This window comes from Eptesicus fuscus, chromosome 9, assembly GCF_027574615.1.
Source record: "Eptesicus fuscus isolate TK198812 chromosome 9, DD_ASM_mEF_20220401, whole genome shotgun sequence".
NCBI lineage: Eukaryota > Metazoa > Chordata > Mammalia > Chiroptera > Vespertilionidae > Eptesicus > Eptesicus fuscus.
The window spans coordinates 16,032,036-16,101,348 of NC_072481.1; the positions used below are offsets into that span (position 1 = coordinate 16,032,036).

General features: G+C 45.4%; 3 protein-coding genes across 5 annotated transcripts; 2 read left to right on the forward strand and 1 right to left on the reverse strand.

The window, feature by feature from the left end:
- Positions 1 to 215: 215 nt before the first annotated feature.
- DHDDS (dehydrodolichyl diphosphate synthase subunit) lies at positions 216 to 27,051 on the forward strand. Of its 2 annotated transcripts, XM_054720943.1 has the most exons (10): positions 216 to 287; positions 774 to 891; positions 3,996 to 4,112; positions 6,978 to 7,120; positions 11,009 to 11,125; positions 12,279 to 12,380; positions 17,653 to 17,767; positions 20,657 to 20,764; positions 24,954 to 25,193; positions 26,220 to 27,051. In XM_054720943.1, the coding sequence occupies exons 2-9, from the start codon at positions 829 to 831 to the stop codon at positions 25,191 to 25,193; spliced, it is 1,005 nt and encodes a 334-aa protein (XP_054576918.1). In that variant the 5' UTR covers positions 216 to 287; positions 774 to 828; the 3' UTR covers positions 26,220 to 27,051. The 2 variants fall into 2 exon arrangements, with proteins under 2 accessions (XP_054576918.1, XP_008146265.2); XM_008148043.3 differs by having other exon boundaries at positions 24,957 to 27,051.
- A 1,172-nt stretch (positions 27,052 to 28,223) lies between these two features.
- HMGN2 (high mobility group nucleosomal binding domain 2) lies at positions 28,224 to 31,399 on the forward strand. 2 transcript variants are annotated; one of them, XR_008556962.1, is made up of 6 exons: positions 28,224 to 28,440; positions 29,408 to 29,452; positions 29,659 to 29,692; positions 30,040 to 30,090; positions 30,671 to 30,766; positions 31,241 to 31,399. XR_008556962.1 is itself a non-coding variant. In XM_008148041.3 (6 exons), exons 1-6 carry the CDS (start codon positions 28,426 to 28,428, stop codon positions 31,274 to 31,276), a joined length of 273 nt encoding a protein of 90 aa, XP_008146263.1. In that variant the 5' UTR covers positions 28,224 to 28,425; the 3' UTR covers positions 31,277 to 31,399. The 2 variants fall into 2 exon arrangements, 1 of the variants encoding a protein (XP_008146263.1); XM_008148041.3 differs by having other exon boundaries at positions 29,659 to 29,688.
- Positions 31,400 to 41,283: 9,884 nt separating this feature from the next.
- Positions 41,284 to 42,318, reverse strand: LOC103292057 (5'-AMP-activated protein kinase subunit gamma-1-like). Its single transcript, XM_054721258.1, has one exon. The coding sequence runs from the start codon at positions 42,191 to 42,193 to the stop codon at positions 41,297 to 41,299; it is 897 nt and encodes a 298-aa protein (XP_054577233.1). The 5' UTR covers positions 42,194 to 42,318; the 3' UTR covers positions 41,284 to 41,296.
- Between the last annotated feature and the right edge of the window lie 26,995 nt (positions 42,319 to 69,313).

A 69,313-nucleotide genomic window follows, 5' to 3' on the forward strand; every position in this document is an offset into this window, starting at 1 on the left:
CCCCAGCGCGCGGCCTGGAGCCCGGCCGCCCACCCCACGCGGTCACGTGAGCGCGCATTCCTCTGGGCTCCGGGGGAGCGCCAACGGCGGCCCCGCACGCTGGGGCTGCTCCGCCCCCGAGCCAGCTGGCGCCCGGCAGGACCACGCCCATTAGGGGGCGTGTCCGGACAGGCGATGACGTCATCTTCCAGCGCCACGTTGTGAGGAAGTGTCTGTCCTCTGGGGCAGTTGGAAGGCGCCGGCAGAGCCGAGCAGGTTCTGTGTTCTAGCGGTTAACGAGAGGAGAGGTGACTGGACGGGGAGGCAGCCGTGGGAATGAGAGGGGACAGACTAGTGAGGGATAAATAACGGGGAGACCCTGAGGGAGGAGGTAACGGGGATGACAATGAAAGGGGTTAGTACGTGGGAGCGCGGAGAGTGGGAAACGGCCTGGGGGAAGATGGAGAAGGAAGCAGCGGGGTAGGATCGGAGCGCAGGCACGGTGATACGGCAGGAAGCAGACTTGGAGGGTCGGAAAAGGCCAGTGCACATGCCGGGGAAAAGGGGATGGGAAGAAGGTCCACCAAGCCAGGGGAAGCAGGGAAAGCCCTCAGCCCCAGAGGTCCCATTCATCGGCTTATTGGTCAGCTCCGGGTGGGGAGAGATGGGAGGCTTAGACCGGGCTTTGGATTGTAATGCTGGCTGCTCTCCGCTGCCCGGGTGAGTCCCTGCAAGTCAGCCGCAGCTGTTGGCAAGCCTTGGTGACTTCTGTTTCTCTTTCTTGTTTATCTAAGGTTACCCAGTTGATATCTTCTTATTCTGGGCTTATCTTCCGCTCGGGCAAGGACTATGTCATGGATCAAAGAAGGACAGTTGACGCTGTGGGAGCGGTTCTGTGCCAACATCATAAAGGTGAGCCCACGGCACCTGGTGACCTGGTCAGTTGTGTAATCTTGTATAATAACCCGTTGTTCAAATTGCATAATCCACGATGCTGAGTAGAATTTAGCAATGTAGGGTAACTTCTAGGTCTACATTTCTGCCAGATTATTGTCCTAACTCACATTTTCAGGAAACCCAAGTCCTAATATCATTGGGCAGCATAGACTATTAGGTTTTCCTTATGAACTGCAATTTATTTCCCTGAAACTTTTAACTATTATTCCTAATGCTATCCTCTTGATTTAGAGAAAATAACTAATCTTTCTTTGTAATGATTGTGTTTTGGTTTTGGGGACAGACAAAACAACAACAGAAGTCCTAGTCTATCATTTATGAACCATGTGACTTTACATGTTGTTGTTTTTTGAGGATTAAGTGAAACATAGAAAGCATTTAAGCTCAGTGTCTAGCAGGTGCATGTGTTTTTTCAAACTATAAGAGAAAGTTTATTTGGAAAGTCACAGAGGTAGAAGTGAACAGAAGAAGAAATGGGTTCAGGAAAGAAGTTATAGAGGCAAAAGCACAGGTCCTTGGAGCTTAGGAGAGAGAAGGGTAAAGGTACTGCGCCTGGGGAAGAAACTGGGACAGAAAGGCGTGGGCATGCTCCCGAGAGGGAGAGAGCCTATAGCAGTTCTTATTTACTACTATTCCAGGGGCTGACTTTTAGCCATCTGAAGACTGCAATCCATCTATTTCCTATACTCTCCCTTGCTTTCCTAAATCTTCCCTCAGCTTGTTCTCTCAAGATTCACAACAATGTTATATTCTCTGCATATGATAGGTTTGGATGGAAGCTAGTCAGCTTGGATTTGTTTTTCAGCCACAGACTGTCAAGTAGTGGGTAGCAATGAATTTATGAGTCAGTAAGCCTTATACCCACTCACACACTAACACACAAATACCAAGGTTACTCAGGCAGGCCAAGATACGGAAATATCTCCTCAGGCAACCACTGCAGTCATGTGTTGGGAAGAACAAGCTGCATGACTTGATGGGCATTTCTTTTAAAGGCTGCGTGTGGATCCCAGCCGGTGCGGCTCACTGGTGTGACCCATGAATCAGGAGGTCACAGTTTGATTCTCAGTCGGGGCACATGCCTGGGTTGTGGGTTTGATCCCCAGTAGAGGACGAGCGGAAGGCAGCCGATTGATGATTCCTTCTCATCATTGATGTTTCCATCCCTCTTTCTCCCTTTCTCTGATATCAATAAAAACATTTTTTTTAAAAAAGGGCTGCATGTGGAGACAGAAGTAGAAAATGATGGAGAGGAGTGGGGGAAGCAGTTTGTGAAGAGCCCTTCCAGTGACGAAAATAGGCCACGGAGTGACTTTTTGCTGTGTAGACAACAAAAGGCTGCTGTGAGCCAGATACCAAGTTTTCTCTGGCCCCCAAAATGTCATTTGTTTGCTTTGAAGTGGCTCCTGACATTTATTTTTTTATAAAATTCCTGAGTAATGGCATCGTTTGTAAAATTAGAAGATCCAACACAATTAGGCCCCATTTCTGTGTGTCAGCAATCAGGTAGAGCTGAGGAGTGAATGTCTCCATTCAACCACACCGTCAATATCCTTCCTGGGCCTTCCAGTTGGAGACTAACGAAACCAAAGTGGTGGTTAAGAACATATGGTTAAAAGACGAAACCTGAGTTTAAATCCCCACTTTGCCTTTTAGCTGCGTGACTTGTGCAAGTTACTTGACCGCTCTGAGCCTCAGTTTTTTCGCCTGTAAAATGAAGCTAATACTATATATACTAGTAGCCCATTTGCACGAAGATTCGTGCAATAGACCTTCATTCACCTGGCTGCCTGCACCAGTTTTCTGCCGGCACCTGGGACCCAAGCCTTGGCTGTGGCCACTGCCTTCTGCCTTCTTTCAGGGTCGGGGCTTGGTCCCACGTGGTGGCCTTGGGCTTGGCCGCACCCAACATCCCTGCTAAGGATCGCAGGAGCTGACCCCCAGTGGTTTCCTGCGATCGGTGCAGGCTCCCCGATGGTGCCCAAGGCCGGGAAAGCCTCGGGTGGCTTTCCCGGCCTTGGGCTCCGCCACACCCCAACGACCCTGCAACGGTTTCCTGGTGGGCGTGGTTGATGGGCGTGGCTTGAGCGTAGTGAAGGTGCGGTCAATTTGCATATTTGTCTATTATAAGGTAAGATACTTTATAGATTTTGTATGATAAAAAGACTAAGGTGAGGTATAAAAAGCCTAGAACAGTTTTTGGCATGTAATAAGTGCTCAATAAACACATAAATAAAAATAAGTAACCTTGGTCCAGCTGGCATGGCTCAGTGATTGAATATTGACCTGTGAACCAGGAGGTCACGGTTCCATCCCCGGTCAGAACACATGCCCGGGTTTCAGGCTGCTGGGGCAGGCAGGCGGCAGCTGGTCAATGATTCTCTCATCATTGATGTTTCCTCTCTCTCCCTCTCTAAAATTAATAGAAATATATATTAAAAAAAAAAAAAGTAGCCTTGGTTGGTGTGGCACAGTTGGTTGGAACATCATCCTGTGCGCCGGGAGGTTGTGGGTTTGATTCCTGGTCAGGGCACATACCTACTTTGCGGGTTCAATCACCTGTCGGGATGCATATGGGAGGCAATTGATTCATGTATTTCTCTTACATTAATGTTTCACTCTCTCTCTCTCTCCCTGACCCCCTTTCTCCCTGACTAAAATCAATTTTTTAAAAAAAATATATTTTATTGATTTTTTACAGAGAGGAAGGGAGAGAGAGAGAGTCAGAAACATCAATGAGAGAGAAACATCGACCAGCTGCCTCCTGCACACCTCCCACCAGGGATGTGCCTGCAACCAAGGTACATGCCCTTGACCGGAATCGAACCTGGGACCTCTCAGCCCGAAGGCCGACGCTCTATCCACTGAGCCAAACCGGTTAGGGCTAAAATCAACTTTTAAAAATAAACAAATAAATAAGTAAGTAGATTGCTTAATACCCAATTCCCTTCCTCAGGGCTTTTATCATCTAGCTCAAGCCTGTCAGCTCAGGGTGTAATGTCTTCCTTTATCTTTGAGGAGTATGTGATGTGTTCACCATTTGTCTTCTTACTTCACAGGCAGGCCCAATACCCAAACATGTTGCTTTTATAATGGATGGGAACCGTCGCTACGCCAAGAAGTGCCAAGTGGAGCATCAGGAGGGCCACTCACAGGGCTTCAACAAGCTGGCTGAGGTGGGTGTGGGTGGCAGAGCCCAAGGTGAACAGTGCGGAAAATTGGATTACAGCTAGAAAACCTGAGTTTGCTGTGGTTTGAGAGTATTTTTTTTTCTTTTTATTTATTTTTTTGAGAGTGTTTTGTATAGCTGTTTGTTTTATTGCTTGCTTACTAGCTATAGGTCTTATATCAACATTAATAAAAAACTGAATCTTGAGGACAAATATGTGATACCTTAATAAAGAAATTAAAAAACAAACAAACAACAAAACAAAAACAAAATAAATAAATAAATAAATTGTATTATTCAGCAATCTCACTCCTGTGTAGATGAAGGAATTAAAATCAGTATCTCAAAGAGATATCTGCAAAAAAATAAATAAATAAAAATAATAAATAAATAAATAAAAAACTGAATCATCCAGACACATCACAAAATATTAGAAATAAGAACAAAATTGCCATCTCTCACCACTTTTAACCCATCAACAGTTTATTTTTTCTGTGCCTGATCCGAGTCCTTGTAACTTGTTCTAACATGACCTAACATTTATAAAATTCCATCTATAGCTTCAATAACCTTGTTTTTACTTGACATTTTTGCAAGTATTTTTCTAGGTTAATATATATATATATCTCCTTTCTAACTACTCATTTTAATGACTGTAGAGCCTGTTATCATCATAAAGAGCTGACAATTTGTTTAGCTGCTCCACTATTATTGGACATGATGAATAGTACTATTTTAGAATAAATTCTAAGAAGTGACATTTCTGGAGCAATAGTAAAGTGACTGCTCTTGCTAGTTTGCCTGAGTCTGAGGGTTTCTCAGGACACAATTCTTTCAGTGCTTAAACTGGGAAAAGTGCCAAACTGGGACATCACTTTAAGCAAAGGTCATGAATATTTTATGGTTCTTAATATCTGCTGCAGATTGGAAAACATTGAGTCTAACAGTAAGATCGGAATATGTTAATTCTTGTGAAACTAACTTTAAGAAGAGTAGAAGCGTGGCCTCTAGCTTCCGGGCACAAGAACATGGCCTGATGCTAGAGCAGTGATACTTTTTGCCTTGAGCAAGTGGCTGTGGGTTCTCTTTAGTACTGTGTGGAGGTCTTTAGGTTTATTGACCTCAGCTTCTCTTTTGTGACTAATTAAGAGACAGTTTTGCCTGGTGCTTAGGAGCTTAAGCTCTGGAGCCACTCAGAACTCCTTGGCCCCCCTGCTCTGCCACTTCCTGGCTCTCTGACCTGCCGGGAGTTACATCGTTCCCTTTTTCTTCCCCTCGTTTCTTGATCTGCAAAATGGGGAGAGCAATCACCTCTACCTCAGGAGGTTATGTGAGGATTAAACAAGACAGTAAAATGAAAAGCATGTGGCACAGAACCTGGCATAGGGAAGTGCTCAAAAATTGAAGCTGTTGCTATTGGCATCTTTTTTTTTTTTTAAGTGAAAGAGAGTTTATTAGTGAAGCACTGAGACAGAGTGGCTACTCCACAGGCGAGCAGCCTTTTGACATCTATTTTGAGTGAGGTCAGTGGTGGATGCCAACCCAGGTGTACCAGCGAAGACCCTGTAAGGTCTATAGCTTGACCCTATTCAAGTATCAGGGTTCTCACTGGTGATCTTCCTAAGGTGATAATGAGTTGGTTTGTGTGTATGTCTATGAAGGGATTAGTGTTAAGACAGGGAACCTTGAGGTTAAAGGTAGGGGATAGAAGACATTTAAACAGAACTAAAGAAACAAAGCTGAAGAGGTATCACTATACATTAGTTTTTGTTCATATAATGGATTCATTGTGGACTTTCTGACACATTTCTTCAACTCTGAGCCTCAGTTTTATCATCTATACCGTGGGTATGAAAACAATAATGCCAGTCTCAGGGGGTTGTTTGAAGAATCAGTTGAAATAGCATATGTGAAAACCCTTTGCAGACTCAAATGTTGCTTTTTTTCTTATAACCCATTGGCCTCTCTGTCTCCCAGAATAATGAAGTTACATTGTGAGTAATACTACCTTGTGTTTTTATACTGTTCATTAACCACTTTGTGAGGGATGGATTGTAATCTCTTTATTTGCATTTTTATTTTTTAATATATTTTATTGATTTCAGAGAGGAAGGGAGAGGGAGAGAGAGATAGAAACATCAATGAAGAGAAAGAATAGTTGATTTGCTGCCTCTTGCACGCCCCCTACTGGGTATCGAGCCTGCAACCTGGGCATGTGCCCTGACTGGGAATTGAATTATGACCTCCTGATTCATAGGTCGACGCTCAATCACTGAGCCACGTCAGCTGGGCTCTTTTTTTTTTTTTTTTTTTTAAAGATATATATATATATTTTTTTATTGAATTCAGAGAGAAAGGGAGAGGTATAAACATCAATGATAAGAATCATTGATTGGCTGCCTCTTGCACACCCCCCTACTGGGGATCAAGCCCGCAACCCGGGCATGTGCCCTCGACTGGAATCAAACCTGGGACCCTTCAGTCCGCAGGCCAACACTCTATCCACTGAGCCAAACCAGCTAGGGCTAGCCAGGCTCTTTTTACAGACAAGGAGACTTAGGCCCAGAGAGGTTAAATGATTCGCCTGTACTCCCATAGTAAATGCATGATGGAGCCAAGGACTTGAACCTGGTTTTTTATTCTCTCAGTGGAGAGTTCTTTCCAGTAGACCACAGTGGCATCAGCCTAGTGGTACTCATTAAGTTCACAGTTTTTGGTTCTCCAGTGGTGGCTTTCTGCTTATTTAGTTCATTATTCTGACAGAAGCATTGGTGTTATCCTGGCTTGATGCTTTCCTGAGTCAGGGCCGAGGCATCCCACTTCCCTTCCTACTCTTCCTTGCACCTTAGCTCCTTGTCTTCTCCCTTCTCAGACTCTGCACTGGTGTTTGAACTTGGGCATCCGAGAGGTGACGGTGTACGCGTTCAGCATTGAGAACTTCAAACGTTCCAAAAGTGAAGTGGACGGGCTAATGGATATGGCCCGGCAGAAGTTCGGCCGTTTGCTGGAAGAGCAGTAAGATGCTGTCAGTGGGGGAGGGTGTTCTTCCAGGATCTCCAGCCTACCCTAAACCTCAGCTCTCTCTCTCTCTCTTTTTTAATTGTTTAAAGTATTACAGATGTCTACTTTTTCCCGATTGACCCCCCCCGGCCCCTGCCATCCCCCAGGACAAGCCCCCACCGCCCCAATATCTGTGTCCATTGATTATGCTAATATCCCTCAGTTCTCTTATCTGAGGCTTATTTAAGGAACTTTGCACCCTTTCAGTGTTAGTCAGATCTCTAGAGTGGCAAATATGACAAGCTAGTTTTTCTTTTTTTTTCTTTTTTCCAAAGCAAGCATTTACTTGAGGATATAGAGGAATTTCACAGAATTCAAGAACAAGTAAAACCAGCCTCAAGCAAAACTGAAACCAGGATTGATATCCATTAGGTAGCGCCTCTTTGTACATTTCCTTCTCTGTACAGACCTGCTTTCCTTGCTTCACGAGAATAGCCCAGAATGAACTGGATCCTTTCATTAGCCCACCTTAGATCACATTTCCACCCCAAGACCAATAAGCTGTGGCCAGGGGAGTAGAGTGAGAGAAACATTGAAAGAGTCGTTTTCTGCTGTGCAGTCATCTCTAAAAAGTTACCATATTCTCTTGGGAGGCATGGGATGATCCATAAGAGGTCTTTATGGGGAAGCATCACTACCACTGTTAGCTGTCATTAAGTTTAAGCTTAGGGAGCAGAGCCAGAAAGGGACTCAGAAAATTGAGAGTTTGTTTGCTTTAAAGTATGGAGCCCTTTCCAGCCAGACTGCTCAGAAGTCTTCATTATAATCATTCTCTGCCCAGCTGCTTCCCATACCAGGTCCAGGACAATGAGAGAACAGAGAGCCTAGAGCTCCAGTGAAGCTGGGCCTAGAACACTTCTGTCTTTTCTGTCCCTGTGTGACTCAGTGTGGTGGGGAGAGGAGCCAGGCTTCTCTATGTCCATTTTAGGTTGGTGAGACTCTGGGCCACAGACGTTGCTCCCTGGTTCTCAGCAGAGTCCCTGTGGCTCAGAGTTCACACTCAAGGGGCTGGAGATGGAGGGATGAGGGCATATTCCAGGTGTTCAAATTTTTCTGTACTGCACACTAATCTTAGCTTTTTAAAGTACTCATAAGGCCTTGAACCTAACATGTATTCTCATTTAATATCCACATTACCCTGTGAGAACGATATCACCCCAATTGTAAAGAGGAGGGAAGTAAAGACTGGAGGAGTTTAGGTGTGTATCCTGAGGCACACAGCTATTGGAGAGGCAGAGCCAGGACAGACAGGATCTTTCTGACTCCAGCTCTAAGCTGTTGTCTACGTTAGGAGGCAATCTTACAGTTCCTGAAAGATCAAATGCATGGCGGTAGAGGTGCTACTGAGATTACTCTAATCAGTCAGTAGTAGAAAAAAGTCTTAGGTTATGAAGTCCTGGACAGAGCAAGAAAAAACCCTAGTGGTGGTTTTCCAACAATGTGAGATAGAACCCCAGAGATCTAGGAGTGGGTGTGCAAAGAACCCAGAGGGAAAGGGGGATGGGGTGCTGATAAGTGAATTATAGTAAGCGAATTCTATATAATAAAAAGGGTAATATGCAAATTGACTGAACAGCAGAATGACTGGTTGCTATGACGCACACTGACCATCAGGGGGCAGACACTCAACGCTGGAGCTGCCCCCTGGTGGTCAGTGCACTCCTCCGCTCAGCCACAAGCCGGGCTGATGGCTGGTGAGCGCTGTGGCTGTGGTGGCTCCCACCTCTGCAGCAGGGCTAAGGATGCCCAACTGCAGCAGGGGAGCTGGCCTAAGCCGTTAGTTGGACATCCCCTGAGGGCTCCCGGACTGCCAAAGAGTACAGGCTGGACTGAGGCACCCCCCACCCCCCAGTGCCCGAATGTTGTGCACCGGGCCTCTAGTGATGTTCTAAATGTCTAAATGGCCCTTGGCAGAAAAAGGTTCCCCACCCCTGGGCTAAAAGAATGTTGGAAAACCACTGGCCTAGTTCAGCTTCATCAGTTGGGAAGCTAAACCCTAGTGAAGAGAAGAGAAAGGCTTGCCCGTGGTCACACAGCAAGCTAGTGGTAGAGCCAGATTGGGAACCCAGGTCTCCAGGTTCCTCACCAGGGCTTTTGCAATAACCTCTACTATATTATTATTATTATTTTTTTAATCCTCACACAAGGACACGCTTAGAGGGAGAGAGAGAAAGAACAGGCAGACATTGATGTGAGAAAGAAACATTGATCGGTTGCCTTCTGTGTGTGCCCCAATCGGGGACTGAACCCACAACCCAGGTATGTGCGCTGACCTAAAATCGAGTCAGCAACCTTTCTGTGCACAAGACGATGGTCAACCAACTGAATCACTGTGGCCAGGCTGCAGTAACCTCTACTTTATAGACCTCGCTCAAGTCATGCACCTGATGCCTGAGAATAAGCACATTCATGTGTTTTTTTCTCACTCAACACAAGCCAATACTGAGACTATTGCAGGGATGGTTACCCCAGTTTACAGAGTGAGGGAAACAGGCTCAGAGAGGCTAAGTAGTTATGCAAGATTGGCTAATAAGTACTGGCACTAGGACTTAAATCTAGGTATTCTTATTCACGTTTTGCTTTGATTTGTGTGTACATTGGCGTACTGTAGCTCCAGTGGGTTCTCAAAAATAGGTGATTAGATCTCGTTTCACCCTTAAAGAAATGTGGTTGAGGGTTAAAGGATGCATTGGCTGTGGATGTGGCCTTCAGCTCTGGATCAGGGTTCTCCAGGACCTGCCGGATACCTCCACTCTACAGTATACTTCTTGTTATTGAGCTTCCATTTCCCAAACATTAGTTGTTCAGTTTCTCCATACCTTCCCGGTAGAGAAGCTGGCTGGGTGACAGGGAGTTCATGCTCACTGCCTTTTGGGAGTTGCTGTATAGAGGCAGTGGAATGTGAAGATGAGGAGGACGGGCTCTAGAACCAGACTCCCTAGGTTCAAATTCTGCCTTTCCACTCACCAGCTTCTGATTTTGAGCAAATCACCCAACCTCCCTGTGTCTTAGTGTCATCATCTGTAAAAGGTGAATGACAATGATATCTGCCTCCAAGGTTGGTGCAAGGATGGAACATGCAGATGTCTGGAAAGTGGTTAGACCAGTGACTGGCACTTAGTAAACATCTAAGTATTTTAGATGTCACGATTATTATCATATATTGCCAGAAGATACAAAAGTAACCAATAGTACAACTCCTGCCCTTGAGAAGTTTTAGTTGTCAAAATGGGACAAACATAGCACAGAATATGTCAAATGCAACTTGCCAACAAGGACACATGAGGGACGTCCTGTGTGGTAAGGAGTTGGTATTTTCGGCTGGTCGGTGTGGCTCAGTGGTTGAGCGTGGACCCATGAATCAGGAGGTCACGGTTAGATTCCCAGTCAGGGCACAAGCCTGGGTTTTGGGTCCAATCCCTAGTAGAGGTCGTGCAGGAGGCAACTGATTGATGATTCTTTCTCATCATTGATGTGTCTATCTCTCTCTTTCTATCTCTGAAATCAATTTTAAAAAAACATACTAAAAAAAAAAAAAGAGTTTGGATTTTCAAATCAAACAGACCTGGGTTCCAATTTTGACACAACACTGATGTCCATATGATCTTGGGCAGTCTCTGTCTGACTATCCTGTCTGAGTGTCAGTTTCCCTCTGTAGCATGGGGAATGAGGTGAACTCCTTTCAGAGTTCTTGCGGGGGATGCAGTGAAGTAATACATGTAGGACAGTGCCTGACATGCAGGAAAGCACTCAAAAACTGCTAATTGAGTATCATCTAAGCACCCTGCTCTCTCCAGCTCAGCAGGTGCTGTGTCCCAACCCTGCCTCCTTTTCCCCAATCAGGGAGAAACTGAAGAAGCATGGAGTATGTATCCGGGTCCTAGGTGATCTGCATTTGTTGCCCTTGGATCTCCAGGAGCTGATTGCACAAGCTGTGCAGGCCACCAAGAACTACAACCAGTAAGTTTTCGGATTGCCCCTTGGGGACCTGAATTAGTCTTTGACTCCCTCTACTGGGAGACATCCTTGGTCAGAGACAATGAGGGGGTGGTTTTGAATGCTTAGAGACGATTCTGCAGTACTATGTTGTATGTGTGTATACCAACTCGTACAGTTTCCCATCTTCTTCCTCCTTCATTTCATGTACCTCTTCCCCCCAACCCCCTCCAAGGGATGGAGTGGGAATGCAGCAAGCCTTATCTCTGTCTCTGAAGACAATTCCTTTCAAGAAATTCTTTTTTTGTCCCACTCCTTTAACCACAGATAGGATGACCTTGGGAGGTGGTGTAGATGCAGAGGGGAACAGAGTTTAAGAATCCAGACTTCATTTTGTGTTGCTTTGGAATATAGTGTATGCTTGGCAGTGGATTTGTTTTGCATCAGATTTCCTTTCTGATCTCCTTGTTTGTGGTACGTGCCCTTGACCGCTAATATCACAGTGAATTCCCTTCCTCTGAAAGCTGGTTGGTAGTAGAAGTGGGAGAGGACTAGAAGGATAATAAGTCATTTAGTACTTGTCTTATTACAAAGCTAGTAACATGTTTATTTCAAGAAAACTTGGAAAAAAATTCATAATCTTGGGGGTAAGGGGGAGGTGGAGGAGGTTATAGGGGGAATGAATGGTGGTGGAAGGAGACTTCACTTGGGGTGGTAAACACACAATACAGTGTACAGATGATGTGCACCTAAACCTGTATAATTTTGTTAACCATTGTCACCCCAATAAATTAAATTATAAAAAATTCATAATCTGCCCTGGCTGGTTTGGCTCAGTGGATAGAGCGTCGGCCTGTGGACTGAAGGGTCCTGGGTTCGATTCCAGTTAAGGGCACATGCCCGGATTGCAGGCTTGATCCCCAGTGGGGGGCATGCAGGAGGCCACTGATCAATGATTCTCTCTCATCATTGATGTTTCTATCTCTCTCTTTCCCTTCCTCTCTGAAATCAATAAAATATATATATTTTTAAAAATTCATAATCTGACCTTTCAGAGGTGTCTACGGTTAACATTTAGTGTTGTGTTTTCTTCCAGGGAAAGGGTGCTCTGGAATAAGTGGTTCCAATCCTCAGTCTCTGTCCTGTTTTGGTAAATTATTCTGTTTTTCCTTCTCAGGTGTTTCCTGAACGTTTGCTTTGCATACACGTCCCGTCACGAGATCAGCAATGCTGTGAGAGAGATGGCCTGGGGAGTGGAGCAGGGTCTGCTGGATCCCAGGTATCCCTAGTTTGGCATGGTCACTGATAGGGAAACCAGGCATGCACCAAACCATGAAATCCCTCCTGAGCCGTGTACTTGGGCCAGAGTCAAAGCAGGCAAGCATGTGGAAAGATTGGGGGGGGTCCCCTTGCCTCAGAATTTCTCTGTGTTCACGGCACACCAGGAAGCCCCAGAAAAACGGCATAACAGGTAGAACTCTGTGGTATTCGACAAAAAATGATACCCTCCTGGCTCTTTGGCAGTGTTTCTTCAAAATTGTTTTTCAGGAATGCAGTTTGTTGGGGGAATAATCTCTTGGGTCTCTCGTGTTACAGTTTTATGCAAGATTCAGGTATTTTTCAAAAAGAAAATTGCCAATCATTAGCAACATAATAGAATCCTGATTATTAGAACTTGGAGAGACTCTAGAAGCTACCTGGCTACTCAGTTCTTCTCATATTATTAAACTAATAAGAGCAATAGTAAAATAATGGAAGCAAAAAATAACCCAGGCAATCTGTTATTTGTATTTTATTAAGTCATTAATCTCATATGTGAGAGACGTGAGTCTTTTCTCCATGTAATAGATGAGAAAACTGAGCTCAGCATTGAAATTATTTTCCCAAGGTCATTCTACTAATAAATGTCAGAGCCAGGACTCATCTCTAAAGCTGATTCCAGAGTTCTTGTCCTTTACCTCTATTACATGGGATCTTGGGACCGACGAATTTTTCTGATCCCCTTCTGAGGTATAATTCAATTTACCTGGGAAATGAAATTAAAAATCAAGAAGTTGCTCAGTGAGAATGGATTTAAATAAGAAGAAAAGGAGACTTTTTTGTTGTTTTTTTGTTAATCCTCATTCGAGATATTTTTCCATTGATTTTTAGATCGAGAGAAAGGTAGAAAGAAAAGCCAGGCAATCAGTATTGCAGAAGCCAAGAAAAGAGGGTCAGGTGTGGGTCAGGAGGGGCCTGGGCACTGGTGGGAAAAACTCAAATACTATAAGGAAGTCAGTTAAGATGTGGATTGAAAATTATTCCGCCTGGCCGGGTAGTTCAATTGGTGTTGATTACAGCATCATCCCAATATGCCACGATTGTGGATTTGATCCCCTGTCAGGGCACATACAAGAATCAACCAATGATGCATAAATAAGTGAACAACAAATCAATGTTTCTCTCTCCCCAAAAATCAATCAATAAAAATATTTTTAAAAATAAAGCCCTAACTGGTTTGGCTCAGTGGATAGAGCATTGGCCTGTGGACTGAAAGGTCCCAGGTTCGATTCTAGTCAAGGGCATGTACCTTAGTTGCAGACACATCCCCAGTAGGAGGTGTGCAGGAGGCAGCTGATAGATGTTTCTCTCCCATCGATGTTTCTAACTCTCTATCCCTCTCCCTTCCTCTCTATAAAAAATCAATAAAATTTTTTTAAAAAAAAGAAATTAAAATGAACTCTTGGGGGGAAAATTGAGATAGTGAGTAAGTTGTCAGGGTTAGGACCAGGCAAGAAGATGAGATATATAAGTAGAAACAAGTTATTGGTAATTTTCTAATTCTTGGCGTGGGGGGGTGATTTCATAATTACTCATTATAATATTGTGTTTTATAATTGACGTTTCATATAGTCTTTTGTGTGAGTGAAATAATACAGTTGATCTTTCAACAATGTGTTGGTGGGTTAGGGCCATCTACCACCCACGTAGTTGATAATCTATATATAATTACAGTCAGCCCTCCACAACCTTGGATTCCTAACCATGGTTCAAAAATACAGTTGACCCTTAAACAACACGAGTTTGAACTATGCAGGTCTACTTATATGTGAAATATGTCAACTGTATATTAAAAATAGTAAGGGATACATGGCCGGTGTGGCTCAGTGATTGAGCATCAATCTATGAACCAGGAGGTCATGGTTTGATTCCTGGTCAGGGCACATGCCTGGGTTTCGGGCTCAATCCCCAGTAAGGATGTATAGGAGGCAGCCAATCAATTATTCTCTCTCATCACTGATTTTTCTCTCTCTCCCTTCCTCTCTGAAATCAATCAATCAATATATATATATATATAAAATAGTAAGGGACAAATGTTTATGCTAGAAAGCTATTTAGCAAACAGATGTAATATGCATTCCTGCCTAAGACTAGTGTTCTGATCTTAACTCCTAAATTCAGTGCACTTTATACTCATACCACATTCCAATAACTACTGACCTTTATCTTCTTTCTGCTTCTTGTCCAGCAAGTTTTCCCATATCCATTTTCTCTGCATGGTTTACTAACTTGCCTATATGGGGTTGGTCATGCAGACATGGTGTAGGCTGGGCAGGGTCACCAGTGTAAGGAGTCTGATGTCTCCACCCACCAGCTCAGGAAGCTTGGTGTTCAGCTAAGACGGTTCTAATCAGGACCTGAGGCAGTGCTCTTTACATTATTTAAATTTAGACAAATCTGCATTTATAACAGAGTCAATGAATTAATTACAATTAGGCTCTACCCTTCCAATAGCTATAACCTTTCTATTCTCTCATTACCATTATCCAACTCTTCATTTTCCTTTCTTCCAGGGTATATTTTTTTAAAAACATAGGTATTAATGTTAGGTTGGTTTTTGAATCTGGAATTACAGAAAAGGGATTAGTTTGAGCATAAAGGATAGTTAAACTCTTTTTCACTGAGTTACCTTGAGCAGGTCACCTGACCCACTGTAGGTCTCTGTGTTTCTCTTAAAACAATAGTGTTAATAATACTAATAATTGCTAACATTCACTGAGCATTTACTCTTTGCCAGGCATCTGCCAGGTACTCCATATATGTTTATTTTACTTAACCCATTAGAGGCTATGAGGTAGATACTGTTTTTATCCCCATTTTTAAGATGAGACTATTGAGATACAAGGAAGTTAAGTAACTTGTTCAAGCCCACCTAGTTGACACAGCTTGGTGCCAGGATTTCATCCTGGCTCCAGGGCCTTGCTCTTTCATTCACTACTAGAAGCCCGGTGCACTGGTGGGGTCCCTCATCTTGGCCTGCGGGGATTGGGCCAAAACCAGCTCTCCAACATTCCCCGAGGGGTCCCAGATTGTGAGAGGGTGGTTCTCGGGTAACGCACCCCAGAATCAGGCTCCCTCCTCTCTGGTTCCGGGTGCGTCACCCAAGAACCTCCGCTGCCAAGTCACCACAGCTCAGCAGCTCCTGCTTTGAGTGTCTGCCCCCTGGTAGTCAGTGCGCGTCATAGCTACCGGTCAAACGGTCAGCCAGTCGCTTAGCCTTTTATATATATAGATGGTGTACTTAGAGTGCCATATATAGGAAAGTTAACATGAACAAAAATACAATATAAAAACAAAAGTTACTAATATTTATTGGATCTTATGAGGTAGGTACTAGACTAAGAGTTTATTACACATATTCTCATTTCATTTTCATATAAGGTAGTGACAATTATTTGCCCCATTTTGTAAGTTCAAAACTTACAAAAGGTTAACTAAGGTTTAAAAAGGTTAGTTGACCCACCCAAAGTAATGTATACTGTTAAATGGAACAGCCTGGACTCCAGTCAACTATATCTACCTTCAGAGTTTATGCTGTGTTTGTTTTTTTAAGTATGTTTTTATTCATTTCAGAGAAAGGAAGGGAGAGGGGGCGAGAGATAGAAACATCAATGATGAGAGAATCATAGATCAGCTGCCTCCTGCATGCCCTACACTGGGGATTGAGTCTGCAACTGGGTATGTGCCCTGACTAGGAATTGAATGAACTGTGACCTCCTGGTTCATAGGTCAACACTCAACCACTGAGCCATGTTGGCTGGGCTGTTTTGTTTTGTTTTGCTTTGTTGTTTTTTATTTTAGTTTTTTTTTAAATGTATTGGGGTGACATTGGTTAATATGATCATACAGGTTTCAGGTGTGGGTTTCTATGTTACAAGATCTGTATATAGCACTGTGTGGCCACCACCAAAAGTCAAATCTTCTGCTGTCACCATATATTAGGATCCCTTCACCCCTCACCCCATCCCTCTGACAATCACTACATTGCTCTTTGTGTCCACAAGTTTCAGTTTTATATCCCACATATAAGTGAAATCAGATGGTTCTTAGCTTTTTTCTGACTGAACTATTTCACTTAGCATAATATTTTCAAGGTCCATCCATGTTATTGCAAATGGCAGTATTTCATCCTTTCTTATGGTTGAGTAGTATCCATTGCATGTATATACCACATCTTCTTTATCCAGTCCTCTATCACAGGATACTTAGGTTGTTTCCATGTCTTGGCCACTATGAATAATGCTGCAGTGAACATAGGGATGCATATATCTTTGAAAATACATGTTTTCAAGTTTTTCAAGTATATACCCAGGAGAGGGATTTCTGGGTGGTATGGTAGCTCTATTGTTAATTTTTTGAGGAATCGCCAGGCTGTTTTCCATAGTGATTGTACCAGTCAATAAAAATACTTTTAAATTAAAAAAACCCCACAAGATTTAAAAAAAAATGAAAGTAGCCGAAACCGGTTTGGCTCAGTGGATAGAGCGTCGGCCTGCGGACTTGGGGGTCCCGGGTTCGATTCCGGTCAAGGGCATGTGCCTTGGTTGCGGGCACATCCCCAGTGGGGGGTGTGCAGGAGGCAGCTGATCGATGTTTCTCTCTCATCGATGTTTCTGGCTCTCTGTCCCTCTCTCTTCCTCTCTGTAAGGAATCAATAAAATATATTTTTTAAAAAAAATGAAAGTACTTACTACACTTTGTCAATTATCACTATTCTACTGGCTCACAAATGAAGTATTTCTAAAATATGTTTTCATTGATTTTTAGAGAGAGGGGAAGGGAGAGGGATAGAGAGATAGAGACATCAATGAGTGAGAAACATCATCTATCAGCTGCCTCCTGCATACCCCCTACTGGGGACCAAGCCCACAACCCAGACATGCGCCCTGACTGGAATTGAACAGGCATCCTCTTGGTTCCTGTGTCGACACTCAACCGCTGAGCCACACTGGCCAGGCAAAAACAAGATGTTTTAAGTGAAGACAGCACATTCTAGTGGGTGCATTTGGTTTTAGGCCTTTGGCTAAATGACTTTGGGCAAACTAATCATCTTCTTTGAGCCTCAGATTCCTTAATTAATTTATTAAGCATTTTTTGAGGGCCTCTGTGTACTAGGTAGTATTGACTAATATATTTGATGGTATTCTGTAATCTGGGAAGCCTTATGTCACCCTGAGAAAAATCCAAAAAGAGGTGTGTGCTTACCTTTGTCTCTTCTCCACTCACTTTAGTGATGTCTCTGAGTCTCTGCTTGATAAGTGCCTCTATACCAACCACTCTCCCAATCCCGACATCTTGATACGGACTTCTGGGGAAGTGAGGCTCAGCGACTTCCTGCTCTGGCAGGTAGGTAGTTTCTAACCACCGTTCTGTTAGTGCTAGCTGAAAACTGCATTGCACCCACAGAATGGATTAGAGGGGCTCATCCCCACTTCCAGCCATGCAAGCACAGAGAACCTTGTGGGGGAGGAGACCTAAAATCTGGAGAAAGGTTACTGTTTGCTATCCCTTTCTTATCTGTCCCTGGCTATGAGAACCTGTGTTCTTACACTCTGATGTTCCTAGAGGACAAAAATCAAGGCTAGTCAACTGCGATGAAAACTTCACCCGTGCCCATGTTCAAGGAATTGGACTTCTGACTCTTGTTCCTGAGTATAATCTCCTGCCCTGGTACCCCAGCTCCTCTGGGATAGAACCTTGCTTTGCAGTTACTTGTCTGTCTCCTTCAGAATAAAGGGCTGCATCTATTCAAGCATAGTCTACAGGGGATATAAGCTAAATGCAAACTGTTTCTCAGGGGCCACTGTCTCTCAGGCCAGTTCCCCCAGTGTAGGTAGTCCCCCAAAAGCTCAGAGTCAAATAAGTTTGCCTTTGCTCAAAAGTCTCTATCATTTGTTAACGGCTCCTGGGTACACATCACAGGGAAAGTCTTTGTTTAAGGAGAGGTTGGAGGGAGAGACTCAGCTTGGAAGCAATTCACATGATAAAATTCTAGAAATCCTAATGAACCATAGTCTTAAAAGTGAAATAACGAGATTTAGCTACTGAAGATACTTTCAGTGTTTGGCTATATTGAATGAAGTATAATGTGCTGCTTATGGTTCTGTGGCCTACTCTGCTGGTCAGATCATGTCTGGAAAGTTTATTTCTGGGCACTGAGTTTTAAGACTACTCGGTAAGCTTAGAGGACTTACCAGAAGAGGCCATCCTGGATGGCAAGGAATCTGGAACTCACATGTTACAAAGAATGAGTGAAGGGTAGTGTTCTGAAAAGGGAAGCTTGATGACAGTTGTTTCCCTTGGGGAAAAAAAAGATTGAGTTCCTGCTTTGTGCTGGGAATGTTACAGTGACCAAGTCAGAAATAATCCCTACTATCTTAAAATTTATAGTTTGTTGGCAAAGACAGAGTGAACAAGTCATTACAACCTTGGCAACAGATAATAATAGGCAGCTCTAACTTAGCCTTCAGGTATTTGAAAGAATGTCACTTTGAAGAAGGAACAGACTTGTTCCAGAGGAAAGATCTGAGACCAGGTAGAAGTTCCAGGGAAGGTGACATTGGTTTAGCATCACAAGCTATCCGACAACTAAAGTTATCCCCCTTGAGGCACTGGATTCCTGGATGCCCTAAAGGTCTCCCACAGGGGCTGTCAAGAATGTTCCAAAGGGACTCTCCCATCAGTGGAGGTTATTAAAGTTCATCCAGCTCTGTGCTCTGACTGCTTTCTGTATATTAACTTGTTTAATTTTAATAGTACTTTAAAAACCAGGTATTTTTATATATATATATATTTTATTGATTTTTTACAGAGAGGAAGGGAGAGGGATAGAGAGCTAGAAACATCGATGAGAGAGAAACATCGATCAGCTGCCTCCTGCACACCCCCCACGGGGGATGTGCCCGCAACCAAGATACATGCCCTTGACCGGAATCGAACCTGGGACCTTTCAGTTCGCAGGCCAACACTCTATCCACTGAGCCAAACCAGTTTTGGCAAAAAAAAACACAGGTATTTTTATTACCCAGTTTTGTAGTTGAGAAAACTGAGGCCCAGGGAGGTTAAGTAACTTGCCTCAAGTCAAATAGAAGGTAAATGGGAGAGCCAGGTAGTCTGGCCCCAGAGCTCATGCTCTTAACCACTGTGCCACATTCTGCTTCTTAAAAATAACAATGGCAGCCTTAGCTGGTTTGGTTCAGTGGATAGAATGTTGGCCTACGGACTAAAGGGTCCCAGGTTCAATTCCGGTCAAGGGCTCAGTTGCAGGCTTGATCCCCGGCCCTGGATGGGGCGCGTGCAGGAGACAACCAATACCTCTCTCACATCGACATTTCTCTCTCCCCATCCCTTCCACTCTCTAAAAATCAATGGAAAAATATCCTCGGGTAAGGATTAACAAACAAACAAATATTTTTTAAAAAATAACAATGGCCTGACTGGTTTGGCTCAGTGGATAGAGCGTCGGCCCTCGGACTGAGGGGTCCCGGGTTCGATTCCGGTCGAGGTCATGTACCTTGGTTGCAGGCTTGATCCCCAGTAGGGGGCATGCAGGAGGCAGCTGATCGATGTTTCTAACTCTCTATCCTTCTCCTTTCCTCTCTGTAAAAAGTCAATAAAAATATATTTAAAATAAAATAAAAATAACAATGGCAGCTGCCAATTGTTCACTGCTGACTTTACCAGACAGTGTTCTTCCCAGATCACCTCTAAGGGCCAAGAGCCAAAATAACATAATCCAGATGTTATTTCATAGTCTTAAACTTGGCTCCTAGAAAAATCCTGGTGAAAATGTTGGTCTAGTGCCGTGGTCGGCAAACTGCGGCTCTTTGGGCCCTTGAGTGTGGCTCTTCCACAAAATACCACGGCTTGGGCGAGTCTATTTTGAAGAAGTGGCGTTAGAAGAAGTTTAAGTTTAAAAAAATTGCCTCTCAAAAGAAATTTCAATCGTTGTACTGTTGATATTTGGCTCTGTTGACTAATGAGTTTGCCGACCACTGCTCTAGCGTTTTAGTTCAGTCTTGCTACAGGCAGGTGATCTAACTGCCTCAGATGACTCCTCCCCTATTAGTGAGTGAATCAGGGCTGGTGGCAGCAGCTGTAGCTCAGGATGCCTGTGCGATCTCATCTCTGGGTTTCTGGGTCCTGCTCAGCCTCCTCTTCCTTTGGAACCCTGCCCAGGGATATGCCCAGGTACATGTTACTAAACTAAATTATCTTCCTCCTCCCTCTTCCCAGACCTCCCACTCCTGCCTGGTGTTCCAGCCTGTTCTGTGGCCAGAATACATGTTTTGGAACCTCTGTGAAGCCATCCTGCAGTTCCAGATGAACCATAGCATGCTTCAGGTTAGTTCCAGGTGAACCATAGCATTCATCAGGTATGGTTCTAGAGGAACCAAAGCATGCTTCAGGGCTGGCCTGACTGAGGGGATGGAAGAAAAGGTGAGCATGGATTGACCATATACTAGATATATATCAGACACCAGCTAATAAGTATGTTAATAATGATGATAGTAGCTTTCACTTACTGTGTATTTACTATGTGTCAGGCACTGTGAATATTTTATATGCACTATTTCTTTTCTTTTTTTCTAATATATTTTATTGATTTTTTACAGAGAGGAAGGGAGAGGGATAGAGAGTTAGAAACATTGGTGGGAGAGAAACATCAATCAGCTGCCTCCTGCACACCTCCCACTGATATGTGCCCGCAACCAAGGTACATGCCCTTGACCGGAATCGAACCTGGGACCTATCAGTCCACAGGCCGATGCTCTATCCACTGAGCCAAACCAGTTAGGGCTATATGCACTATTTCATTTAATACTCCCAAGAACCCAATGAGATAGGTATTATTAGCCCCATTTGTGCAAATGTACAAATCAAAATGATTTTACTAAGGACACAACCAATATGAGATAGAACTTAGATTCAAATTATAAGTCTTTAATCTCTTTACTACAGCAACCTAGGAAAGACTTCCCAGAGAGATAGGCCATTATTCCCTGAAGGTATTAGCTTTGATCACCAGATCTTGAAACAGGTTTCATTAGGAGGCCAAGTCACCCGCATCTGATTAGGACTCAATAATAATGGCGGTGTGTATGGTGGTGGCAGCTAACATATTGAGGGTCTACTTAGGTGTTTTCATGTGAGTTTTCTTATTTGACTCATCTCAAGAAGCCACCTTTGTGGAGACACCAAGGGAACTTCAGCCCACTGTGTGACCTAGGCCAAGTCCCTTCAGCCTTTAGTGTCCTTGTCTAAAGTGATCCTTTAGGATCTCCCCTGACTCCATCATCCTAACATTGATTTGCTGGTTCCTGGCACATAGGGGCCAGGCTTTGCCTTAGCTGGAGCCTCCCTGCCCAGCACTCAGACTGGGGCTTCTCTTTGGAAGACGTCTGAGCTTCATAGAGCAACTTTAACCAGCTCTGTATTCCTTCCCTCTGTGGCTGGGTGGCCACATCCTTTCTGTCCTGCCAGAACATAGCTCATTTAGCCATAGCCACAAGTGGTACTGATAGAAGAACAGCTAAACATTAATAGCAGGCACCAGGTTGGACCTATATTATCTCATTTTTCCTCAAACCACCCTGTGAGGTGGATACTGTCATCCCCATTTTGTAGATAAAGAATTAGGCTTAGACAAAAGCATTTAGCTCAGTGAAAACTCTTATAAAAATATTTTTTTTAAAAAGAATTAGGCCTAGAAGTGAGAGTCCTTTGGATAGGAACTTCTTGAATCCCAGAGCTCCAGGAGGACTCACTCTGGCCTGATCAAGCTCTTCAATCAATTTCATGTGTCTTTGCTCATTGTTCCATTACCTGATATTCTCCCCCAACCATACACACCTCATCTTTATCCAATTCCTCCCGTTGGTTAAAGCGCAGCTCAAATATTGCCTGTCCATGAGGTTTCACTGCTCCTTGACCTTCATAGCCACAATTTTTCTCTCCTCTGGGCTGCATGGCCTTTTCTCTTGCCTCCTTGATGGCCCTTACTACATCCTACCTATAGTATGGGACTTTGTGTAGAGATCTGTGTCTTAATCAGCCTGTAAGCACGTGGTTGCTTAGAATGTATCCTGAGCATCTCCCTCTCCCCACATAAGGTCATGTACATAGGACCCATGGTTTCTCCTGACCAAGGCAACTTCTCAAGCCCGTTTTAGTCTTCATAGCTCCACGTATGAGTTCATTATCATAGCAGAAGAGAACCCTTGAATACCTAGAGGAGACTATTCCAGAATTTTCATTTATGCAGTAAATTTTTATTACTGAGAGGCCTAAGCAAATCACTTTTTCCTATTCTCAACCTCCATGTCTGTCTCCAACAGAAAGAACCTTTCTAGCTTTGTTGCAAGAGTCAAGTGCTTGTGCACATGGAAGATACAGTGGTACCTTGGTTCTTGAACTTAATTCGATATGGAAGGCTGTTCAAGAAGCAGTTTGTTTGAAAACTGAATATAGTTCCCATTAGAAATAATGTGAATTGAAATAATCCATTCTAGTCCCTCAAATGATTCCATTTTAATCTATCTCAATTGCTTTTGATCATTGTTTCGTGAGCACTTTCACTGCCTTAGCAACATCAGCACTCTTGATGGACTCTTAATGTTTTAAAATTGTTCTAATTGTCAATTTTGCCGTGCCAAACTCAGTAGCCAGATTAGACATGAGAATACCTCTGTTATACTTGCAATTACTTCTTTTCTTTTTTAAATATGTTTTTATTGATCTTAGAGAGAGAGAAAGAGAGAGAGAAAGATAGAAACATTCGTGGGAGAGAAACATCAACATCGATCAATTGCCGCCTGTACACCCCCTACCAGGGATCAGTCCCCTAATCTGGGCATGTGCCCTGACGGGGAATCAAACCAGTGACTTCTTGGTTTATGGGTCTACACCCAACCACTGAGCCACACTAGCCGGGCTTACTTCCTTTTTAAAGCTCTATCATTGCTCTCACAAGTTTCTTTTTCACATTGCTGCTATCACTAAACTTCTTAGGACCCATGGTGACTTACTGTATGTATTTAATAATAATAAGCAGCAACAAAAGCAAAAAGATATGAAAATATTCACAGCACAACTTCCTAAGATGTTAACAGGAGGTTTAGTGGTAAACTGACTCATACTCTTGAATTCTCTCCTTTGTTTGTCGCATAAGAAAACTGTGAGTGATCATACAGGTGTTAGCATGAAAGGGCTGACAGATTGAAATCCAAGTTTTGTTCAACAACCAAGACATTTCTTTTATGAACAAATTATTTGAGATGGGAGACGTTCGAGAACTGAGGTTTAACTGTATTCCTTAAAAGATGAAGACAGCAATCCAGATGTTTACAGGCTGAGTAGCACAGAGACATGTACAAAAATACAATAATATAAGGTGGAGTTATGTGGTAAGGGTTACCAGAGTATAGGATACCAAGTTGGCAGCAAAGCAGTTTCTCACTTGGCTTTGACACGAGGTACAGCCCGTTAAAGTGGCAGGAGCGGAGTGCATCAGTGAGGAACAGAGGGGCTTGGTTCTGCTCCAAAGGGATTTCCCCTCCCCACGGCCATCCTCCGTGCCCTCCTGGGATCACATGGTCAATCAGTTGAGTATTTCACACATACAGGATGCCCCAAGTGCCAGAGGAAAAGCCACAGTTTCTGCCCTCTAAGAGTTTATGATTTATTTGGAGACACACACAGGGTATAAGAAGTGCTGCTGGGAGTATGATCACCTACCTGATGTCAGAGCGAGTTCCAGGAGCCCTTAGGGCTCAATGGAACCTTCAAGGGCTTATTTTCTAACAGGAAAAGTAGATTGTGGACTATGGACATCAAAACTTACTCTACTAGGCAAAAATCAATAAGTGGCTTAAGAGTGCTGAACAGAAAGGTCATTTGCTGGAAGAATCAGCTGGTCCCCATACAGTAGGCAAGTCTGGAGCCCAGCTCTGAAAAAAGTAGCTTAAAGAATTAGGAGAATGGCACCCTTAGGGTGACCTGGGAAACCAAAGGAAATGATGCCATGGATATGCCCCAAGCAGGAAGTAGAACCTTCCTTACAGTAGAGAATAGATAGTAATAACGGTAAAATTGCTGTTTGTTTGAAAGCCTGCTAATATGCTAGAGGAGGTTTTGCATATATTAGCTCTAACCCTTAAAATCACTCTTCAAGGTAGGCACAACCCCCCACTTTACAGATGAAGAAATGAGGTTAGGAGAGGATTTAATCAAAGCCACAAAGCTAGCTGGGGAAACCAGAAACCAGATCCATCCATATTTTCTGGTTCCCTAAGTGCAAACCTGAGAAATTCAAGAAATACAGATGCTTCCACCCAAAACAAACCAAGATGGACCCAGAACTTCCACTACCCTCCCTGTACAACATGGTCACACCCATCACACACCTACTGCCTAACCTTTCCAAATCTTGTACAGTTTCCCCACTGTTCTACTTAACTTGGCCTGCCCTGTGCCCCACCCACACCTAAAAATGGTCTCCCAGTGATCTCCCCCAACTCCCACTTTTCTTTAGCAGAAGGCCCGAGACATGTATGCAGAGGAGCGGAAGAGGCAGCAGCTGGAGAGAGACCAGGCTGCAGTGACAGAGCAGCTGCTGCAAGAGGGGCTCCAGGCCAGTGGGGACGCCCAGCTCCGACGGACACGCTTGCACAGACTCTCAGCCAGACGGGAAGAGCGAGTCCAAGGTTTCCTGCAGGCCTTGGAACTCAAGCGGGCTGATTGGCTGGCACGTCTGGGCACTGCATCAGCCTGAGTGAGGCTGGCCTCCTGCTACTTTGCCCTGCCCTCCACCTCTAGGGCCCCACTCCCCTTTCTTTTCTTGAAGGGTACCTCCCTCCTGATGAGTTGTGTTCCTTTTGCTTGGCAGGGAGCCCAGTTTATGGTGCCATAGATACCTTTGGGTTGCCTGGGACAGTGGCCCCGTGGGAGTATTGAGGATGAGTCTCCAACAAATACACTAAATGTAGCTCTCATCACCAATAGGTTTGGAGAGCAGGAGCAGGGAGCGCCAGGTCTTCTGCTGCCTGCTCCTTCCGCCTTTGCCCCCTCTACCTGTGCTTCTAGATGCACTCCTCCTCCCCCGCCTTCCCCAGCACATCCTTCAACACCCAGTTGTGGGGAAGAGGTCTCCCCAGACCCTCACCCTTTACCCATCCATCTTAGCTTTCCATCGACTTTCACAAAAGATTTGGCTCCACCTCAGATCTGCTGGTAAATAGCTAATGGGCAGCCGGCGTCATTTGGGCAAGGAAGGAGAGATGGAAAGAAAATTTGCCCATCTGCTGGTCCTCCCCCTTGGCTCTCCACCTGGGATTTGCTATTGAATCTCTACCCCCTCCCACCACGCAGTGCTGATTGCTCACTGAAAGGCTCAGCGCCCCCAATGGCACAGAAGCCTGGCGGGTGATTACAATCCAATTACCTATTGTCGACTCAGCCCACACAAGCTTTCCTCCTCCTCCTGCAGGGCTCGGGCCAGGCTCCAGGGTAAAAGAAGGGCCTTATAGGCCCTGGTGAACCTAGCCAGCACAGGCCTCTTGCCTGGAACACATCAGAACCAAGAACACAGAAAGAACCACTTCCCAAATGACTGCCTCCTGCCCTCACCACCTCAGACTCTGTCTCCCACCGCCTGTCTTTTGAGCCTGGCTTCCTAAGTAGGCCCTGAGACCATTTATTCTTAGCATGTCAAAGTGTCAGCTTGTGAGGGCATGGCTGCCCATAAGGAAGAAGAGGGTTGAGTCAAGAGCTGTGTCCTTTCCCTTACCTCTCCTGCCAGGCCTCGCTGCAGAGATGCTGAGAGGATTCATGCCTTTGAAGAGCACACCTCTGCTTCAGGTGCCCCAGAGCAGCCAGCACCAGCCAGTAATACCAACCAATGGCTACTCCAGTCTTCCCTTTTTACTTTCTGCAAACTGTTTCTCCACCTCCCTCTAGGGGAGGGTTGGGGTCTTGCAAGCAGTGCTGCCAGTATATTCTCAAACCCCTGATTTTCCTATACTCTAGTCTCCCCGCCTTCCCCTACCTAAATACCTGGTACAAGAGAATCAAGTTTAAATGGCAGACACTGCTATTGAGAATTGGATTGATGCACCCTTTGGCAAGCCTCCCTCACACCTGGCACAGGGTTCCCAGAGAGCAGGTGCTGTGCATTTTGCATCTTTACAATGGGGCAGTTGACAGCCTTAATTAGGGAGGCATGAATTATGGGGCTATAACGCAGAGCCCTACAATTAAGGGAATGGGACTGGAGGCAGTAAGCGGAACCTGCCCTGTGAGCATGGCTGAGTCTTGTCTCTTCTGGGTTTCCCCTAATATGATTGGGGTGCAGAAGTGATTAATAGGGCTGGTATCTCTCTTTAGCCTGAGGTCCTGTATTCTGGGAAAGGTATGCAGAGTGGGATGGGCAGAGGATGCCCCAGGAGCTCTGTAGAGGTGGAAAGAAGAGACGGAGGGGCCTCTGCTGCCTAGGAGCAGGGGATGCAGATAGTTGATTTGGCCGCATTGTGGTTGCTTTCTACAGATATTTGTACCAACCAGCTTCAACCCTCACCTCAATAAACTAAGTGGGACCTATTTAAATATCCTCCCACCCGTGAGCTAAGCCCCCACTTGAGGATATTGATCGTGTTCTTGTGTTCTCCTGGGTGTCACATAGGAATTTAAGGACTCTTAGATGTAAAACTTGTTTGCTAACAGTGTGACAGAACACCTTGTTTTGCTGCTGCAATTGTCTACCTTCCCTCAGGTGCAGCTGGCTACCTCCAGGACCCTTAGCTTTTGGGGGCGTGTGGGGTAAGGGAGCCAATGGAAGAACCCTTTTGCCATCACACCACCTGTTCCTCTACTTGTTTCCTAATCGCGGGACGCTTTCCTCCACCCTCCTTTTCCTCGCGCAAGTGAAAGGAAGCCAGCCTGCCAGTGTGGAAGGAGGGATTTCGCCAGCTGCGTTTGCAGCGCCCAGGCTTGGTGGCCGCGTCGGGTGGGGGCAGCTGAGCTTGCTGTCTCCGAAGCGGGTGGAGCGTAGGGGGAGGGGAGTGCTGGTAGGCAGGCGGCGGATCTCCATCACTCTGTGACAGGGTCCTGAGGTCGGGAATACTGGAACCTCTAGGAGCTACCCGAGGCTTTGGCGGGGGGCTTCGTTGATATTTGGGGAGGCAGCAGGCAACGGGTGCTGAAAGGACAGCTCCCACCTGCCCCACGGCACCCGAAAGTAACCTCTCCGTGTGGTCTCCCTACGAACTCCCACTCCACCTTCCAGGTCCATGTTGGTGGGCTGTCTTCCAGGTGAGATGCACAGAAAGCTTCCTCCGAGTGGCAGCTTGGAACGATGCACGTACGGCTGCGCCAAGCTGGCTTCCCCGCTCTTTCCCACTTCGGCGTTAGCTTTGGCCTTGGGAACTGTAGCCTGTGCCTCCAAGCCGCGCGCATTCTCCCGCCTCCGGCGGAGACGGGCGGTGCGGCCAGGCCTTGAAAACCCTTCTTCTGGGGCCCCCAGCGGGAACAGGAAGGAAAGCGGCTGAGATGGCTCTAAGTGTCGCACAGCTTGGAGAAGTGGGTAGCTCGGTTGCATAAGGTGGAAGGAACTTGGTAGTTTGCAAAAGCCGGCTCTTGAGATACCGAAATCCAGAGCCCGCGGACTCACCCCCCCTCATTTATTGCCTTCTACGCGCGCCTCCCCCACTGCGCCCCCACCCCCAAAGCGCGCCACCGTCTCGCGCGCCCTCCCCCTATACCCCCCTCCTCACTCCCTCCAGAGGAGGTGAGTTTAAACCCCGCCCACGTGACCCCAGCTGGGCCAATGAGCGGCGGCGGGAGGTGAAATCCGGTTCTAACCGGTCCGGGGCTCCCAGCGCTATAAAAACTTTATAAACCCCCCGGAGCCCTAGCAGTGTGAGGAGACGAGATCGACCCCCGGACCGAGCAAGGCCCGCGCGCTGCTGCATCCCTGCGTCCCGCTCGGACGTCCCGCCACCATCGCCATCATGCCCAAGAGAAAGGTACGTGGCGCGAGGGCCCCAGGCGCCGGGCTGCCACTACGCCGCCTTCACCGCTGTCGCCGCCGCCGCCGCCGCTTGCCGGGCTTTGGGGCGCGAGGATCGGCGCTGGGCTGGAGCAGGCTCTGCCCCCACCGCCGGCACTCGAGACGGTGTCAGGCGGCCCCCGGGTAACCCTGCGCGTCTCGGCTGCCCGCGGGCGCCAGAGGCCATATTGGAGGAGCGGCGGCCGCGGCAGGAGGAGCCATGTTGGTGGCTGTTTACCCCGCTCCCCTCGGGCTAGACGTGCCCGCCCCGCGCCCCCTCCCCCATCAGCACCCCCCCTCCCCGCGGGCGGGCAATTCAAATCCGAAAAGGCGGGAAGGCGGTGCTTGGGGTTGGCGGGCGGGGTAACGCGCTGCCGCCAAAAAAAACCGCCGCCGAGAGGAGGCGGGGCTTCGCGGTGTAGCCCCGCCTCCTCCCACGGCCGGGGCGCACGGGACTCGCTACGCTGCCGCCCACGAATTCCCCGGGCTGTGCGCGAGCCTCACGTCTCCCGCCCTCGACGGCTGCCATGGCAACGGCGCTCGGGCCCCGCCTCCGAACGGGTTTGTTTGCACCAGCTGCAGCTGTTGCTTCTGCCTCTGCCTGGTGCGGTGGCGCAGGCTGCGCTGCCCTGAGCGGCACTCCTGCTCCAGCTTAGCGCGCTTCCCTCGGGCCACTTGGCGGAGACTGGGAAGGCCGAGGTTCCGACACCCTGCGAGCTTTGGGCTGGATTTGGCATGATGTGTCCACAAATGAGCACGCCCACAGTTTCTAAGCACTTCGGGTATTTGCATAGGAGGCACGGGTGCTAAACACTGACGATTTGTATATCCTACAGAAGTTGTGTGCAAGACTACTCTTCCTTTGGACTGGGTTAAGCTTAGTGGGTCATTAAAAATTGCCTCTGAGGCTGCAGGTTTCTGAGTTTTTGTTTTGTTTCTTATAGGCTGAAGGGGATGCTAAAGGAGATAAAGCCAAGGTGAAGGACGAAGTAAGTCTTGTTTATTCTCTTCTTTTGGAGTCTTACAAAGCTTTGGGTTTCTCTGGTGGTAATTAACCATACCCCTATTCCTGCATTTGCCTAAGTTCTCTTCACATCATATAGTCTAGAACAGATTGGCATTAAGACTTTTGTTTTTCTTAAGTGGTTGGACTATTTTATTTCTAACTTTCTCATTTTTCTATCTTTTTAAATAGCCACAGAGAAGATCTGCCAGGTTATCAGCTGTAAGTATGTCTGCTTTTAAATTTTCACATTTATTCCTGAAACTAGCTTCCCATGAGTAATGGTCAGTGGCTGGTTTAAATGAGCTGCTGCAACACTGTGGACTCGAACCCATTTGAGATTCACTGGTTGGGAAATTATCATGGCTTATAGTCAAAGTGGAACACTACTGATGGTTACTTGTGTGAGTTTCTGAAGATTGGAAATTTTAATGGGAAGTCGGCCACAAAATCTTTATGAAGTATGGAAAATCTAATTTGGTGGTACTGTGATTTGGTTGTAGTTTGTGTTGTTTTTTTTTTTTTTTGCTCATCATACTAATACTGTCTTCCCCTCTCTCCTCCAAATAAAAGAAACCTGCTCCTCCAAAGCCAGAGCCCAAGCCTAAAAAGGCCCCTGCAAAGGTGAGTGGGACTGGGGACTAGGTGTTTCTAGGATCATATAAGGCTGAGCAGGATTTCATGTTTATGGGAGGTCTGCTATATATAAACAACTTCATCTGTTGGCACAAAGTTGAGATATGGCAAAGTTAACGGGACTGGGCCTTATATAATTATGCCCTAATTGTTCACTTTCACAGAATGAGGACTGTCCTTCAGTATCTTAATGCAGCATAATGGTGACTCCATTAATGGGTATTCTGAATTGTTTTGATAGCTTGACTTATCCCTGAGATTTGTATATCAAGAACTATCATTAGTTAGGGAAAATTGTACGTCTTCGTTATTTAACATCCAAGTTTTAAGCTATCTCGTTCTATCCTATTACTTATACTTAGATAAAAAATTCTGTATACTTAGGACCACCACAGCAAATTATAAATCATTTGGCCTAGTTTTGACCAGTTGTTTTATCAGTGGGAGAGGGTTTATAGCTTGTATGTTATCTTTAATAAATAATCCTGCCTTGTACAGAACTTTGTAGGCCACACATTGGTAATATGAAATTAGGAGAAACAGCTTTTTTCTTTCTCCCGTCTTTTAGAAGGGAGAGAAGGTACCGAAAGGGAAAAAGGGGAAAGCTGATGCTGGCAAAGATGGGAATAATCCTGCAGAAAATGGAGATGCCAAAACAGACCAGGTACAACTGCTACCTCACTTTTTGCGAAGCCTTGCTCATTTGATTTTGTTTACTGATCCCAAGAGGTCTTTAGTTGCCTTCTTCCTGCATCTGCATCATTCCAAGTGTATCTTTCAGTCTAGAATTTGCTTGTGATTTCCTATTCACTTAAATCCTGGATTCCTGGAGTCTTTGCTATTCAATAAAGGGAACTGTGGTGTTGATCTTTGTCCTGTTAGGTGTCGCACTTTTGCTGCCCTATAGAGTTTTGAAGCTGAGAATAACCTCAGGCCTAATGCTGATTTGTTCCCTACCCTGATTTTAGCAAAGTTTCCTACCAAGTCATTCTCAAAAGAAGTACTAAGTCTCAGTTTCAAAGTATCTGAAACCTGAACTTTGGCTGGCCCAAGAGCAAAATAATATTATATATGGGATATGAGTGAAGATAGTCTCAAACTCTTAAGTGTTGTACTAATCTGTCTATTTTTCTTTTAGGCACAGAAAGCTGAAGGTGCTGGAGATGCCAAGTGAAGTGTGTGCATTTTTGATAACTGTGTATTTCTGGTGACTGTACAGTTTGAAATACTATTTTTTATCAAGTTTTATAAAAATGCAGAATTTTGTTTTACTTTTTTTTTTTTTTTTTTTTTTTTTAAGCTATGTTGTTAGCACACAGAACACTTCATTGTTATTTTTGGGGGGAAGGACATATAGTACTAATAGAATGTCTCCAAAGCTGGACTGACATGGGGGGGGAAATACCTTTCCCTTCTAGTTTTGAGAAATTTCCTCTTGGTTCCTGGGAGGAGGGATCTCTTGATGTTGACACACATTAGCCATCTTGGCACAAACACTTTGTCGTGTGGGAAAACTAAAATTCGTTTTTATGTCCTTTTCTCCCTCTCCACTTTAAGCATAGACTTTGGCTGTCTTAAGCCCAGAGACCTATTGGGACCTGACCCCAAAAAATTGATTTCCAGTATGTTGGGCAATCTGGACTTTCCAGTGTCACCATTGAGATGGCATTCCTCAAAAGAGCAGCAGTTCCTTTTTAGATTGTGGATCTACAGATTGATATTCTCTGCCATTTTCATTTCATTTCCTGAAAGTCAGGGTCGGCTTGTGAAAAGTTGTTAAACAACATGCTTAATGTGAAATGTCAACCCTCACTCTAAACTTTCCCTGTTCAGAGCATCAGATTAAGACTTCATTGGGTTTTATAGTGGCTTTCTGATTTTGGTAGTTCATTGAAGAAGGGAGTTTGAAAATTGTTGTATACTGTTAACGATTGTCTGCCCATGTCCTGCCTGAAATACCATGATTGTTTATGAAAAGTATCTTTAATAAAGCTGGATACAGTTTGGCTTGGAATGCTGCCTCTAATCTTTTCCCATTAGTGGGGGAGCCTAGTTTCTCCAAGTCTAAGGACAGGGCCATTCTGGTGTGAGGTGTAAAGGTTCCATGTACAGCCGGCCTATAATAGTGAACAGTGCTGTCCTGGTGACAATACAGTTTGAGGTGGAGTTAGAAAAGATCCCAGAAGTAGTAAGGACACAAGCGGTGCAAGGCTGGGCGCCCAGACGGGGGTTTTGTGCTTGGTCGTGCAGCATTATCTGCAGTGTACTTTTTGGGTAGATGTAAGATTTCAGCCCGGTAGTTAACAGCAAAATAGCCTCTACAGTTAACGTTTAAAATTTCTGTAAAATTAACGTTAGTAGATCCAATTATAGTCCTGTGTCAGGAGAAAGTGCTTCTGTATCTGTGTACACTTGACCATAAGATGAAGGCAGATGGCAGTCTGTTTTCAAGCAGACCTTCGAGTCTTCTGTGAATTGATTAAACTCTTGTCACTGGTGAACTGTAGCTCCAAAAATGAAGCCATTAATGGAGACTTGGATTGCTTTAGTTTGGAGATTCTGCAGAGAACCCCTTTCCTCCAGGGAAATAGGAAGTTGATCTGTTAGGAAATAGAACTTGTAATAAATTCATCACAAATCACTTCTATTTTTTTGAGGGAATTAAGTAAATTGAACATTACCAAAAAAAAAACACAATACCTTAACATTGCTGGGTTTTTTTTTTATCTGCTTAGTCAAAACTCATACCAGTTAAGCCCTTCCTTGGTAGGTTTTCTACCTGATCTTCAGTCTTGGGACAATTGTGTAATGTAAGTTAACCCCATTTTTATGGATGAGGAAACGGGCTCTGATGAAGAAACTTGTTCAAGGTTATGTGTACATCTAAAGAGTAGCGGTTATGTGTACATCTCATGAGTAGTCAGGATTCAGACCCCCAATTGTGTCAAAAATTTCTAACTTCTACTTGGGAGGCCCCTTTTGTATAAAGTATAATTTGTCCACTTAAGTAATTTTCAGCCATTTGCCTTCATTCTTGAAATAGTTTCAGGTTGTAATGATTACTTTTTATTTGGTGTGTGTGTGGGGGGGGGGGGGTATCTTCCAGAGTGGAACCATTACAGCTGTTAGGAGAGGGGTTCAGTAGCTTGGTATTTGAGCAGAAGTTGCAGGATTTGAGGAAATGGGGCTTACTTTATCAATATTTGTATGAATTCAGATTCAGTAAAATGTGGTGAGCCTGTGGACTATGTTAGAAGCTCTGCCATGTGCTCATCTGATGTTTAGGTCAATCCTATATAGATTACCCTCATTGTATAATTAAGAAACAGACTCATAATTGGCTGAGATTAAACTCATGAATAACCCTCTTTTTCTGTTACCTAGAAATTAGGGTGGGTAAGGTGAGCTTAGTTTTTTTTTTTTTTTTTAAATATATTTTTATTGATTTCAGAGAGGAAGGGAGAGGGGGAAAGAGATAGAAACATCAACAATGAGAGAGAATCATTGATCAGCTGCCTCCTGCATGCTCTTCACGGGATCGAGCCCACAACTCAGGCATGTGCCCTGATGGGGAATCAAACTGTGACCTGGTTCAACCACTGAGACACGCCGGCTGGGCTGAGCTTAACTTTTTGTTTTTACTTCCTGGAAAATGTTTACTGATTTGACTGGCTGTGGATCACAAGAGTACCTAGGCTTAAAAACCAAGAAACCAGACATGAAAATATGGTAAGGATATTTAAGACAGCCATCTTAGTGTGCTCAGTGCCAGCCCTGGCCTGAACTAAGTCTGGTCATAGAAAGAAAAATGTAAAAGTGGACTCCCTTCCCCTCGGTCCGGTCTCAAGCCCATTCTTACCCATCTCAGGAAGAGTCACCAGTAACCTACATTAGGATGCTTTTGTGGGGGCGGGGGGGAGTTTAAGGAGGATTTATTCAAGACAAGGTAGGGTTGTTCTAGGGTTCTTTACAACCTCAGTATGTCCACCTACCTCACCAAGTCTGCTTCAGGCCTCAGCTTGACAAAAATGTCCAGAGACAAGACTTCTTTCCCTTTTTTTTCTCTTAAGAGTGAATCCTGGCTGGTGTGGCTCCATTGGGTGTCATCCTCCCGCATTGAAAGGTTGCTGGTTTAGTTCCCCTTCAGGGCACATGCCCCACAGCCCATCAATGTTTCCCTCCCTCCCTAAAAAGCAATTTTAAAAATCTTTTTTTTTTTTTAAATTTCCCAGAGGCCCCTCAGCCACCCAAGTTTCACTAGGCATAACTGAGTTGCCTGTGTACTCCTAAACCAATCATGGCAAGAGGGATGAAACCATAGAGTCTGTTCAGATTGACTATTTGAATTACATAAAGGAGGGACAGATGATGGACAAGAGGGGAAGGGCTATCTTAACCCTAACTGAGTGGACAAGCTTCCTGCCATGCTCGGATCCCATGCTCTCTCCAGGCCTCGCCTTGTTTGGCTTCACTGCAGCATTTACCACTGCTGAGCACAAGCCCCACACTTTTAAAATTGAGCTATAATTCCCACCATAAAATTAACTATTTTAAAGCATACTGTTGAATGGTCTTCAGTATCACCAGTAATTCCAGGATATTTTCATCACTCCAAAAAGAATTCCCATACAAAAAGTAAGTCACTTGCCCTAGCTGGTTTGTCTCACTGGATGGAGCAGTGGTCGGCAAACCGCGGCTCTTTGGCCCCTTGAGTGTTCTAACGCCACTTCAAAATAGACTCGCCCAGGCCGAAAACCGACTTCTGCGCATGGGCCATGAAGTTTCAATCACACTGTACGTCCACGCCTGCACGTGGTATTTTGTGGAAGAGCCACACGCAAGGGGCCAAAGAGCCGCATGTGGCTCACGAGCCGCAGTTTGCCGACCACTGAGTTAGGTGATGGACATTTGCGTCATTTCCACTTTTGGGGGCGTTTATAAATACTATGAGTATTACATATAATTTTCATGTGGACTTATTTTCAATTCTTGTGGGCGTAGACCTCAGAGTGGAATTGCTGGGTAATAGAGTACCTCTGTGTTTACATTTTGAGAAACGAGGCCATTTTCCCACATCATTTTACATTCTCACCAGCGATACCTGAGGGTTCTAATGTGGGCTTGATCCCCAGTAGGGGGCGTGCAGGAGGCAGCCTATCAGATTCTCATCATTGATGTTTCTATCTCTTCCTCTCTGAAATCAATAAAAGTAAATAAAATGTATTTTTTAAAAAAAACTGTTCTAGACTGCTTTCTGGGCCTTCCACTTTCTAGGACATCATTTGTCTAGTTCTAGGCTCTGTGATCCTTCCTCAAATCCCTTTGAGATCCCTTCTCTACAGTTTCTCCCTGTGGTGTCACTCAGTGACACACTTTCATCTCCTGCCCACATCTTGAGTTCAGTATTTCTACCAACCTGTGCAGTCCCATGCAGATGCGCCTCAGCACCCACATGGAACCCATCTTGTTCACAAACCCACCTCCCTGCTTTCCTAGATCTAGTAAAAAGCACCACTATTGCCCTAGTCAGTTTGCACAGTGGTTAGAGCAGCAGCACGCAGAGTGAAGGGTCCTGTTTGATTTCCGGTCAAGGGCACATACCTCAGTTGCAGGTTCAATTCCCCAACCCTGGTCGAGATGCAAATGAGACAACCAATCGATGTGTCTCTCTTACATCAATGTTTCTCTCTTTTCCACTCCCAAAAATCAATGGAAAAAATATCCTCACTCCTCAGCACCATTCCATCCTTCAAGCAAGAAACCTGAAAGTTACCCTAGATACCTTGTTTTTCATGATCACACATTTCTAGTGAATGCCTAAATCATGCTGACTTAGGGGTGAAAATTTTTTTTTTCATGGAAAATTTCAAGTATGTGTAAAAGTAGAACATAATGAACCTCCATGTATCTATCACAGCCTCAGCAATTATCAACTCATGGCCAACCTTGTTTAATTTTTTAAAAATATTTTTATTGCCCCAGCTGGTTTGGCTCAGTGGATAGAGCATCAGGCTGCAGACAGAAGGGTCCCAGATTCGATTCTGGTCAAGGGCATGTGCACGGATTGTCTGTGGGTTCGATCCCAGGGAGCATGCAGGAGGCAGCCTATCAATGATTCTCTGTCATCATTGATGTTTCTATCTCTACCTCTCTGAAATCAATAAAAAAATCAAACCATGACCTGGTTTATAGGTGGATGCTCAACCACTGAGCCACATAGACTAGGCAAACCTTAAACCTGCCATATTTCATCCATAAATGTTTATATATATCGACTTTTTTGTTTTTTATTGATTTGAGAGGGAGAAACATTAATTTGTTCCACTTATTTATGCATTCATTGGTTGCCTCTTACATGTGCCCTGACCGGAGATTGAACCCACAACCTTGGTGTATTGGGACAATGCTCTAACCAACTGAGCTACCCGGCTAGGACTATATATGGACTTTTTTTTATTATTATTGATTTTTTACAGAGAGGAAGGGAGAGGGATAGAGAGTTAGAAACATCGATGAGAGAGAAACATCGACCAGCTGCCTCCTGCACAACCCCACTGGGGATGTGCCCGCAACCAAGGAACCCGGGACCCTTCAGTCCGCAGGCCGACGCTCCATCCACTGAGCCAAACCGGTTTTGGCTATATATGGACTTTTAAAAAACAATTACAGCCCTAGCTGGTTTGGCTCAGTGGATAGAGCATCGGCCTGCAGACTGAAGAGTCCCAGGTTCGATTTTGGTCAAGGGCACATACCCGGATTGTGGGCTCAATCCCCAGTAGGGGGCGTGCGGGAGGCAGCTGATCAATGATTCTCATCATTGATGTTTCTATCTCTCACTCTCCCTTCCTCTCTGAAATCAATATATGTATATATAAAAAACAGCCAAAACCGGTTTGGCTCAGTGGATAGAGCGTCGATCTGCGGACTGAAGGGTCCCAGGTTCGATTCCGGTCAAGGGCATGTACATTGGTTGCGGGCACATCCCCGGTGGAGGGTGTGCAGAAGGCAACTGGTTGATGTTTCTCTCTCATCGATGTTTCTAGCTCTCTATCCCTCTCCCTTCCTCTCTGTAAAAAATCAATAAAATATATTTTAAAAAAAACACAATTACAATAGCATTAGCATACCCAAAAATTAATATTAATTCCTTAATATGAAATACTCAAGTTTAATTGCCTGTTTTGTTTCTTGTTTTTTGGGGTTTTTTTTGAAAATTCAGACAGGTTCTAAATAATGCAAATGCTAGTCACCATTGTCACCCCAATAAATTCAGTAAAAATTAAGAAATAGTAATAATGCAAGTGGTTGGCATGTTTCTTGGAATCTCTTTGAGCTTCATCTCCGTTTCCCAGTCGGATTTTGCTGTTTTATCTCTACAGTGTCATTTAACAGGTTTCTCTATCCTTTGTATTTCTGTTCATTAAGAAGATAGATGTAATTGCATTCAGACTTAGTGGCAAAACTTTATGGTGTTGTATATTTTCATCAGGAGACACATCATGTCTGTCTCTTTTTATATGTTGCAGCCTTTGAAGCTAAATGCCTAGATCCATTAATTTATCAAAGGCTGCAAAATGTGATCTTTTAATTATTCCATTCCTTCTTCATATAATACCTGAAATACCTATAAAAGAGAAACTTTCACTCATCTGTTATTTGGTATCCAGAGTTAGTTTATTGGAAAAGATAAATGCCCAAGCCTTTTGCCAGTTTTCAAAGTAATGAGTTGGTTTACTAGCATCCTCCAAAGTGACCAGTGGATGGGTTTTTAGTGTGTTAGCATCATGATCACTGAATTAACTTTATCATGTTTTTTTGTTCATTGCGGTTATTACACTTAATGATGCTCAAGTTGTCCTTATTTTTGTCCAGTGGAGGCCTCTTCAGTTTGGCTTCTGAGTCCTTTTGATACAACCCTTTTGTATTTGGTAACTTCCTTGCTCCTTGCTATCAAGTATGATAGGATGTTCCTGACTTACCTTGTACATTTCCTGCTCCAGATCTGGAGTCGACTATTTCTGGGTTGGGAGGGGGGCAGGCGGGAAATCCTGGTTTCTTTCAGAGGTGAATGGCATTGCGATACCAAAATCTAGGATCTAGAATGCCCATTGCTGCTGTGTTGGTCATGTTTCTAGCCTTTTTGGTGCACATCACAGAGCTAGGATATGTTTTTTAAGATAAAACACCTTTTTAAACATAAAACACATTGATATTTTCTATTCAAATTCAAGACTTCAAAAATTTTTCTGAACTCTTCTCACATCTGTATATTTTTCTCAATGTTAAGAATCCCAGTTCTCATATGTATCCTGAATTATAAAATTAGAACATCAAAGGTACTCGATGGTTTTATCCCATGTTACACAACAGTATCAGAATAACAAAAGGCAGGTTAAAGTTTTGTTTGCAGTTCTTTTTGTTCTTGGGAGTACAGTCTTTCCTACTGGGCCCATATGCTCAATGTACTGTGACTTAAACCTACTTAGTATGGCTCCTCTCTGTGACTTGCTACTAACTGGGTACACATTTATGTTAACCTGTTGTTGGTTTTTTTTTGGGGGGGGGTTTGTTTTGGTAGTCCTCACCCAAGGATATTTTTTCCATTGATTTTGAGAGAGAGTGAAAGGGAGGGAAGAAGGGAAGGGATGAGAGAGGGAGAGAGAGAAACATCAATGCAAGAGAGACACATGGGTCAGTTCCCTCCCACACACACCCCGGCCAGGTCTGAGGATTGAACCTGCAACCCATGTACATGCCCTTGACTGGAATCGAGCCCGAGACCCAACACTCCAACCATGGAGCCACACTGGCCAGGGCAATTTAACCTGTGTTATTCTTCCATTTTTAAGAATTTCTTGCACTGGTTTAATTTTTAACTTTTTATATTTTTTATTTCAGAGAGGAGGGGAGAAGGAGAGAAAGACAGAAGCATAGAAACATCAGCGCTGACCGGTTTGGCTCAGTGGATAGAGTGTCGGCCTGCGAACTGAGGGGTCTCAGGTTCGATTCTGGTTAAGGGCATGTGCCTTGGTTGCGGGTGCATCCCCAGTGGGGAGTGTGCAGGAGGCAGCTCATCAATGTTTCTAGCTCTCTGTCCCTCTCCCTTCCTCTCTGTAAAAAATCAATAAAATATATATTTTTTAAAAATAGAAACATCAATGATGAGAGAATCATTGATTGGCTGCCTCCTGCATGCCCCCCACCAGGGATGGAGCCCACAGCCCAGACATGTGCCCTGACCTGGAATTGAACCGTGACCTCCTGGCTCATAGGTCAATGCTCAATCACAGAGCCAGATCAGCTGAGCTTGTTTAATTTTAATCATGTAAAATATGGACATATTTCCAAGTCTAATCTACAAAACAAGATATAGTCAAATCTATTGACTTGTTCTCTGGGAGGAGAGAGAGAGAGAGAGAGAGAAGAGAGAGAGAGAGAGAAAAACATCAATTGGCTGCCTCCCACATACACTCTGACCAGGGATCGAACCTGAAACCTGGGCATGTGCCCTGATCCAGAATCAAACTAGCAACCCTTCAGTGCACTGGAGGATGCTCGACCAACTGAGCCACACTGGCCAGGGCAGTAACCATTTTTATTTTACTTAATCTTTTCATTTTTTTTAATTTAAACATAAATATTTTATATCTTTATATGTCTTTATTATATAAAGATAGAATACTATACATTTCTCTACCTTGTTTATTTATTTAACAATATATTTTGGAAATTTGTTATAGAGATTCCTCAATCCTTTTTCAGCAGCATAAAATGATAAATCTGTTTGACCTTGATTCCATCATACTGTTGTTGTTTTTTTAAAGAGTGGACTGGAGGAGGAGAGATAGAGAGAAACATTGATGTGAGAGAGACACATTAATTGGTTGCCTCCCACATGTGCCCCGACCAGGGCCGGGTATAGAGCCTGCAACTGAGGTATGTGCCCTTGACTGGAATTGAACCTGGGACCCTTCAGTCCTCGGGCCGACACTCTATTCACTGAGCCAAATCAGCTAGGACTAGTTTTTTTTTTTTTTTTTTAAAAATATATATTTTATTGATTTTTTACAGAGAGGAAGGGAGAGGGAGAGAGAGTTAGAAACATCGATGATAGAGAAACATTAATCAGCTGCCTCCTGCACACCCCCTACTGGTGATGTGCCCTCAACCAAGGTACATGCCCTTGACCGGATTCGAACCTGGGACCCTTGAGTCCGCAGGCTGACGCTCTATCCACTGAGCCAAACCGGTTAGGGCAGGACTAGGTTTTTTTTAATTAAAAATTTTTAATGTTGCTGAAACTGGTTTGGCTCAGTGGATAGAGCGTCGGCCTGCGGACTCAAGGGTCCCAGGTTCGATTCCAGTCAAGGGCATGTACCTTGGTTGCGGGCACATCCCCAGTAGGGGGTGTGCAAGAGGCAGCTGATTGATGTTTCTAACTCTCTATCCCTCTCTCTTCCTCTCTGTAAAAAATCAATAAAATATAAAATTAAAAAAAAAAAAAAAAAAAAGAATCTCTTTAAAAAAAAAAAAAAAATTTTTAATGTTGACATTATTGCAGGTGTCCTCCTTCTAAACCCCCTCCTGTCTTCACCTCCCTCCCAGCATATTGTTTTATGTTAAATTTATAGGTACTCCAAGTCTTTTTTTTTTTTTTAGGTTCCTGTCATTTTAATTAGGTTTGCCATGAAAAGCAATAACCTTAGCTAACCACTTTGCAGTCCTCCTCCACCCAACCCACTCCTCTTCATATGAATATAGCACAGGAACCCAAAGGCCTTCCTCCCCATGATCCTCCCCACTCCCATTATGGGAAGAAATGTTACTAAATGGACTCAGCCTCCTCCATACAGCATGAAACAGGATGAATAAAAATATAGAGGGAGTCAGGGGCAGAGATAGAGGCAAAGACTGGATCTCTTAGAGATCGGAATTTGTCCAAGCGGCACAGAGCCCATAGTTCACCCAGAATGGGGGCATGTCTAAGAGGACAGGGGCGGGGATGGGCTAGGCTCAAAGTTTTCCTCATGGGTGAAGATAGGACAGCTAAAACTCCACTCCCCATCTCTTCCCTGGCTCTCAGGTAGAAGGGGAGAGGTCTCCTGGGCAGGGAACAGAGTCACAAATTCTCTCAAGGTTTCATCTGTTGTTCCAAGCTTTGTGCAGGCACCCTAACCTGACGCCTTCCCCAAGCTCAGGGCTTTTCTCCGCCTGTGAGCACCAGGGCCTGCGGGATGTCTGACAGGGAGGCAGTTCCCTTGACCACATCATTCTCATCCACCACTACAAGTCGGTGAACCTCTGCTTCCACCAGCCTGTTGATGATGGTCTCCAGAGTTTCATGCAGGTAGCACTTAAGGACACCCTCAAAGTAATGTGATCGATGTTGGAGGGCTTTGGTCACAGACACATCTAGGTTGTTGTAGGCCTTTTCTGCTGCCAGATCGATAACATCAAACTTGGAGTAGATGTCCACCACACGCCCTTTTTCATCCTCCACAGGCAGGGCGGAGACTCGGTGCTGAACGAAAATGCCCAGAGCCACATAGACGGGGGTGGTGGTGCGGACCATAGCAATGTTGGCATAGGTGCCAATCTGTAGCTCTTCCAGAGACTTAGACATGAACTCTGGCTTGGGGAACTCTGTGATAAATAATTTGAGGAACTTGAGGATGCGCTTATGGGTGAGGATGTACAATGTGTTGCCTGATTCTGGGTCAATAACTGGCAGCCTATGAATCTTGTTCCGGATTAATGAAGAGACAGCATCAAACAAGCTGGCATTAGGAGAAATGCAGACAAGTGGTTTAAAGGAGTCCTGTAGGTATACCTCTCTCCAAGTTTCTATCTTGTGTGCTTCCAGCTCATAGATTTGCACCAAGGCTGATTTGTAGTAGCGGTGCAGAATATTGAGGAAATCAGTGATGGTCAGCATGCCCACAAAACTTTGCTTCTTACTATCCCACAAAGGGGCAGCTCGTACACCATTAGTCACCAAAGCAAAGAAAGCTTTTTTCACCTGAAGGGAAGTGTCAAACACAACCAATTTGGAGCTTGTGGGAATCAGGTCATAGCAGCGATGAGACTTCATGAAGGAAGTATACACACTATTGTTGGATTCTGGGGTCTCTTGAGGATACTCATTTTCCAGAGCTGGGGAGTTATCTGAAGAAATTACCGTCTCCGTTGCAGGAGGCGCCCGCCGGCTGCGTTCACTTTAGAAGCTCGCTGGGGAAGGCCTCCAAGTCTTTTATATCTGGTCCTTCTTATGTAGTTATGTTTTCTCTTTTGGTTTTTTTTTTAATGTTTTCTTAGCTGATTGGTATTTAGGAAGGTATATTTTTGTTCAGTGGTTATCTTTATATTAATGTCTTTATGTAAATATTCTTAGTTTCTTCTACCTCGCTGAGGCTTCCTAAAAGGCTGGTTGAGCCCTAGCTGGTTTGGCTCAGTGGACAGAGTGTTGGCCTGTGGACTGAAGGTCCCGGGTTTGATTCCGGCCAAGGGCAGATGCCCCGGTTGTGGGCTCGATCTCCAGTGTGGGGTGTGCAAGAGGCAGCCCATCAATGATTCTCTCTCATCATTGATGTTTCTATCTCTCTCTCCCTTCCTCTCTGAAATCAATAAAAATATATCTTTAAAAAAGAAAAGAAAAATATCTTCAGGAGAGGATTAACAACAATTACAACAAAATACTTCATCTCCTCTTAAGTCCTCCACCAGGGCTGGAGGATTTAGCTGAGCAAAGAGTAATTCTTTTTTTAAAAAAGTATATTAACATCAATGATGTTTCTATCTCTCTCTCCCTCTCCTTTCCTCTCTAAAATCAATAATACACACACACACACACACACACACACACACTAGAGGCCCAGTGCATGAAATTCGTGCACGGGGGGCGGGGGTGTCCCTCAGCCCAGCCTGCACCCTCTCCAATCTGGGATCCCTCTCACAATCCAGGATTGCTGGCTCCCAACTGCTCGCCTGCCTGCCTTCCTGATTGCCCCTAACCGATTCTGCCTGCCAGCCTGATCACCCCCTAACCACTCCCCTGCCAGCGTGATTGATGTCTAACTGCTCCCCTGCCAGCCTGTTTGCCCCCAACTTCCCTTCTCTGCTGGCCTGCTCACCCCTAACTTCCCTCCCCTGAAGGCCTGGTCACCCATAGCTGCCATCCCCTGGAGGCCTGGTCACCCCTAACTGCCCTCCCCTGCAGGCTTGATCGCCCCCAACTGCCCTCCCTTGCAGGCCTGGCCCCTCCCAACTTCCCTCCCCTGCTGGCCATCTTGTGGTGGCCATCTTGTGTCCACATGGGGGCAGCCATCTTGTGTGTTGGAGTGACGGTCAATTTGCATATTATTCTTTTATTAGATAGGATAGAGGCCTGGTGCATGGGTGGGGGCCAGCTGGTTTGCCCTGAAGGGTGTCCCGGATCAGGGTGGGGGTTACCTTGGGGTGTGGGGTGGCCTGGGCGAGGGGCCTGTGGTGGTTTGCAGGCTGGCCATGCCCTCTGGTGATCCAAGCGGAGGCCCTGGTATCTGGAGTTTATTTATCTTCTACAATTGAAACTTTGTAGCCTTCAGTGGAGCCAAGCCTCCTGCTCGCTCCGTGGCTGAAGCCATTTCTGTTGGGATTTATTTATCTTCTATAATTGAAACTTTGTAGCCTTAAGCAGAGGCCTGGGCTGGCCAGGGTGTGTGGAAAGCTTGGCTTCCTCCATCGCCGGGGAAACCCAAGCCTCCCTCCTGCTCTCTCTGTGGCTGCAGCCATCTTGGTTGGATTAATTTGCATACCTGCTCCTGATTGGCTGATGGGCATGGCTGGTGGGTGTAGCAGAGTAATGGTTAATTTGCATATTACTCTTTTATTAGATAAGATATATGAGGCCCAGTGCACGAAATTTGTGCACTTGGGGGGGGGGCGGTGTCCCTCAGCTCAGCCTGTGCCCTCTCGCAGTCCAGGAGCTCTCAGGGGATGTCCAACTGATGGCTTACTGATGGCTTAGGCCCATGGGCCTAAGCTGGCAGTCAGACATCCTTAGTGCTGCAATGGAGCTGGGAGAGGCTCCCCGCCACCTCCACTGCACTCGCCAGCCTTGAGCCCGGCTCAGGGCTTCTGGCTGAGCGGTGCTCCCCCTGTGGGAGCACATTGACCACGAGGGGACAGCCCCTGCATTGAGTGCCTGCCCCCTGGTAGTCAGTGCACATCATAGCGACCAGTCGTTCTACTGTTTGGTCAATTTGCATATTGGCCTTTTATTATATAGGGTATTTTATAAGTCCTAGCTGAAAAAAATAAAAGCCCTAGCAGGTTTGACTCAGTGGATAGAAAATCGGCCTGGGATTGAAGGGTCCCGAGTTTAATTCTGGTCAGGGGCACATGCCCGGGTTGTGGGCTTGATCTCCAGAGTGGGGTGCGCAGGAGGCCGCCAATCTGATTCTCTGTCGTCATTGATGTTTCTATCTTTCCCTCTTCCTTCCTCTCTGAAATTAATTAAAAAATACTAAAAAAAGAGAGACAGACAGAGGAAGATATAAACAAGTGGACGAATATACCATGTTCATGGATTGGTAGAATTAACATCATTAAAATGTCCATACTACCCAAAGTAATCTACAGGTTCAATGCAATCCCTATTGAAATACCAATAGCACATTTCACAGATCTAGAACAAACACAAAAAAATGTATATGGAACCAAAAAAGACCCCAAATAGCTGCAGCAACCTTAAGAGAAAAGAACAAAGTTAGAAGGGTCACAAAACCAGATATCAAGTTATACTACAAAGCCACTGTAATCAAAACAGCCTGGTACTGGCACAAGAACAGGCATATAGATCAATGGAACAGAACAGAAAGCCCAGAAATTGACCGAAGCCATTACACTCAATATTTGACAAAGGAGGCAAGAGCATTCAATGGAGTAATGACAGTCCCTTCAATAAATGGTGTTGAGCCCTAGCTGGTTTTGCTCAGTGGGTAGAGCGTTGGCCTGCGGACTAAAGCAGCAGTCACCAACTGGTGGTCCGTGAGGTCTGAAAGGTTGTCGACCGCTGGACTAAAGAGTCCCAGGTTTGAATCCGGTCAAGGGCATGTACCTCGGTTGCAGGCTCCTCCCTGGCCTGGGCCCTGGTCAAGGCATTTGCAGGAGGCAACCAATCGATTTGTTTCTCTCACATTGATATTTCTCTCTGTCTTTCCCCCTCTCTTCCACTCTCTCTAAAAATCAATGGAAAAATATCCTAGGATGAGAATTAAAAAAAAAAAGATTGCAATGTTAAACCTTTACATTTAAAAAAATAATAATAAATGGTGTTGGGAAAATTGGACAGATACATGTCAAAAAAAATTAAACTAGACCACCAATTTATACCATACACAAGAATAAACTTAAAATGGATAAAAGATGTAAATGTAAGTCATGAAACCATAAAAATCCTAAAAGAAACCATAGGCAGCAAAATCTCAAACATCTCTCGTACCAATTTGCTTACAGATACATCTCCTAAAGCAAAGGAAACTAAGGAGAAAATAAATAAATGGGACTACATCAAAATAAACGCAACAGAAACTGATAGATCCTCCCTTCCCCCAACTGATGGACGGAGAATGACATAAACTCCACCTGCAGCCCGAACATTCCTGAGCACCTAACCAGGCACCTTATATGGACTGTACATTGAACCACCAATCAGCACCTGCCAAATACCCTAACCGCCCCCCCATTCCTAAGTTCCTAGGTGCCTAATCATGTGCCTTACATGAAACCACCAATCAGCGTGTGCTGAGTGCCCTAAGCCCCATCCCCTCTTTTCCTCCCCTCAAAAGGCGCTTTCACCCCGCACGCACGCCCTCTCTTTTTCCCTCTGGAAGGCAGCCGGCAGGGTCTTCTCCTCCAATAAAGCCTGTATCCTGGTATCCAGGTTCTCCGCCCCTGTTTCACCTTTCAGAAACCATCCCAAAAGGGAGCATTTGCTGGCATGTGAGGTCTCAAAGGCGTGCTCTCCCTCCCAGGAGCACACCCGCGCCTTTCCTCTAGAAATGGAAAAAGTCACCTCCCCCACCCTTTCCCCCAGGAAACTATTGGAGTAGATTCTCCACCAAAAGGATGGAGTAAATCAAGAAAAAAGAATTCCAATATAGGAGTGAGGCGAGGGGAATCCCTAGGATGATTGTGAAGAAGACCCCAGGGTCAGAGGCAGGCTTTCTGAGAAGCTCCTACAGTCTAAACTTCAGGTTCCAGCACTTCCCCCACCCGTGTGAGGGCTGGGGATTGTAGATGGTTCTAGGCGGGTAGAAGTCAACCAGAAAGCATTTCTGCCAGATTACCCAATGAGATCTCAGAAGAAAAGGCCCTGAGACTCCAAAGGCTCTGAAGCTCCAGGAATTTATTGATTTATCAATCTAAATAAATTATACCTAATTTGGTATTTTTTAAGGGCCCCCAACTTGTACAAACTGGATGTTTCCCTGTCCAGAATAAAGAGCAAACACCCCAGCCTGGTGCAGAGGGAAGACTCCAAGGAAAGTTTTTTCAAGAAAATGAAATTGACAGAATACATGATGTGGTAGTCATGGGGAGCCCCCTTAAGAAAGGATTGCTGCCCTGGCTGGTTTGGCTCAGTAGATAGAGCGTCGGTCTGGGAACTGAAAGGTTCCAGGTTCGATTCTGGTCAAGGGCACATTCCTGGGTTGTGGGCTCAATCCCCAGTAGGGGGTGTGCAGGAGGCAGCCAATCAATGATTCTCTCTCATCATTGATGTTTCTATCTTTTCCTCTCTGAAATCAATAAAAATATATTTTTTTTTTAAAAAATAAATAAAAAATAAATAAATAAAAGAAAGGATTGCTGCCCCACTGGGGGCTTTTGGACCGAAGACCCGCTTCCAGCTGTCAGCCCCTTCAGGGATAGCCTCAGATGCAGAAAGCTGCCTCACCCAAGATCACACCCTCCCCTGGGACAGCCTACACTGGGTGACTGAGTCAGGCAGGATATGAAGGCCTGGCCATGTCAGCTGGGCTCAGGACATTCTGATGGGCAATGCTTGCTCCAGAGCTCTCTGCTAGGTTGGTTGGCAGAGGCTTTGGCAGGCCTCATTGCAGTTGGCCTTCTCCCTCTGCCCAGTCCTGCTTTCACCCACTTCCTTTCACAGGTGTTGATCCCTAATAAACATCTGTATCTCCATGTCCACTTCCAGAGACACCCTGTGGAGAGCGGCTACAGTGTTTGGACAGGTTCAAGCCTCAGACTAATGAGAGGGCACAATCCTCTCATTGCCACGTGCAAGTTCCAGCTTGGAGGGCAAAGCCCTCCCAGCGCAATTAGAGCCAACAACTAGAGTTGTAAGCTTGAACCTATGGTCCGAACAGGTGGCCCCATGTGTCTGAGTGATGTGGGCTTGATAGAGTTCAGGTGCATGTAATTGAGTAGGATCAAAACCCACGAGAATGTTGTAAACATCTTGACCACGCCCTTACTTTGCCTCGTGGAATCTGGCTATAAAATAAAGACACGGCTTGTAGTCCGTGGCGCTGTCGCTAGCTCTCCATCAGAGAGGACAGCATCCCACCCAGACCCAGCTTTCTTCTCTTGTCTGTCTTTTCTCAATCCTTCACCACCCCCTCTCAGGCTCACCGAACCTGGCTGAGCTGGCACGGCACATAAGGTGCCCTGGGGCTGAGTATGCCATGGCCGTGCCAGCTCGCCACAACACCCGATTTGTATGAACTTCTTGAGAAGAGATTTAGATAACTGGTGGACAGTGGAGAACATAAAAATTAAGCAAGTGACAAAACAGGACAATTATTAACTCTGGGGAAACAGGAAGTTGTATAGGAAAGAAAAAGTAATCGTGTCTTACATATAGCAATGTCAACAATGACTACTGAACTAACCAAAATTACGTTGGCAGTTCGGGGAGGTGGGGATTATGTGTATGGTGGGGCAGGTGATGGGGAAAGAGAGTTAAAACTTTATCTCCCATAGTAGAAAATCAAGAGGTAGTGCTTAAAACAGAAACATCAAAAATGGCAAAGCATGTTACTTAGAGATAATGGAGATAACTATATAGTCAGCTAAAAGAGTTGAAAATAGGTGTTTCTGGGAAAATGGAAATGGGGGAAGAGGGACTGCTTTGTTTTTACAGAAACCCTTATACTTGTTATTTCTTTAAACTATGTGTATATATAACGTTGTTTATAAAAGAAGACTATAAACTTCCTGATGGCAGGGACCAGGAGTCTTATTACTGTAAAATTCCCAGCCTTCTGCACAGAGTAGGTGCTCAAAGAGTATTTGTTATTTGAGTAACTAACTAGAAGTCATTCCTATACTTGAAACTCTAAATAGCTCCCCATAGGGCACAGCAAGCAATTAAGATCTAGTGAGGCCTCCAGGGACTACAGGCAGGAACTGGCCTCTACAAGCTCCTCTCCCTGCCCCTGCCTCATGCCTCTTTCAAGTGCTCACATGTACATTGTTCCTGCCTCAGGAACTTTGCACATCTGTTTCTTCTACCTAAAAGGCTCTCCACCACCATCATCTGGCTGTCTCCCATAAATCTGTTGGATTTCAGCTCAAATGTCACTTCCTCCAGGAAATCCTGTCTCCCATCTTCCTTTCTTCACCAGCCTGATTGGGCCATGGTGGGCCAATCCTAGGGTCCCAAGGGACTTTGCAAGCCATATTAAGGCATTTACTCTTCATCCAGAACAGAAGGGGAGCCACCAAAGCATTGCCAAACAGAAAAGATAAGATTTGATACACTGGTGGGTCTGAGGGGTCAGGAAGAATTATGAAAAGCAGCAAGCCCTTTACTTGGTACATAGATGAACCTGCCTCAACAGTGACCTCATCCTACCTAGCCAGGGCCCCTTCACTAATTCCCTCTGGTAGTCTTTTCCACAATGGGGTATGACTACCACTGGGGTCTCTAGTGATGGTTTTAGTGGAATATGACCAGATGTTTTAAAATAGTACATATTTATTTCAAAAAATAAAACTTGCATATTAAACCCATTATTTCATTGGCTTTATTGTTTAGGGCAAACGAATGAAGTTGATAATCAATTTATTAGCTAAAAATGTGGGGCCTCTTCTCAAGTCAAACTCACCAATTACCTTGAAAATCCCTCCATGCCTTTTTCTGTATATACTAGTACAACTTTCCTGCCTAGAATACCTTTCACACCCCCTGCTATAGAAATTCTAGATCCTCCAAAATTCTATACCAGGAAAGTGGCCTTCAATCAGAGCAGGAGATTGGCATAGTGGTTAAAAGCCAGCACTTATGAGATGTAAAGTTTAGACTCTGGGTGATAATGAGGTGTGAGAGTAAGTTCATTAATTGTAACAAATGCACTACTCTTGTGTGGGATGTTGATAGTGGGCAAGGGGGTATATGGAAACTCTCTGCATCTTCTGTTCATAAAATAAAGTCTATTAAAAAAACAAAAATCGGCCTGGCTGCTGTGGCTCAGTGGTTGAGAGTTGACCTATGAACCAGGAGCTGGAGGTTTGATTCAGGTCAGGGCACATGCCTGGGTTGTGGGATCCCTCCCCAGTAGGGGACCTGCAGAAGGCAGTCAGGCAACTGATCAATGATTCTCTCTCATCATTGATGTTTCTATCTCTCTCTCCCTCTCCCTTCCTCTCTGAAAAGCCAAGGCTTAGAAATTCAATTCTTAGCTAGCTGTGTGACTTTGGACAAGTTACTTAACTTCTCTGGATCTCAATTTCCTCATCTGTTAGATAGGAATAATAGTGCCTACCTTTAGAGGATTATGGTTAGAATGTAATGCCATCATGCATGTAAATGTACTCAGGAGCCCTGGCTGGCGTCGCTCAGTTGGCTGGGTGTTGGGTGTAGTCCAGTGCACTGAAAGGTTGCCAGTTTGATTCTGGTCAGGGCACATTCCCAGGTTGCAGGCTTGATCCCCATCCCCAGTAGGGGCGGTGCAAGAAGTAGCCTATCAATGTTTTCCCTCTAACATCGATGTGTGTCTGTCTCTCTCTGCCTCTCCTTTCCTTTCTCTCTAAAAAATTAATACTCAGTAAATGCCTAGCATACATTAAGCCCTCCTTAAATGTTACCTGTTATTTTCACGAAAACGGGGAGGCAAGAATATGAGAGGACTTTCCCTACTTGTTTATTCATTTTGTAGGTGCTTACAGCTTTTTGGTTGTTTGGGTTTGGAGGCCTGGCTGCCTTTGAGAGGGATCATTCCCATCCACACCGCGGTGAGCTGGTTGGGGGAGGATGCTGGGAATCCACACGGTCCCACGCGGTCCTGAGCAGGATTCCCCGCGGCCAGAGGGTAGTGCGGGGATTGCTCCATCGTCGCCTTAGCAACCTCAACCCCAGGCCCGGAACCGGGTTAGAGAGCCGCACGGTCTCGAAAGCGGGTCTTCCCTGGGGAGCTACGGGGGCCAGGCAGGCGCTGCTCCCCTCCCGCCACATGGTGGCGGCAAAGAGCTGAGCTCCACGTCCCAGCTGGGAGACTCTGGGGAAGCAGTGCGCCATCGGTGGGGCCTCCTGGGCCCTGCTCCCCACCCCTGCCAGGTCAGGTCACCTGCATCCAGGCGGAGAAGACTGCTGGGTCTGAGCTCACCCCAGCTGGGCCCTGGATTCCCTATTCTAGGTCGGGCGTTCCCAGCTCACGTGACGCTCTCCACCCCACGACTGCTCCTGGGGGCGCCCGCTCAGACTCGGCTCCGAGCCCTCCGGGCCAAGACAGACGGCCCGTCCCGCTCCCAAATGCGCCGGCCGGGGAGAAAGGAGGTGGGCGTGAGCTGTGCATCCTCCGCTGCCTCCTACGGCTGCACCTTCCCTAACTTCTCCGAACGCCACGATCCTCGCCGCCCCCAAGCCTTTCTAACGCGGGCCGGGGGAGGTTGATTAGGGTCAGGATTGCAAGGGGGTAGCCCCGCAGACCCCAGAGGCGGACGGAGCACGCGCGGGCACGTGCACGGCCGGGGCCTTGGAGGGGGCGGGGCCCTGGGCTCCGGTTACCTCGGGCCGAGGCGGTACGGGAGGCGCGCGCGGGGTGCTGGGAGCGGGAACGGTGCGGAAATCGGGCTGGGGAGGCGCAGGCCCGGGGGGGCAGGACCGAGGCCTGCCGGGGGCGGGGCGGGGCGGGCACCGGGAAGCGGGTTTAGGAAGAGAGGGGCCGCCTAGACCGGAGAGCTGAAGGGGCTAGTGGGGTTGGACTGGGGTTTGGGGCCCAAATGCGAGAAGGGCCGGGAAGTGAGTGGGGAGGGGGAGGCAGGAACCCCGCCTACTTCCCGGGCCCGGTTCTTGGAATCTGCCAGGAAATCCTGGGACTTGATCGGGGACAGATCTGGAGGCCGTAGACTGTGCAGAGACGGCTGGTGGGCCCCATGTGTCATCGCGCTCACTCCCCGCATTCCAGGAGCTGCTCAGGCTTGTCCCCCGAGTGTCTGAGGACTCGCGGCTCCCGCCGGCCGCAGGCTGCGGGGCGGGCCCACCCTGAGAGCCCCGCAGGCCGCCGCTGTCTCTCCAGAGCCCTTCCTCATCTTCTGTGTCAACAACTGGGGGAGGGGAGAGTCTCCGGGGCCACAGGCGTCGTCTAGAAAAGTCTACAGGCTCCGGTTCCTTTTCTAACCCCTGCCCTCATCGTGGCTCCAGCAAACCTTACTCTCCTTAGGGGTCACCGCAGGGAAGGAGGAGGGAGCGACCTCAGCCGGCTCCTTTCTGTTGCAGTCTTTGCAAGCGAGGACACGACCTTGAGGGCTGAAGACGGGGTGCGGCTAACCCCTCCCTCCCAGCCCAATAGCTGGCTGGAGCTCAGGCTGCAGAGATAGACTGAGGTTCGGGGAGTCTTGGAGTCCATTGCCGTCGGCCGTGCTTGTTCTGCTGACGGGACCTGGGAAACCCTCCCTGCCTGCTTTCCCCCCTTAAAATTTTCCTTTTCCATCAAAGTAGTTCATGCGTCTTATTTAAAAAGTTAAGCCTTAAAAAATAGATTTAAAAAATGAAAAACCCTCATCTTCACTGCCGAGATAGCTAAGGTGTTGAGTATCCTCCCAGCACTTCTTTAGTTTATTTATATCTTTAACATTTAAATATACATATAAAAGGGTCACACTACACATTTCATCTTGCAACTTGCTCTACTGTGGACATTTTTCATGTCACTATTTATAGAAATACCTTATTTTTAACAAGTTTCTAATATTCCAGAATATAGGTACCGCAGAATTCATCTAGCCCTCTACTGATAAATAGTTTGTGCCTGTGTTTATAATAATCCTTATGGTGTTTTATTTTAAATGAAAAATATGTGCTTTTTTGTAGACATTTGTTAAAATCTTGATAAAGGCAAAAATATTGATAAAGACAAAATTCACCATGTTCCCATCAACTGAGACACCTCCTTCATTTTGTCAGTTATACTTTATGGAAAACTATGTCAAATACCAGGCTCAGTAATTCACGGAACAGCAACCTGAGGTTTGGAGAAATATCTCCAATGAGGCCTGCCCAAGGTCACACAACTAGAGAGCGGCAGAGCCAGGACCTGGGCCCAACTTGATCTGATTCAAAGCTCTGCTGGCCGCTTGCGGTTAACATGGAGGTGTATTTCCTTCCAATGTTTTTTTTCTATGCAACAGGACAAAAATACTCACATGTAAATATTCATGGCTTTTCCTGCTTCCCAGACTTAGCTAAGGAGTCTGTAAGGAGAGCAGAGGGAGAGGAACAAACCTCAGCAAAAGGGTGCAGTGACTGGAGGAATTTCCTCCCAGTCCCACTCAGGAAAAGCGAATGCTTAGAGAGGGGAGGGGAGTGAGCTGGTAGTCTGGATGGTCAGGAATTGGAGGGAAAAGGAGTTTGGGGAGCTACTCCAATAGCGTGGAACTTTGAGGAAGAAAGAAGATTTAGGAGGATTTTGAAAGGATGTCTTGCTGTGAGGTATGCTGTGTAAAATCCCTCCAGGGACCTTCGTTTCCTGTCAGTGCTTTTTGGAGTTAGATCGATTTCTTTTGGGGGAAGAGGGAGCAAAAATAAGACCAGCTTTATTCGGGTTCGCATACATTTTGTATAATAGTTTTACTTTTACGAAATGACAGCCTCTCTGCCCTTGCTCACGGAAACCTTCCCCCGGAGAAGACCTGCCTTTCCCCAGTCTTTCTGTTTCCTCCTTCCGCTAAGCTCCGCCTCTTACCCCTCCTATTGGCCCCAGGTCTTTGCAAGGATAGCCCAAATTAGGACGTGGTGATCTGGTAGGCCACATTAAGAGGGACTTTTGTTATCACCAGAATCTCTTTCATTACAAGAAACTCTCGGGTTTGTTGGTTTTCTAAATCTCTTGGTGTCAAGCTGAGGACTGTGCACTGGCTACTAATCCCAGGGGAGGTCTCTGAAACCTTCTAACCCATTGCATCTTGTTATCTGAGTCACCAAGGAAAACACTGGTAGTCAAGCACTGGATGGAACAATACTCCAGCTATTTGCAACCCTTTTCATCCCATGGCACACAAAACCTAATTACTAAAATTCTGCGGCACACCAAAAAAATATATTTTTTGCAGATCTGGCAAAAAACAAAAGGTATAGTTTTGCTTCGTTCATACCAGATGGCTATTGTTGTGTTGGCTCTTGTCATTTTTTTTTTTTTTTTTTTGGCTCTTGTCATTTTTTAATTTGATAATCTAAGGGATAAGAGGTCCGTGCCTATGACTAAATAGTCAGGTCTTGCATGTTTTAAAAATTCTTGGAGCGCACTAGTTTGCCTGACACAGCACACGGGTTGAAAATCGCTGCTTTACTCACATAGAGAAGAGACAGAGCAAGATCAGCTTCAGGTCCCGCCAGTGTGCTCGGTGGTTGAGCATCGACCTATGAATCAGGAGGTCAGTGTTTTATTTCTAGTCGGGGCGTGCAGGAGGCAGCTGATCGATGATTCTCTCTCATCACGGATGTTTCTAGCCCGGTCTTCCTCTCCCTTCCTCTCTGAAATCAATAATATATGTAAGATTAGCTTCTTGGGCGTTGGTCCCTCATGGCCAGCAGCTCTCTCCCAGTGGCTAACAGAGCAATTTGCCGATGCTCACCTTTTTCCTGCCACAGTGGAAGGACCAACTTTGTCATCTCCCGGAGAATAAATGTAGCATTGGGGTTGGCCAGATACTGTATGACTGACGCACATGCTTTAAGCAGAAACAAAAGAATACCCATTGCACCTACAAAACAAGGAAAGATATTCCCACACACAGAGTCCAGCACAGGTTGCATGGACTCTATCTTTTGGTTAGGGAGTGTTACAGGCCCAGGGCCCACTCCTAGGCAGCAGAGTGAGTCGCCGGGGAGGAGGGGGGGGGTGTTGGGGGGGTGGGCAGGGTCAAAGGACTGTTGACGTGAAACTGCCCTTCTAGGCTAGCATCATTCTTGTTTTCCTCTCTGCTTTGGATACTAAAAAGCTTTGAACTTTTCCATTTCTTGATCTCTATTTTTCTCTTTGTTCCAATTTTCATAATTATTTTTACCCTTAGAAAACGTTTTATTATGGAAAATTCCAAACATACATAAAAGTAGAGTGAATATAATCCATTGTCCTGTACCTGTCACCTGTCTTCAATAAGTATCAACATATGCCAATCTTGTTTCATCTACCCCCCCCAATTTTCCCGGTCTGGAGTATCATAATGCTAATCCCAAACATGATATCATTTCACCCAAACTATTTCATCATATATCTTTAACAGGGCTTTTTCCAACGTAACTATCATGCTCTAAAATTAACAGAGTTCCCAAAAGTCATTTAATACCTAGTTTATGTTCAAGTTTCTTTAATAATTTGGTTCGTTTCAATCAGGATTCAAATAAGATTTACACATTTCATTCAGTTGATATGTCTTCAAGTGCCTTTTAATCTGTAACAGTTCCACTTTTCTTTCTTTATGCAGGCTATTTATTTGTAAAAGAAATCAAAGCACGTGTCTTGTAAAGGTTCCCATACCAGGAGATTGGGCTGACTGCTTTCTTTTTTTTTTTTTTTTTTTGGTTGTTCCACTTATACATTTATTGGTTGATTCTTTTTTTTTCTTTTTCTTTTTTAATTTCTTTATTGATTAAGGTGTCACATATTTGTCCTCATCCCCCCATTGGGCTGACTGCTTTCTGATGGGGTAGTTTACTTGTTCTTCTGTCCCTTGTATTTCCAGTATACTGAAAGTTAGACCTAGAGGCTTGATTAGACTCCGGTGTAATATTTTTGGCAAGAATATCTTATAAGATTAGTGCTATGTATTTATTATAACATTACATCTGGAGGCATATAATATTTCATTGAAACATTTTTACTGATTGATCCATGGGTTCAGGGCTCTTAGCCAGCTCTCTTCATTATAAAGTTCTCCTTCAACTTTTTATTGATTTTTAGCACCCACTAATGATCCATTATTTTTAAAAATATATATTTTATTGATTTTTTACAGAGAGAAAGAGAGAGGGATAGAGAGTTAGAAACATCGATGAGAGAGAAACATCAATCAGCTGCCTCCTGCACACCCCCTACTTACTGGGGATGTGCCCGCAACCAAGGTACATGCCCCTGACCAGAATCAAACCTGGGACCCTTGAATCCACAGGCCGACGCTCTATCCACTGAGCCAAACTGGTTAGGGCTGATCCATTATTTCAGTAGGTGTTACAAAAATGGTAATTTTCTAATTCTGTCACTTTCTGCATTCATTAGTTGGAATTCTATAAAAAAGAACTTTTCCTCATTCATTATTTTATTTTTCTGAAATAATTTATATAAGAAAGACAGGATAAATACTTGATTCCTCTTATGTATTTTTATAATTTTCCTGAACTCCTTTGTGAAACAAGGTGTTAAAAAGGGGAGGGGGAGCTGAAACCGGTTTGGCTCAGTGGATAGAGCATCGGCCTGCAGACTCAAGGGTCCCAGGTTCAATTCCGGTCAAGGGCATGTACCTTGGTTGTGGGCACATCCCCAGTAGGGGGTGTGCAAGAGGCAGCTGATTGATGTTTATCTCTCATTGATGTTTCTAACTCTCTATCTCTCTCCCTTCCTCTCTGTAAAAAATCAATAAAATATATTTTTAAAAAAATAAAATAAAATAAAAAGGGGAGGGGGGGGCGTGCCCTAACTGGTTTGGCTCAGTGGATAGAGCGTCGGCCTTTGGACTGAAGGGTCCCAGGTTCGATTCCAGTCAAGGGCATGTACCTTGGTTGCGGGCACATCCCCAGTAGGGGGTGTGCAGGAGGCAGCTGATCGATGTTTCTCTCTCATTGATGTTTCTAACTCTCTATTCCTTTCCCTTCCTCTCTGTAAAAAAAAAAAAAATCAATAAAATATATTTAAAAAAAACAAAAGGGGAGGGCGGAAGGGGAGAGAGGCAGGCAGAGCAGTAGAATGGAAAGAGCACAGGTCCTGGATTCAGACAGAATCCTGACTCCATCACTGATTACTTGTGAGACCTTGGGCAATCCTTCTGGGCCTCAGTCTCTTTAATTGCAAATTGGGGAAATTGACCCCCAACTTGCCCAGAAGTTGAGTAGAATCATTTCCAGGCCTAGATCAAGCAGTTCCTTGTACAGGAAATAAAATGTATTCATTGTAGGAAATTTAAAGGATGCAAGTAACACAAAAAAGGGACTTTATGCCTTGTAAAAAGCATCTAGTACATGCCCGGCATATAGTAGGTATTTTTTTGTTGTTATTAATACTCACCCAAGGATATTTTTTCAATTACTTTTAGAGAGAGTGGAAGGGATGGGGAGAGACAGAGAGAGAGAAACATGGATGTGAGATATATCTATTGGTTGCCTCACGCATATACCTCAACAAAGGCCCAGCATCGAGCCTACAACTGAGGTACATGCCTTTGACCAGAATCGAACCCGGGACCCTTCAGTCCTTGGCCGCGCTCTAACCACTGAGCAAACTGGCTAGGACTGTACGTGTTTTTGATCACTCCCGTTTGGCTCTCAGGCTGCCCTATGTCAGCAACCTTCTGGAGGAGTGCAGATTTCGCCAGAATGACTCCAGCCTCAGTCCAAGAAATCCCTAAGAAGAATGAGAGGGAGTGAGAGGGAGGGAACAGGAGGTGGATTCCTCTGGTCTCATGTCAAGAGCTTATGAACTGAGGTTAGACAGACCTGCCACCAACTTGCAGTGGGATCCTGGGAAAGTCACCTAACCTCCTGGGAAAGTCACCTGAGCTACAGTTTCTCACCTGCAAGATGGAGGTTGTCAAGACTGACCTGCCAGCCCAGCTGGTTTGGCTCAGTGGATAGACCATTGGGGTCCCGGGTTCGATTCTGGTCCAGGGCACGTACCTTGGTGGCAGGCTTGATCCTGGGCCCCGGTTGGGGCACCTGCGGGAGGCAACCAATCAAAGTATTTCTCTCACATCAATATTTCTCTCTCTCTCCTCCTTCTTTCCACTCTCTAAAATTCAATGGAAAAATATCCTCAGGTGAGGATTAACAACAACAACAACAAGACTAAGCTGCCAGAGTTGTTGGGAGGACCACATGGAGTTGTTGGGAGGACCACATGGAGTTGTTGGGAGGACCACATGGAGTTGTTGGGAGGACCGCGTGAGAAGTGGGTCTAGAAATGCCCACCTCAGTGACAGCCCATGGGAGGTGCTCAGGAAATGGGAGTTAGCTTGATCTGAGTGAGAATTCACTTTCTGAGCTCCCATCAGCTGTAAAGTCACTCCCAATTGTCTCCTGTCACTTACGGGCTGTGTGAGGCCTGGCTTCGAGCCCAGCTTTGTCATAAAAGTGCTGCCCTAGCCGGTTCGGCTCAGTGGATAGAGCGTCGGCCTGCGAACTGAAAGGTCCCAGGTTCCATTCTGGTCAATGGCACATGCCCGGGTTGTGGGCTCGATCCCTAGTGGGGGACTTGCAGGAGGCAGCCGATTCATGATTCTCGCTCATCATGGATATTTCTATCTCACTCTTCCTTCCTCTCTGAAGTCAATAAAAAAATATATTTTTTATAATAGTGCTATTGAGTAGGGTAAGCCTCTTCCTCCCTGAGACTTGGATTCCTCCATCTGTGAAATGGTCAGATTAGGGGTCCAAATCCAAATGCCCCCAGGAGGAGCCAGGTAACAAGTGAGTGAAATGGGTGAGGAGCTGAGACAGGAGGGGGTGGTGGGGATATGATGAGCATGCCTTATCTAAGAGAGGCTGCCACTCCATTGCAAAACAGGAATTCGAGCCTAGGTGTAATGGCAAGTTATATGAAATATTTAGTGACCTGTACGGACCAAACAAAATAAATGTAAAGCAGGGCTAAGAGCATGGGCACTAAAGTAGGAGTTCATGTGCCAGCTCTACCACTTAATAACTGTGTGTCCTTGAACAAATCATTTAGCCTCTCTGCACCTCACTTTTCTTATCTGTAAAATGGGAGTAATTATTGTAGCTACTTCACAGGGTTGTTGTGAGGATTAAATGAGCAAGGATGGGACTAGGGTGAGAGGTTAATAGAATGAGGTTAATGAGGGTGCATTTGGGTGCAAAACTTAAGAGGGCACCAAAAAATCTCAACATTCAAGATAATTAACATTTTCATGTAATATTTTATTTTTTCATGTAATATTTTAAAAAGTGAAAAGTAATAAAATAAAATAAAAAGTGGTTCTTGCCCTAACCGGTTTGGCTCAGTGGATAGAGCGTCGGCCTGCGGACTGAAGGATCTCAGGTTCGATTCCAGTCAAGGGCATGTACCTGGGTTGCAGGCACATCCCCAGTAGGCGGTGTGCAGGAGGCAGCTGATCGATGTTTCTCTCTCATCGATGTTTCTAACTCTCTCTCCCTCTCCCTTCCTCTCTGTAAAAAATCAATAAAAAATAAATGATTAAAAAAAAAAAAAAGGTGGTTCTTTCTTTTGGGAGCCTTACCTTTCCCCTTCTGCCCCCACCACCTCCCCATCCCACACATTACCTCTGCCTTTCTCTCTAAACTCCAAGGGCCCTTCTTTTGCTTCTGTAAACTGTTTCCGGAGCCTACGCAGCCCAATTGGCTAACTTCTACCTCTGTCACTTTCTAAACAAACTTCCTCTTATAATTTGAAAAAAAAAGTTATGCCTAAGAAATATCCATGATGAACAAAAAATACCAACATTCTGAAGAAAGACAAAATCTGACCTTACACTGACGTGGCCTAACAACTTCACGCTAGTCCTGGCCCTGTGGAATTCTGTCTATATATGTTTTTAAAATATATTTTATTGATGTATGAAATATTTTAAAATGAGATGATACACAAGGAGAACCCCATCCCACCGCCAGGCTCAGAGGTTCAAGGATAAGAGAGAGAAAGCATTTGACTTTGTTCACTGCCATATCCCCAGCACCCACAATGGTGCCTCACACATGGTGGGATATTAATATCTGCTGAATGAAGAAAAAAAGAGAGAGAGAGAGATGAAACATGCTGAACCTTAGAACAGTGCCTGACACCAAGTAGGTGCTAATAAAATAACAATAATTATGAGTGAGAAGATGATGGCATTGGGTCCTATTCTGTCTTCAGGCCAATGGCAAACCTAGTGTATTTGACACACAGAACAGATCATTTTTTAATGATCCCAACATGACAGAATTATCTTCAATAATAATCATGAAATAAAACAAAGTAAAAATAATGGCCCTGGCCAGGTGGCTTAGTTGATTGGAGTGTTGTCCTATATACCTAAAGATTACAGATTTGATCCCAGCTTTTGGTGCATATGAGAGGCAACCGATCAATGTTTCTTTCTCACATCAATGTTTCTCTCTCTCTCTCCCTTCCTCCCTTTCTAAAATAAATAATTTAAAAAAATCCTCTGGGGGGGGGGGGGTTTAAAAAAAATGGTCAGAGAAAAATACATTAAAATTTTTTTTATTGAATGTCACATAAATACTCCTTCATATATACACTTCCTATATATATATTTAGACCAATAATTTTTTAAATTTTTATTGTTTGATTTTATTTATTTTTTATAAATATATATATTTTATTGATTTCAGAGAGGGAGAAGGAGAGATAGAAATGTGAATGATGAGAGAGAATCATTGATTGGCTGCCTCCTGCACGCCCCCTACTGGGGATCGAGGCCCACAACCTGGGCATGTGCCCTTGACCAGAAACGAACCTGGGACCCTTCAGTCCGCAGGCTGACGCTCTGTCCACTGAGCCAAACCGGCCAGGGCTGTTTTTTGATTTTTTAGAGAGAAAGAGAGAAACATCAATTTGTTGTTCCACTTATTTATGCATTCATTGTTTGTTGGTGTATGTGCCCTAACTGGGAATTGAACCCACAATGTTGGGATGATGCTCTAACCAACTGAGCTACCCAACTAGGGCTCCAATAAAATATTTTAAGTAAAATAAAAATTACAGGATAAAGGGGGAAAAATAGACTAATACTTTTTACATTTTTAAAAAAAATATATATTTTATTGATTTTTTACAGAGAGGAAGGGAGAGGGATAGAGAGTAAGAAACATCGATCAGCTGCCTCCTGCACACCCCCTACTGGGTATGTGCCCACAACCAAGGTACATGCCCTTGACTGGTATTGAACCTGGGACCCTTGAGTCCGCAAGCCGACGCTCTATCCACTGAGCCAAACCGGTTAGGGCTACTTTTTTTTTTTTTTTTTTACAAAAAGGCACACACACACACACACACACACAGAAACATTTCCAAAAGAAGCAACTTGACGAGGTCCAGAGAATGATTTGCAGAGAACAAGAGAACTGCAGTAACTCAAGTTTTGTTCCTTTGTTTTACAATCACTGGGCTATCATTGTTGATTTCAGATCTGCTATGTAACTGCAGGAATATGGGGACATGAACACTCCCGAAGTGAGCTTAATGATTCTGACCTGCTGTGAACTCTCCAACTGAAGGCATATATTGGGGCCAATTGTGTAAATGCAGGTTCTCCAAATTAGCTTCCATTTAGAATATATTATTTATTAAAGGTTAGGTGATAAAAATGTCCTCATTTGAAGCTTACATATCCTATCCTATATAATCTATAATAATAAAAGCCTAATATGCTAATTAGACCGGATGTCCTTCCAGATGAAGCCAGGGCTGCGAGGGAAGCCCGGGTCTCAGGTGCCAGAGGGAAGCCGGTGCCAGCAGCCAGGGGAAGGAAGGCCTACTCTTGCATGAATTTTGTGCATTGGCCTCTAGTCCTATATAATAATAGACAAATATGCAAATTGACTGTACCTTCGCTATGCCCACGATTGGCCAGGAGGCGTAGGGGGGTGGGACTCAGGGTGGCCGATTGGGCCAGCGTCTGCGCCATGGCTGTGCTGCGGCACAGAAGGGGCCTCTGGGGCAGCGAGCTCACGTCCCGCCATGGACCATCAAAAGCAGGGGAGCTGGGTGCCTGTCCGCTCAGGCACCAGGCCTTTCAGAAGCCTTTGCCGCGCCAGAGGCTTCTGAAAGGCCTGGTGCACCAGTGGACAGGCACCCAGCTCCCCCGTGATCGGAAGCAAAAGCGTGTAGGGGACCCTACATGTGCATGATTTAATCATGCACTGGGCCTCTAGTCCTATATAATAAAGAGCTAACATGCTAATTAGACTGGACGGCGGACCGACCTTCCGGAATAATCTGCCAGAACGACCAGTGGACAAGGGGGTGGGGCCAGCGAGCCTGCGCTGCCAGGCCAGCCATGGTGGTCCTGGCGCCCCCCCTTCCACAGAGGTGGTGGGAGAGGGGACTGTGTGGCCCCAGATCCCTGGGGAGCGGGCCTAAGCTGGCAGGTGGACATCCCCCAAGGGGTCCCAGACTGCAAGAGGGTGCAGGCTGGGCTGAGGGACCACCCCGAGTGCACAAATTTTTGTGCACTGGGCCTCTAGTATATTATATTCATAAAACTCACAATAATTCTAGCAATTATTTAGAAGTTAGACCAACAGAAAGATCTCTTTAAGAGGATTTTATCACCCACCTTGTTTAGAATTGCCAGAGCATGGTGAAAATAAAAAGCAGACCCACCCAGTTTCATTAATGTTTTTAAATTCTCTACAGACAATGCAGGCCTTATTTCTTGCACATGGAGGATTTGCCACCGTTATCTGATTCACCTCTGCCTCAGGCCACCAGTTTTCTTCCATCTCTGGCTAAGAAAGTCCCAAAGGCCTTTCCAAAGCTGACATTCCTTTACTTTTTATCCTGGCTCTGCAAGCTATTTCAAGGTGTGTGATTCTGGATAAACCAGGTCATTTCTCTAAGTCTCAGTTTCCTCATCCATGAAATGGGAACAACAAACCCAACCCATGCCTTACCCCTTTAAGAGCTCCAGGAGGTAGCATGGAAGAAAACTTTTTATAAAGGAGCCGCACAGGTGCAGGTAAACAGGTGACAGGCCTTGATGACAAAGGTGATGATAACATTCCTTTGAATAGCATACAGGAGTCATTCCTGGATCAAGGATCTGGGAGACGGGAAGGGGAATCCAGTGGGTGCTGGAATTTGCAAGTCACTGGGTGTGACTTTTTCCTTCTAGGAAAAAGGCTAGATCCTCTTGATTTGGAGGCAGGGGGCTGATCACAATGCCCCCAGCTCCTCTGCTGCTGTGCTTTAGCCCACCTGGATGGAGCACTTCCTTTCCAAGGCAGGGGGGCTCAGGCAGAAGCAGGCTGTGAGGAAATGCTGATGCCAGCTGGCACTTGTCCTCAGAAGCACCCTGAAATGCACTTATCTGCTTGTTTACTGACTCCCCAAAGAGAATGTAGGTTCCTCGAGCAGGGGTTGACAAGTTTTTTTTCCCCTAAAGAGCCAGCTAGTAAACACTTTAGGCTTTCCAGACCATATGGTCTCTGTTGCTACTACTCAACTCGGCTGTTGTAGTGTGAAAGCAGCCCTAGACCATACGTAAACGGAGCATGGCTGTGTTCCAATAAAACTTTATTTATGGATACTGAAATTTGAATTTCATACAATTTGCACATCATGAAATAGTCTTCTTTTGATCCCCCCACCCCCAATCATTTAAAGATGTAAAAACCATTCTTAACTCACAGGCGTACAAAAATAATAGCCCAGATTTGGCCCACAGGCCACAGTTCACAACCCCCGGCCCCAATCCTGGAGAACAGGAACCCTCTCTGTCTACTCCTCTGCTGTCTCCCCAGTGCCCAGAACAGTGCCTGGCACACAGCCAGTGTGTATTGATGACCAGCTGCTTCCTCTTCTGTCCCTCTACCTGCAATTCCATTCCCTTCTCTTGCTGCTGCTGTACCCACCTCTATGGCCACCTCCCATCCTCCCTAACCAGTAGCAACAAGCTTCTGCCTCACCCCCAGGCTCCAGGTCAGTGGAGGAGCCGGGGGGTGAGGTCAGTTCTCCAGCAGCCCGGACTGTCCCACCTGTGTGCTCCCGTTCCTCCTCACGGCTTCATCTTGGGCTCATTCTTTACCAGCCTCATGACCACAGTCATGGGAGTTCCTTCAAGCTGAAGCCTTCGCACGTGGTCGTCATCTCCCAACAATGGAGACCCTTCCCAGTGAACTCCACAAGCCCCAGTCTCCAGCCCTCCCCATCCTTTGCAGAGGGAAGAGTTTGGAGGGAAGGGAGAGAGCTTATGATTGTTACCTACCTTTTCTATTGAGTACCTACCAGGTGCCAGATACCACACAGATATTTTATTGCCCAATCTCACTTAAGGCAGCCGGTCCTCCATATCCATGGGTTCTGTATCAGTGGACTCAACCTACTGTGGATCGAAAACATTTGGGAAGTGGGGGAGCCAGCTTTCTCAGTGGTTAGAGCGTCAGCCTGAGTCCTGAAGGGTTGTGGGTTCGATTCTGGTCAAGGGCACATACCTCGTTTGCAGGCTCAATCCACAGCCCTGGTCATGTTTCTCTCTTGGTCTTTCCCCCTCCCTTCCACTCTCTCTAAAAATCAATGGAAAAAATATCCTTGGGTAAGAATTAACAAATACAAACAAAAAAATATTTGGGGGGGAAATGTTACATTGTTGCTGAGTGTACCATGTAGTTAGGCCTACCAATGGTTGTGTCTGTACTGAATTCCTAAACAATACCGTATGACAACTATTTATATTGTATTAGGTATTATAAGTAATCTAGAAATTAGTTAAAGTATACAGGAGGATGTAGGTATATGCAACTACCCTATTTTATATAAGGGACTTGAGAAGCTGCAGATTTTGGTATCTGTGGGGGTCCTAGAATCAATTCTCTGCAGATACTAAGAAATGACTGTACTCAAAACCATCCCTATTTTACAGATTCTCGGAGAGACTAACTAAAATGCTCAGAGTCACACAGCTAGGAAGTGGCAGAGCCAGAATTAGAGCCCAGGTTGGTGTGGTTTCATTCACAAGTATATGTTGTGGGCTTGAAATATGTCAGATGTATCCAGGAATACAGCAGTAAACAAAATATGTAAGTCCTGTTTCATGGAACTTGGTTCTAGTGGGAGGAACAAACAATAAACAGGTAAATAGATGATATGATTGCTGGTAAAGAGGCTTGCCATGAAAGGAAGATAACATAGGTAATACCATTACTGGGGAACTATTTTAGATAAGGTCGGCCCTTTCCCAAGAGGTGTGAATTTGAGCAGAAGTGAATGAGGTGAGAGAATGAGCCCTCATGAGAGTTGGAGAAAAGGATGTTCCAGGTGGAGGGCACAGCAGGAGCAAAAGCCTGAGGTGAGAGGCACCTGGCATGTCAATGAGCTACAAGAATGCCTGCTGGCCCAGGGCAGTGAGTGAGTGGTAGGAGAGGAGATGCCAGAAGGAGCAGGGGACCAGGTCCTGTGGGCTTTGCAGGCTGGCAAAGATTTTGGCTTTTGTTTGAAGTGTGATGGGGGAGCCACAGGAGGGTTTCAACCAAGGGAGTGCTGTCACATCCATCCCTCAGACCTGGATGAGGCAAACAAGAGACTCCACCCCCTCACCTTTTCATCACTGCGGACTGTCTGTAAACTGAGTACCCCTGCACCCCCTTCTGGGCTCCCCTGGTAGTGAAGTGATTGAGTCTGAGACAATTGGGTTCCCATCCCAGCTGCAATACTCACTAGCTGTCTGATCACAGGCAATCCCACCCATCTTGGAGCCTCAGTTTTCTCATCTGGAAAATGGGAACAATAATTTGTCTCATGATATTGTTGGGATGATTTGCTGAGCTCTTGCTTGTAAAACAGTCAGCCAGAGGCAGGTCACATAATTCTCTCTCAATAAGCCCTCATAGTTGGTGATGATGATTATTATTTAAGTACTTAGCCAAGTTTTGGCACTTTGTAATTACTTGTGAAAGGTAACTACCATTATGATTATTCCCCTCATCCTGTTCCACCTGCTGTCAGGAGACACATGTGCCAAGACCCTCCTCTACATGAAAGATCAAGAAAGAATAGCCCGTTTAGCCAAAACCGGTTTGGCTCAGTGGCTAGAGCGTCGGCCTGCGGACTGAGAGGTCCCAGGTTCGATTCCGGTCAAGGGCATGTACCTTGGTTGCGGGCACATCCCCAGTGGGGGGCGTGCAGGAGGCAGCTGGTCGATGTTTCTCTCTCATCGATGTTTCTAGCTCTCTATCCCTCTCCCTTCCTCTCTGTAAGAAATCAATAAAATATATTAAAAAAAAAAAAAAGAATAGCCCGTTTGGCTCAGTGGATAGAGCATTGGCCTACAGATTGAAGGGTCCTGGGTTCGACTCTAGTCAAGGGCACATGCCAGGGTTGCGGGCTTGATCCCCAGGAGGGGCATGCAGGAGGCAGCTGATCAATGATACTCTCTCATCACTGATGTTTCTATCTCTCTCCCTTTCCCTCCCTCTCTGAAATCAATAAAAATATATTTAAAAAAATAATAATGACAGACCCTTTCCCCAGGAACTTGTGCTCTAGAACATTATAGTAAGCACATGCCCAGACTGCAGTAGAGGGACCCAAAACCCAGCCCTTAGCCACTGTGAGTACATCCCCCACTCTGTGCCAGAATGACGTCTTCAACAGGATACAGAATAATAACCTCATTTGTGTCCAGCAAAGCCCTTTTACACTCATGAGTCACTCATTTAACAAACACCTCAAGTGACTGCCCAGAACAGCCCATTCTAACCCCATTATTAATAATAATACTAGCTAGAATTTGTCAACTACTCAGTGTAGTATTTCAGAACATGGGGTTAAATTGCCTGGGTCTGAGGCCTAGATTTACAATTCCATGGCTAGGTGATGTTGGACATTTCACTTAGCTTTTTTGAGTACCTACTATGTGCCAGCTGTCTGGAAAACAATGAAGAGCCAAGAAAACATGACTGCTGCCCTCTCAGAGCTTACTGTCTAATTAAAGAGCCAGATGTTAATCAAATCACATAAACACACATAAAAGTACAATTTTAAGAAATGCTAAAGAGAAGTATCCATTGCTATGAATGTATATAACAGGGAGGTAAGGGAAGAAATGATTGTGGAGATAAGCTGGCCTGAGGAAGAGGGAAGACAGTTTCAAGTACAAGGAACAGCATGTGCAAAGGCCCTGTGGTTGCAGCCTAGAAAGAAATAGAGAAAACTGTGAGTTCAGACTTCAGGATCAGCACATTGCAAACTGTGGTTTGGTTTCCATAGCTCTCTATTGAGTCACTGCTATCCCTACAACACTTACGGGCAAGCTGACCTGCCCAAGCTCCCCAGGCAGGGCCCAGGTGTGCTCTGGACCTCCTTTTCCAGCATGACCCACTGTCTTTCCAATACCCTTGGGAAAGGAGACACAGGAAGTAAAACATTCATAAGGAAGTACTATCACTACTCAGTCCTTAAATTGAGATGACAGAAAATCCTGTCCTGTGAGAAGGGGAAGAGAGGGCTAGGGGCCCCAGGAAAGGGCCAGACTAAAGGCAAAATCACTCCTGCTTTCCCCTCACTTACTCCACTCCACCCATCCACCCCATCTCCCTGCAGTCATTTGCCCTCAATCTCTGGGTCTCAGTGTCTCTTCCTAAATCTAATTTCAATGTGGCTTGTAGCCAGATATTTGGCATCTGTCTGCAATCTGTTCTGAGCCCTGAGTAGGATTACTAGATTCAGCGAATCGAAACAGAACACCCAGTTAAATGTGAACTTCAGGTAAACAACAACTTTTTAGTCCAGTGGGGGTTGGGGCATCACAGACTAGTTGGGGGTATCGATGAACTGGGTGATACCAACACCTGATGGTAATAATGGCTGCCAACTCTAGTCCTGGCTGCCTCCAGGTTAGATCTTGCTTTTCTCATCAGGGAGGTGGAGCGTGAGTGAATTAGAGAACAAAGTTTGGGCCCAGGGCTGTCTTTCAGCTCTGCCATTTTCCAGCTGTGTAACCTCGAAGGTCCTCAGAGAATGAGATGATTGACTTCTCTGTCTGTTTCTTCTTCTGTACACTGGAGATAATAACAGGGCCAACCTCATAGTGTTGTGAGCATTAAGTGAGGTTATACAGGTGAAGTAACAGTGCCTCGTCCATAATAAATGCTATGTTAGTGTTAGCTGTAATTATTTAACCACACCACACTGAATGTAAACTCCATGAAAGCAGGGGCTTTGTTTTGTTTATTGCTATATCGTCAGCATCTAGAAGTGGGCCTGGTTTACAATACATGCTCAGGAAGGGGGCCTGGCATGTAATATGTAGCCATTAATCTTTTTTTAAAAAATATATTTTATTTATTTTTAACAGAGAGGAAGGGAGAGGGATAGAGAATTAGAAACATTGATGAGAGAGAAACATCGATCAGCCGCCTCCTGCACACCTCCCACTGGGGATGTGCCCACAAGCAAGGCACATGCCCTTGACCGGAATCGAACCCGGGACCTTTCAGTCCACAGGCCGAGGCTCTATCCACTGTGCCAAACCAGCTAGGCTGTCGCCATTAATCTTTATTGAATTAAAATGAATTTAGTCCTTAGCATATTCCTGAACGTTTGGGATTATAATTTCCCTTTTACAGATAAGGAAACAGGTTTAGAGACATAAAACAAGTTTCCCAATGTTAAGGAGGTAGCAGACCTGGGATCCAAGTCCAGATTTGTTGGGTTCCTAAAGCTTTTTTGCTAAAAACTCAATTCACTTCAACAGCTACCCTGGGAACAAGGAATAAGGGGAGCTCTGGATTTAGGAGAAATTCTCATCCACTTTGATTTTTGAAACTCTTAAACTGTTCTAGACTTGCTGTGTAATTTTGGGCAAGTCATTTCATCTTTCTGAGCCTGTCAACTAGGTGGTGGAGAGATTCAAGGAAATCACACGTTGGTGGAGGCTAGTTCACAGAAAGCTTTTATTTTTTAGAAGGCTTTTTAAAAAAGAGCTTTTAAGTTGATTTTTAGAGAGTGAGGGAGAAGGAGGGGGAGAAGAAGAGGGAGAGAAACATCAATGTGAGAGCAAAACATCAGTTGGCTGCTGGCAACCCAGGCATGTGCCCTGATCTGAATCAAGCCTGAAACCTTTTGGTTGGTGTACAGTATGTATGATGGATGCCCAACCAATTGAGCCACACCAGCCAGGGCCACAGAAGGCTTTTGACAAACAATCCTTTCCATCCCCCAGCCTTAGAACAGTTTTGCAAGTAAATGGCCATTCTTCCCCACCCATGAACCTGCAAGCTCATCCCTCCACTAGCCCGCATGTGAATAATTCTCACCACACCTGGACCCCTAACACTTCTTTAGATGGAGGCTGAATCCTCCCTGGCTTTTACTCCAAGTGCATCCAAGTGTCGGTCCAGGTCCATCCTGGAAGCCTGGTCCGTGTCCTCAGAGGGGGAGCGACTCCAAACCAGCCCAGATCTGGGCCTACAGCTGGAGAGATTCTGGGAAGACTGGGCTTGAAATGAGCCCCTCCCCCGTCCAGTACAGGTTGCAAAAAATGTGTCTTAAGAAATCACTCCGGGGGCACTGTGGGTTCTGATGGTGGTGACGGTGTTGGAACTTACCTGGAGTTGGATCGCTGAGATCCCCAGGGGATCCAATGTTGACTTCCGGAAGGGGATCCCTAGGGCCTCCTGAGGGGGGTGGGAGAGTTCATGGGACTTGGGCCCAGGCTCCTTTCCAGCTTCTGCCAGGGTCAGGCCCCGGGCTTTCTGTGTGCGTGTGCGTGTGCGTGTGCGTGGGGGCGGTGTGGGTGGGAACAGGAGGGAATCCCCTGTAAGGTGAAGGAACATAGAGATTCTGAACAAGGTGAAGCGGGG

What these genes read in the sequence shown, in the direction of transcription:
- DHDDS (XM_054720943.1), top strand. Translation starts at nt 829, where the DNA reads ATGTCATGGATCAAAGAAGGACAGTTGACGCTGTGGGAGCGGTTCTGT. An exon ending in CAGGGTCTGCTGGATCCCAG is followed by an intron (nt 12,381 to 17,652) that starts GTATCCCTAGTT and finishes CACTCACTTTAG; the next exon opens with TGATGTCTCTGAGTCTCTGC. An exon ending in TGAACCATAGCATGCTTCAG is followed by an intron (nt 20,765 to 24,953) that starts GTTAGTTCCAGG and finishes ACTTTTCTTTAG; the next exon opens with CAGAAGGCCCGAGACATGTA.
- HMGN2 (XM_008148041.3), top strand. An exon ending in AAGCCAAGGTGAAGGACGAA is followed by an intron (nt 29,453 to 29,658) that starts GTAAGTCTTGTT and finishes CTTTTTAAATAG; the next exon opens with CCACAGAGAAGATCTGCCAG. An exon ending in GATCTGCCAGGTTATCAGCT is followed by an intron (nt 29,689 to 30,039) that starts GTAAGTATGTCT and finishes TCCAAATAAAAG; the next exon opens with AAACCTGCTCCTCCAAAGCC.
- LOC103292057 (XM_054721258.1), bottom strand. Translation starts at nt 42,193, where the DNA reads ATGAAGTCTCATCGCTGCTATGACCTGATTCCCACAAGCTCCAAATTG.